The sequence below is a fragment of the Gossypium hirsutum genome, chromosome A06, assembly GCF_007990345.1.
Source record: "Gossypium hirsutum isolate 1008001.06 chromosome A06, Gossypium_hirsutum_v2.1, whole genome shotgun sequence".
Classification (NCBI taxonomy): domain Eukaryota; kingdom Viridiplantae; phylum Streptophyta; class Magnoliopsida; order Malvales; family Malvaceae; genus Gossypium; species Gossypium hirsutum.
Window position 1 is genome coordinate 110,639,519 of NC_053429.1, and position 72,089 is coordinate 110,711,607.

Below are 72,089 nucleotides of genomic sequence, written 5' to 3' on the forward strand. Positions count from 1 at the left end.
CACTGATTTACTTAAAATTGAACTTAACTACGAAATGCATGGATGAAGGTTGTTCTAAAACAATTATAAAACTTTTTAACAATGCAACTCGAACTCCAGACCTTAAACATAAGAGTAGAACACAGAACCACTGTAACATCCCAAATCCGGCCTAGACGTTATGGCCGAATCTGCGATGTCACATTGAAGTGTTTTTAGGAAATTATAATTTCATTGAAATTCCGTTCTATATTAAAACCTCTTTGTGATCTGGATGAGAATTTAGGATATCTTTTCCTTATTAAAACTCAAGTTGTTTTAGCAAAATGTTAATCATTTAGATTGTTATTACACTTTAAAACAATGTTTGTTGCAGAAGTTTTCAAAATATGTAGCGTAAGCGTGGTGGTTTGGAAAAACATTTTTTTTTGAAAATCCCCGGCTTACTACTAACTGATTTAAATCAAAGTAATAAATCCCAAATTAAAATAAAAACTGAAAGAGGCCTTATTACAAAACAAATACCCAAATTAAATTACTTATAAACTAAAAGTTAAAAATGGAAGCAAATGCGGATGTGTGGCCACCTTCGAATCCCTCGCAGCACCGATCCGCCTAAGGATTACATGCGCAGAATACAAAAGGGTGAGTTTATGAAAACTCATTGTGTAATCCTTAACAACAGTCAGCCATATAGTAGGTATTTACAGTCTGGGCCTAAGCTCATTTCAGTAATAGTTTAATTTCAGTTAGGGCCTTAGCCCATTATAGCATCAAAATCAATGTGGGCCTTAGGCCAATTCAGTAGCGGTCACGGTACAAATATACAATCAGAAATCCTACCCACCCAGCCTCTACACACCACTCCGTCCAACCGTACACACCATGTGGGGATAAAATCAACCCACCCATCCCTACACACCAAAAATAACACCAGTTAAGGCACTAAACAGAAATTGCAGTAGAGCTGCCAGAATAGTACACTTCCTCCAATAATAATAACCCATCCCCATGCAACATATCATAATATCATGCATGTATGCAACATATATAAAATGGCATGCTCAGTACAGCCATACATCTTATAAGGGCATAATAGTCATTTTACCTCATAGGGGCATAACTGTCATTTATCAATTTTTGGGGTTGAGATATGCTTACTGCCCCCAGCAGTAGGACCATAGTCGTCTCGGGCAACCCGTGCAACCTTAGCAGTCTAATAGTGAAAATGGGCCCAAAGTCCGTAATGCGGGCCAATGTGGGCTCACGCGCCCGTGTAGCCCACTATGCCCAAAAATGGCCCTGGCCATGTGAACTACATAGCCTAGCCCAATATTCTCCATTCTTTCATGTGGTTTACCCTTGTGGAGCCCACGAGTTCGTAGGGCCCACACTGCCATTTTGGCCCAATATGGTCCAAATCGGCCTAATCCCACGAGATCGCTCATGGTGGCCTCTAAGATCAAACACCCATATTTATGTGTTCATATTACCACACGTGCGAACACACGTTTATGTAGCAATAATAGTATCAATTTGTGGCTTTTATCGGTTTATGTTTTGAATAGTGTTACACACCTTGTTACAAAAAAGCGCAGAAACCCACGAGCACCAACCCTATATTCAATCAAGACCCTCTATCAGCCCTTTAATCAATAAGGTTAAACACCCTCTTTTTAACACTCATCTCAAAATCACATTGATACTTGCCTTGATTGAACGAGTGTGGTTTAAGCCCGCTTAAACCGCTGACGATGGTTGATAAGAAACTCCTTGATGATTATCTGCATAATAAGCGGATTTATTACTCATGTTTACTTATACACATGGGTTGAATCAATGTATACCAACCTAAAGAAAATGCAACCCAAAAATAAGGGAAAGGAGCATTCGACCAATACCAAAGAATCCAAGCCAAAATACCACAGTTCAATACAATATCAATGAATAGCATTACCTTCGATCGAAAGATGAGAAAAAGGTTTCGATCATTTCTATAACACTAGTGAACTCTTTTACTCCTCGATAAATTCTAAAACCCTAAAGAACACTGTAACCAAGAGAGAAAAAAATGAGAATCGACATTCAGAGAAAGGAGGAGAAAAGCCGAAAGAGCAGAGACAAAACTTACCAATCAATATTTAGCCAACATACTAGTGAAAAGGGAAGAAATTGAGAGAGAGCAAATAAAAGAAAAGAAGAGGAGATGAGACAAGGTATTCAGCCTAAGGACTACAACCGGTTGTGGGAGGGAGAAGAGTATTTAGCCAAAGACGAAAGGAGAAGTGAATGTCAATGACCAATAGGGAGAGGGGAAGAATGAAGGTTCGACTAAGGCAAAGAAAATTAAGAGAAGAAGAGTGATGGAGAGAGGAACGTAGATCAACCCAAAGCACAATATTGGAGAACAAAACCAAAGTAGGCCAACACGAAAACATACCGAATAGTAACAAGTAAAATTTGGCAACCAAACAAGCAACAAACAAAAGAGCGAAAAGAAGCAGAATGGGTAATAGCTACCAAAAAGGAGAGTAAACTAGAACAATTTTGGCACTAAGAGTAAAAAAGTCCTATGACCGGGCTAGGGATGCCACAACAAGCCAAATGCTTGAGGAGGATCCCATTTCGGTACCACCACTGCCCTACTCCTTGATCCACTCCTCAAAACTCTCCCCAAATCTCTCCTCTAATCTTTCTATCAACCAATTCGAACCCCTTTCAAACTCCTTAGAGTTTTGGCTAGCCTGGACCACTTCCACCTACTCATAGCAAAATAAAATCCATTGTGAAATCCAAGACTCGAACCTCAGATCTCAGACATAAGTAACACGCCACTTATCCCCTAGACCAGTAGGCCTTTTTTGTCATATTTTACCCACTTTTATTTAAAAACAAAATTTTTGCATAAGCCAAGGCTTGAACTCAGGACTTCTCAGACACTTCCCAGAACACATAACCACTGAAATAGACATGCATTTCTGTCATAACTATACAAACATAAATACTAAGATTTTGGGGCGTTAAAACCACAGATACAAATATCTAATTACATCATATTTTCATAATTAAATTCTTAAAATTTTGGGGCGTTACATATATGAACTCTTATATACATGCCACATAACTAAGTCAAAAAGATCAAAAGTCTACCAAGTTGATGATTGGATAGTGTGAGTTTGATAAACCGTAATTTATACATATTTTTACCCCATGCTTAATGCATTTTATGGATGATTTTTCCTTCGAATTGGTGAATTCGATGCTCCTAATGCCTTAATTTCATGTTTTATACTTAGGTGAGCATAGGGGAGCGGAAGAAACGAGAAATGAGCCAAAAATGGAGAAAATGGGCCAAAGTACGAAATCGACACGGCTTGGACTTCCTTACACGAGCAGACCACACGGCCGTGTCAATTTGGCAGAATCGAAGCACGACTCACAAGGGCGTGTCACATGGGCGTGTCCCTGCCGAGCCCAAGTTGAGTCCAATTTGAAAAAGGCTAATTTTGAGGTTTTTTAGGCATTCTAAAGCCTATAAATACGCTCTAAAGGAAGATAAGAAGGGGACACACAGAGAGAAAGAAGTAGGGAACTGCTCAAGGGAAGTTGATTAATCCATCTTAGAAGCCGGATTCACTATCAAGATTGAAGATCTCCCCTCAATTTCCCTTCAGGAGTTTTGGGTTTTCTTTATGTTTTGTATTCATTATTCTTCTGAGATGTTTTTCTTTTTAGTTATGAACTAAATCCCCTAAATACCTAAGGGGAATGAAACCTAAGATGAATCTTGTTATTATTTTCTAAATTGTATGATAAATATTTAACTTGTTCTTAATTATGTGTTCTTAATTCTTGTTTTGATATCCCAGGATACTGATTCAAGATAAGCTCTTATTCAAAGGAGGAATAGACCCTGTCTAAGAGTACATTTATTATAATTAAGCGGAGTTGATTACACGCCTAGACATAAGGTGACAAGATTTTGTCGGATTAGGGTGAAGCCTAATAAGGGGATCCATAAATCGAGTTAATGCAACCTTAGGGTGTTAATTAGAGAAAAGTCTCAATTGTTCAATCTAGGGATTAGATGTTATTAGTCCTGAATAGGGATAATAACATAACTTAGGGATCTCTATGGGACAAGTTAAATGAATAAATCGTCTGATTCGAAGCCAGAATAACAAGTAAAGTCTAGGTGGATTTTTCCTTAGGTATTGTCTTAATTCAATCGTTTTCCAAAAGTAATCTCTCAATTCTACTTTCTGCGAATTCTTAGTTTAGATAATTAGTTAGTTAAAACAAAACCCTCTTATTCTTAGGCTAGATAATAAAAAGACAGTCATTACTAGTACTTTTAGTTCCTTTGGGTTCGACAATCCGGTCTTGCTAAAACTATACTACTGTTCGATAGGTACACTTGCCTACATCGTGATAATAGTTAGTTTCAAGAAGGATTCTTTATAAATATTTAAAACCTATCACACGAAAATCGCGATCAAGTTTTTGGCGCCGTTACTGGGGAACTAAGATATTAGGAACGCTCATTGTTTTACTAATTTAGCCATTTATTTTTCTTGTAATTTAATTTTAATTTTAATTTTATTATTATTTATTAATTTACTTTTTCTTTCTCTTGGCAGGTTTTTATAGTTTATGACTAGAAGAAACCCGTCAGGACCACTATTTTTTGACGAAGAAATCGATCGCACAGTTCGCAGAAACCAAAGAGAAATAAGGCGAAGCTTAAGATACACAAAGAATGAGCAAGAGGACGATACTCAAACCCCAACCGAAGAGACGGCTAAAAACCAAGACAATTAGCTACCTTCTGCGATACACGTTGAACTAGCAAATCAGAATCTTGCTCCTCGTACTATGTATGATTATGCTAAACCTAATTTAACAGGAACTGACTCAAGTATAGTTAGGTCTGCTATTGCTGCAAATAATTTTGAACTAAAACCTAACACTATTCAAATGATACAGCAATTGTTCAGTTTGATGGTTTGCAGGATAAAGATCCGAACACTCACTTGGCAAATTTCCTGGAATTCTGAGATACATTTAAAATTAATGGCGTTTTTGATGAAGCCATTCGTCTTCGGTTATTCCCTTTTCATTATGGAACAAAGCTAAACAGTGGTTGAACTCGTTACCATGAGGGTTAATTACTAATTGGGAACAAATGACCGAAAATTTTCTATTAAAATATTTTCCACCGCCTAAAACGGTCAAATTACGTAATGATATCTCTTTATTTGTACAGATGGACTTAAAAATCTTTACGATGCATGGGAGAGATACAAGGACTTACTAAGAAAGTGCCCTCACCATGGGTTACTGCTTTCGCTACAGGTTCAAACATTCCATAATGGCTTGAATCCTTCGACTCGACAAATGGTTGACACAGCTGCTGGCGGAACCATTAATAATAAAACACCTAAAAATGCTTATGAGTTTATTGAAGAGATATCACTGAATAACTATCAGTGGCAAGTCATGAGGACTAAGCCAACTAAAACAACAGATGTTTATAACGTCAATTTGGTTATAATGCTGTCAAACCAGGTAGAACTTCTAAATAAAAAGATTAATGGTTTACTTGGTTCTACTCAGGTACATCTAGTAATGAGGTGCGAGACAAATGGAGGAGGAGCATGCACAGAGTATCAACCTTTCAACCCTAGCATCGAGGAGGAACAAGTTCAATATATGGGTAACAATAACTCTAGATCCCAAAATAACCCATATAGTAACACTTATAATGCAGGTTGGAGTAACCATCCCAATTTCTCGTGGGGCGGTCAAGGAAATCAAAGACCACAACATCCTTCAGGTTTTCAACAACCACCCTATCAATAGGAAAAGAAACTGGACCTTGAAGAGATGTTGTCTAAATTTATCTTGGTGTCAGAAACCCGTTTCCAGAACACCGAGACAGCACTTAAAAATCAACAAGCGACGATCCAAGGGCTCGAAACTCAGATAGGCTAAGTTTCCAAACAAATCTCTGAATGACCACAAGGTAGCTTGCCAAGTAATACTGAACCCAACCCAAGAGAATAGCTCAACGCAATTAATGTTCAAGATGAAGAAGGATTCGTTGAGCTTGAGCCAGAACCGAGGTAAGAAACTGTGGTGAGCAGAGGTCAAGGTGAGGCAGGTCATAATAAAAACAAATTAGTGAATGTCGAATGTAAACCTCGTGTGCCATACCCCAACGCGACAAGGAAAGACCGCTCAGATGAACAATTTGGTAAATTCCTTAAACTCTTAAAAAATTTACATATTAACTTACCGTTTATTGAACCTCTATCGTAGATGCCAAATGCAATGAAAATTTTAAAGTAGCTTTTAGCAAATAAGCGAAAGTTAAACGAGGCGTTGCATGTAGAGCTAAACGCAGTTTGCTCAGTTATTCTACAGAATAAACTACCAAACAAACTAAAAGATCCACGGAGTTTTACGATTTCTTGCTTAATTGGTAGTTTAGATGTTAATAATGCATTAGCTGATTTAAGGGCTAGTATTAATGTCATACCCTACAAAATGTTCAAACAATTAGTTCTTGGGAAACCTAAACAGACTAGGTGAGCATTCAACTAGCAGATAAAACTATAAGATTCCCTAGGGGTATTATTGAAGATGTGCTAGTTAAAGTCGGTAAATTTATATTTCCAATTGACTTCATTGTTCTAGACATAGAGGAGGATAGCAACACTCCTTTGATTTTGGGACGGCCCTTTTTAGCAACTGCTAAAATGATTATTGATGTTGGCACAGGTGAGCTCACACTCTGTGTGAGAGACGAACAATCACCCTTCGAGCTCGCAATTCTGGCACCACATCGAAAATTGAAGGTGATCGTCTAAACCATTCTACTAAAACTGACAATATGGTACAACCTACTTTGTAGGAAATGAGTCTAAAGGAAGCACATGAGTCATTCTCAAGCAGTAGCAGAGAACCTATTCATGAAGATCAAAGGCTATAAATCGAGGACTTAGATGAATGGCGGATGCATAAACCGAGAACATATGATAAACCCAAACTATGCCAGAACGAGCTCAACACCTTCCCACATCAACTTAAGGTTGGAGATAAAGTCTTATTAGATACCGCAGATCCTCACATTGTCAGTACCACACCGAATGAAGAAATCCCTCTTAAGGTACTTAGCATTTTCCCATTCGGTACAGTCGAGGTAAGTCATCCCAAGTTTCGCACTTTTAAGGTAAACAACATCCGTCTAAAACCTTATTTTGTTGAGAATGATAGTAGGAATGAGGAGTATAAACACCTCGAACCACCATGACCATTCAATGGAGAGGTAAGTCGACCTTAGACTATTAATAAGCGCTTCTCGGGAGGCAACCTAAGCACTAACAATATTTATTTCTTTAAATTTTAGTATTTAACACCTAACTTACTAACAAAGATCTTAAAGCACAGGTTCCCAACTCCACACGGCCTATCACACAGTCGTGCTTAAGGCCATGTGACAACCACGGACGGAAACACGACTGTATGATACGGCCATATGAAAACAGGGTAAAAGTTATCTTTCCCAACACGGCATGCGATAAGTGGCCACGGGCGTGCGACCTGGCCGTGGTCAAATCTGCCAAATGAACACGGCTGTGCGTAGAGCTACACGACCGTGGGAGAAGCGAACCATATCACACACGGTCATGTAACATGATCATGTGGCCACAAGGCCTAGACACACGAGCGTCCCCGAAGGCCGTGTGATGACATCTCAATTCGCGACAAACACGGGCGAGACACGATCCACACGGGCGTGTGAACCGGCCGTGCCATTTGAAAAATTAGATTATCTATCTTATTTTATTTTCCTTTTATTAAATTTTGAAGATTCTTTTGTTTTTAAACATAGCTTATCTTTATGATTACTATCAAATTATTCCCCCAATTCTCTTTTTGTCCTTCAGAATCATGTTTGTCGTCCAGCTTTATTTCCAACAACTCGCTCCCGCTAATCCAGGAATTTAATCCATTTTTAACTCAGGAAGTTTCATTTTCCTCCCTATCTTATGAACTTACACTTATATTTTTCAAAATATCTATCTTTGTACATTGAGGACAATGTACATCTTAAGTGTGGGGGGTATTCATTTCATTATCAGAAAAATCCCTGAATGATTGCCTTGTTCTTTTGAAAAGCTCTCATATCATAGTTAGGATAAATTTTGATTGATTTATGATTTTCATTGATATATCTTGAATTAAAACATAGGCATTTATGCATTGATTGTTTAAACTTTAAGACATTAGAGAATCAAGCATGATAAGTTGATTTTTAAGAATTTAAAATTTTAGGTTGTTTCCCCAAAGTTTAAGTATTACTTTGAGTTGGAATTCACAAGTTTTAAACATCAAAAAGTCATAATTTTTGTGAGATTTTTGATCCTTTTGAGCATCTATTAATTCTTTCATGCTCACTTTTATTATTGCTTTAAGTGCGTCAGTATTGAACTGTTATTCTAGAACTTGCTTGATTATGCATGTCAAGACCACACCATTTGATTTGATATGTCAAAATGATTAAGGCACTTAGGATTAACCCACTCATGCCATGAAAAGCCTACCTCCAAAATTAATCCCTAGTAAACCCCTTTGAGCCTAACAACCCATTTTTTTTGTATTACCCGTAATATTAATCCTTAACCCATTATTGTTGAAATCCCTTAAATTAAATTTGATCCCTATTTTTGACGAGATTTGAATTGAAATAGTTGTTCAGCTATGTCTTGTTCTTAATAGTTAGTCTATGTTTTTTTTTTACTTGTTCTTAAAAAAAATCAAAAATGTATGTATACATATTAGTAATAGTGATCTTTTGAGCAAAGAAGTTAAATTCCATTTTCTGAGAAGAAGCTCTGTTGTACGCGATTAATGACTAGTCATTTTTCTAGTTAGGTAATTTTTCAATTCAATCTCGATTCTAACTTTCTCCTTCAGCTTGTGACCATACCCTCTAACCAAGCCTCGTTACAACCCTCTAGAGACCTTTTGATTGATGTATCATCTCAATTTATAGTGGTGGAGATGTGATTTTCATGCAAGCCTATGGTAATAACTTTTCATATTGATTGATGAGTGCTACATTCATTGTCTTTAAACACTTTGAGTGATTTGAGTGAATTTTTAGTGAGGATGTTAAACTCCGTGAGATTTCGAATCGAGGTAACCACTTAGATAAGGGGAGACACCTATGTTTTCAGGATAAAATGCTCAACTTGGGATGTTTGAAGCTCTAATTTTCTTTTAGTTGAATTCTCATTGTATGATTACCTGTGAATTATTTTGAGATATTATCGATAGAAATTATAAGTTGAGAAGAATTAATTTTGATTATGAGTTGAGGATTTTGCTTGAGGACAAGCAAATGCTTAAGTGTGGGGGTATCTGATAAACCGTAATTTATACATATTTTTACCCCATGCTTAACTCATTTTATGGATGATTTCTCCTTAGAATTAGTGAATTCGATGCTTCTAATGCCTTAATTTCATGTTTTATACTTAGGTGAGCATAAGAGAGCGAAAGGAAAGAGAAATGAGCCAAAAATGGAGAAAATGGGCCAAAGTACGAAATCAACACAGCCTGGACTTCCTCACACGGGCAGACCACATGGCCGTGTCAATTTGGCAGAATCAAAGCACGGCTCACACGGGCGTGTCACACGGTCGTGTCCCTGCCGAGCCCAAGTTGAGTCTAATTCAGAAAAGGCTAATTTTGAGGGTCTTTAGGCATTCTAAAGCCTATAAATACGCCCTAAAGGAAGAGGATAAGGGGACACACAGAGAGAAGGAAGCAGGGAACTGCTCAAGGGAAGCCGATTGATCCATCTCAGAAGCCAGATTCACTATCAAGACTGAAGATCTCCCGTCAATTTCCCTTCAGGAGTTTTGGTTTTTCTTTATGTTTTGTATTCATTATTCTTCTGAGATGTTTTCCTTTTTAGTTATGAACTAAATCCCCTAAATACTTAAGGGGAATGAACCTAAGACGAATCTTGTTATTATTTTCTGAATTGTATGATAAATATTTAACTTGTTCTTAATTATGTGTTCTTAATTCTTGTTTTGATATCCCAGGATATTGATTCAAGATAAGCTCTTATTCAGAGGAGGAATAGACCCTGTTTAAGAGTACATTTGTCATAATTAAGCGGAGTTGATTGCACGCCTAGACATAGGGTGACAAGATTTTGCCAGATTAGGGTGAAACCTAATAAGGGGATCCATAGATCGAGTTAATGCAACCCTAGGGTGTTAATTAGAGAAAAGGCTCAATTGTTCAATCTAGGGATTAGACGTTATTAGTCCTGAATAGGGATAATAACATAACTTAAGGATCTCTACGGGACAAGTTAAATGAATAAATCGTCCGATTCGGAGCCAAAATAACAAGTAAAGTCTAGGTGGATTTTCCTTAGGTATTGTCTTAATTCAATTGCTTTCCAAAAGTAATCCCCCAATTCTACTTTCTGCAAATTCTTAGTTTAGATAATTAGTTAGTTAAAGTAAAACCCCCTTATTCTTAGGCTAGATAATAAAAAGACAGTCATTACTAGTACTTTTAGTTCCTTTGGGTTCAATAATTCGGTCTTGTTAAAACTATACTACTGTTTGATAGGTACACTTGCCTACATCGTGATAATAGTTAGTTTCAAGAACGATTCTTTATAAATATTTAAAACCTGTCACACGAAAATCGCGATCAGAGTTTTGAGGTGATCCGATTGTCACATTCTACAAATTGACACTACAAGAAAGAAGAAATAATTATATAAACATTGTGAATGCTTAGTAAGTTCAAATGGAATTTACCTAACTTACCCTGACATTTACAACAATTTAAGCTATTGAAATTTTAATGGTATAATACATGGCATCCTTTGGCACCTTATATTTTAATGTTCAAATCAACAATGCAACCAATAGGTTAGTTTATTTGCATAACAACACTATGGTACTCAAGTCATAAGTACAAAGAACCATTTAAACCATACTCAATTTGTAAAATAACAATTCAAAACTTGTTCACACAATTCAACCTTTTCATTTCCAATTTAAATTACCATTTTCATTTTTGTTACGCCTGAAGAACCCTAGTAAATTGAACTCGGATACACAAGACTGATTTGCTCACATGAGTTGACATATTTGGGCTGCTCACACAAGCTTAAGAGAATTTGTAACATATCCTAGATCTCAATCCTTCATATTAATCCCTGATCAAACATCAATTCTCCTTTTTGGGACCCTAATGGCATATCATTCGTATCCTAATCATTTACTAAGTTTACACGGGTTTTGTAACAGTCCACTCGCCAAAGACTAAATATTCTATTCTTGTTGGCGTGTAAATGGTAAATTGAGTATAGAATTTAGTAAGTAAATTATTAGTTTCGGCTGAGTAGAGAACTTTGTGGGATTCACCATTTGTGAACTCTATGTTTTGGCAAACACTAGGGTTTGGTAAACTCTTCTGTTAAGTATCTGCCCACCCCAGATGTTTTGAGTGAACTTGTTAAGTTTTTAGTTTTGATTAACTTGTCTTATTTAGTGGTTGGTGACTAAATTAGTTATGTTTGGATTAAGTTGAAATTTAGTTGAGATTTAGTTAGAACTAAACTAGACTAATGTAAAATGATTAGACTTAGAACTTGTTAAGTGTGTTTAATCGCGGGAATCAAGGGTGTTATTGGGATTATCTAATTTCTCCACTAAACCTTGTCTCTGTTGCTTAGTATATAAGTGTATTAGTGGCTAACATGAGACACCTTTACATATTATTTCTTGAATTTCTCTGTAAGTCTCTGAAAAACCTAAGTTTAGAAGAACTTCATCGAGGGGAAGGCACGAACTATTTAGATAACGTCTACACTTACTATTAATTTTTGGTGAACCCTTCGATTATTATTGAAGTAATCTATGTGTTCATTGTACTACGTGTATTGATGTTAGAATTGTTTGTGAGGAAAGAAACTTCCTAATTCTAGATTTTGTGATATCGATCCTTATATGCATATTAAGTTTTCATAGATTAATTATCTGATAATAATAATTATCGTTCTTTTAGCTAAAGAAGCTAACGATGGTCCTAGTGATAAAGGCAAAGGACCTGCTGTCTAGATTTGTACTAGAGTTTCTAGTGAGTTTCTTTTTATCTTATAAATTCCTTTGTTATATAAATTGTGTGAGGTAAGTAATCTTCCTTAGTAATGTATAAATGATAAATGTATGGTAAATAGTTGCTCAGTGTTATCAGTCTGAGTTCAGTCTGTCTGTATTATGAAGATCTTTCATGTTAAAGCCAGTACCAACAGTTTGTGATATGTGAGATATGATCTATGGTGATAGAGAAGAGGGCATATGTTTGTGATACCTTCAGTAGGGTAGCTATATTGCAAACAAGATTGACAGATCATGAGAAAACATATTATTCTAAATGAAAATGATATGAGGAGTTAAGGAAGAGTATGTATGTGAATGAGACTGTATGATATTCTTCTGAATCTAAATTTTTGGTACGTGGCTGGCATGAAGATGGGTTGTTTACATCAGGTTAAGTTGGCATATAGTATCCGCCCATGTGTTTTGTAAATTGGCGTATTAAGTCTGTCTATGTTCTATGAACGTCATTGGGCATATTATGATCATCATGTGTAACTCCTTCTAAAAGGTTTGGTATTATCATGAGAAATAGTGTGTATGATTTCTCTTTACCTTTTGGACTCACTAAGTTCATATAAACTTACTCTGTTATATTTTCCTTCTCAGGCGTGCTAATTGAAGGGAGGCTTTTTTGTTGAAGGAACTACGCTAAAGAACTGTTGCTGTTGTGAGCTGTATGTTTTGCCTATATCATGTATGACCTTGTAGAGGTGGCGTGTAGATGCATTTTTTAAACAAATTTGTATAGCAATTTATTATTTTGTCACGACATTATTTTTATGATAATCTTCTTAAATTTTATGCTTGGATTTGAATTATTATAAATTGTTTCATGAAATTACTTATTTGAACTTATTAGCCGAATGGATTGAACACAGTTTTAAACTATCAATGATGTACATTGAAACCTTTGTAAAGTAATAGCTCATCACACATTTTATACTCATAAATTTGTAAAATTTTATGAATTTTGCACTAAATAATTTGTTAAAATTAGTATGATTTTAAATTTTGACATGTTATACTTGGATCCAATTATCGAGTCAGGTGTGGTGCATTATAAGTTTAGTATTAGAGTCAAGGTTAAATTAATTCTTGGAAAAATGAATGTTGTGTCAAGTCTCATCATGCATGATACACCTCTGGCTTTGTCTAGTAATTGAAGTAATCTGAGTTTTATTGTAATGTTGAAAAAAATGTCTAAAGGATCTAAAGAAGCAACTGGTAAGGAAATTGAAAACGGTGTGCCTCCTACTCAAGAGCAAACTCCCACAACCAATCTTGGTGTTGCTCCTGGGAATACTTTTCGAAACATCTTCTTTATGATGATGACCCAAATTCTTGATCAATTTATGGGGACTATTCAAGCACCTTAACCTTAATAGCCTCAGCAACCACAACCAGAAGTGGTACGACCAACACCACCTATATCACTAGTACCAGTTGTAACTCCATCTAAAGGAGATCTTGTAAAAGATATTAGAAAGAGAGGTGCTAATGAATTTTTGGGTGAGAAGGGTGATGATCCCACTATAGCTGAGAAGTGGTTATCACTAGTTTGCTGAGTGATTAAAGAACTGAAGTACATGCCAAAAGATAGCCTTTTGTGTCCAATTTCTTTGTTGGAAGGAGAATCCTATCAATGGTGGAGACATTGACCAGTGTAACCCTTAAGGAGATAATTGATTAAGAGTTCTTTTTAGGAAAATTTAGAGAAAGATATGTGAATCAAATGTATGTAGAACAAATGAAAAAAGAATTTTTGTATCTTGAGTAGGAAAGAATTCCTGTAATGTAGTATGAACGCGAGTTTGTTAAACACAATCGTTATGTCAAGAATATGTTCCAGACAAAGAAAGAGATATGTGACAAATTTGAATAGGTGTGAGAGATAAGATTCGTACTTTGGTAGCAGCCTCAGAGTGTAAAAGCTTAGCATTCATGACCAAGGCTTACAAAATGGAAACAATTATTCGTGATAGAAGTAGAATTTTTGAAAAAGAAAGAATGAAGCATGGAATGTCTAGTCCTCCACCTCCAACAAATTTCAAGAAGTCGAGAGAAAAAAAATTCAACATCAAGAAAGGAGTTATAGCCTATGAGCTTCAGGAATGATGGAAATAGTAGGCAGGCTGTATCGATTGCAAGTTCTGGTCGATCTAGAATAATGAGAAATTCTAACTATGAGCACTGTGGAAGAAGTCATGGAGGAGAATGCTAGAGGCATTCTAGAGCATGGTTTGGATGTAGATAATTCATCAGGTTAAGAATTGTCTCCCCAAGGTAGAGGTAAGTACATAATAGTATGTTTGTGGCCCCAAAAAGTTTCAACAAGAGGCTATATCTGGCGTACCAACAAAATCTAGCTCAGTTCAGGGGACTTCAAGGAAAAGCTACACTAAGCCCAGTTCTAGAGTATGGAAAAAGAAGATGTTGATTTGACAGAAGTCATAATGGGTAAATTTTCTTTCTTTGGAAACAATATTTATACATTGATAAATCCAGGATCAACTCATTCTTATATCTGTATTAAAGTTGTAGAGGGTCTGAGTCTTGAGGTTGTGTATTCTGAGAAGAATGTGTTAGTGACTAATCCTCTAGATCAAAGTACAATGGTGAATAGGGTAATTAAAGATTGTCTGTTGGTATTTGGTGAGTATACTTTCCTGGCGGACTCGTTACCATTGATTTTCTATGAGTTTGATGTTATCCTGGGATTAAACTGGTTAACTAGACATAATGTTGTGATGGATTATCATGCTAGAGGTGTGCATTTATTAATTATAAAGAGTAGGAAGCATTAATGCCCGACGTACAGACTGGTTTGGTGAGTAGAATAATTTTTGTTGTATCCGCCAAAAAACTATTAGTTAAAGGCGCAGATGCTTACTTAACATACATTATAGGTTCATTTGAATTGAGAAAGGACATCAGTCAAGTTCCAGTTGTAAGGGATTTTTTTAGATTTCTTTCCAAGAGAGTTTCCAAGAATGCCACCTGATAGATAAATAGAGATTTTAATTGAATTAGAACCTGGTACAATGCCTATCTCTTGTACTCCTTATAGAATGGCACCACTAGAACTGAAAAAGCTTAAGGTACAGTTGCAAGATCTGTCAAATAAGGGATTTATACGACCAAGTGTTTCACTATGGGGTGCGCTAATTTTTTTTGTGAAGAAGAAATATAGGACACTTCGTCTGTGTATTAATTATCTCCAGTTGAATGAGGTAATTGTAAAGAATACATATCCACTTCCTAGAATTGAATATTTGTTTGATCAGATAAGTGGAGCTACAATTTTCTCTAATATTTATCTGCAATCTAGTTATTATCAAGTGAAGGTCAGAGGTGATGATGTTCCTAAGACTGCATTTCATTTAAGGTGTGGTCATTATGAATTCTTAGTGATGCCATTTGGCTTAATGAATGCATCTACAGTCTTCATGAACTTGATGAACAGAGTGTTTCAACCCTATTTCAATCAGTTTGTGGTGGGTTGTGCTGAGAACATTACGCGAGAATTAGTTACACCAAGTTCAGCAAATGTGAATTCTGGCTGAGAGAAGTTCATTTTTTAGGTCATGTAATTTCTGCCGAAGGTATTAAAGTAGATCCTGATAAGGTAAAAGTAGTGCTTGAATGGAATCTACTCAAAAATGTCATTGAAGTTTGCAGTTTCTTAGGTTTAGCAGGCTACTATAAAAGGTTTGTAAAAGGCTTCGGAATGTTGGCAACTCCCCTCACACATTTGATGAAAAAGAAAGAGAAGTTTGAATGGACTGATGCTTGTCAGCAAAGTTTTGAAAAGTTGAAAATAGTTTTAACAGAAGCTTCTATCTTAACTCAACTAGAATATGGTGTGGAGTATATTTTTTATACTGATGCATCATTGAATGGGCTTGGATATGTACTTATGCATAAATGTAAAATTATGGCGTATGCATCACACCAACTCAAGCTACATGAGATAAATTATCCAACTCATGATTTGGAGCTAGCAGTAATGCTTTTGGCATTGAAGATTTGGAGATACTATCTTTAAGGAGAAAAGCGTCGTGCATTCTTAGGTCATAAGAGTTTGAAGTATCTAATAACACAAAAAGATTTGAATCTACGCCAAAGAAACTGGTTAGAACATTTGAAGGATTATGATTTGACCATAGAGTATCACCTTGGAAAAGCTAATGTTGTGGCTGATGCGTTGAGCATAAAAATAGTGACAGGTTAGCATCCCTTCGAGCAAAAGTAAGTCTGGTTGATAAGAGATCATTATTGGAAGAGTTGATTATTAGACCAACCTTTCTCTATCAAATTTTGGAAAAACAAAAGAAAGATACGCAGTGTAATATGTATAAATAGTGTATGATGTTTGGTAATGCAGCAAACTTTAACTTGGGAAAAGTTGGTGAATTGCAATTTATAGGAAGAATGTATGTGCCTGTTAGAAATGGTTTAAAGCAAGAATTATTAAAAGAGACTCATCAAGAACCCTTTTCACTTCATTCAGGAACTGTCAAGAAGTATTGAGATTTGAGAAGTCTATACTAGTGGCCTGGAATAAAGAAAGAAATCACAAAATATGTTTCAACTTGTTTGACTTTCCAATGAGTTAAAGCGGAGCATCAAGTTCTTAGGGCTAAGTTGTATCCTTTAGAGGTACCAGAATGGAAGTGGGATAAGATTACGATGGATTTTGTATCAGATCTTTCTCTCAGTTTTTCTAAGAATAATTCAGTTTAGGTAATTGTGGATAAACTCACTAAGTCAGCTCATTTCCTGCCATTACATATCACTTATTCACTGGAAAATTTAGCTGAGTTCTATGTCTCTAAAATAGTATGCCTTCATGGAATTCCATCATCTATAGTTTCAGACTGAGATCCAAGGTTTACATTGAGGTTCTAGAAGAAACTATAAGGATCATTGGGAACCAAGCTACAATTCGGTACTATCTTTCATCTTCAGATAGATGAATAGTCTGAAAGAGTAATTCAAGTCTTGGAAGACATGTTAAGAAGTTGTGTGATTGACTTTGGGCTAAATTGGGAAAGATATCTCCCTTTAGTTGAGTTTGTGTGTAATAATAGTCATCATGCCATTTTGGGTATGTCACTTTTTGAAGCTCTGTATGGAAAAAAAGTGTTGAACGCCCATGTGTTGGATAGAGCTTAGTGAAAGGAAATTGGTAGGTCTTGAGTTAGTTCGAGAAATAGAAGAAAAAGTTTTTGCCATTCGAAATAATCTAAAAGTTACCCAAGATCGCTAGAAAGCTTATGCTAATCTAAAAAGGAAAGATATCTCATTTGAATTTAGTGACAAAGTATTTTTAAAAGTTTCTCCTTGGAAGAAAATTATAAGCTTTGGTCAGAAAGGAAAGTTAAGCCCACGTTTTGTAGGACCGTATGAGATTTTAGAGCAAGTTGGACCAGTGGCTTATAAGTTGGAATTACAACTAGAGTTATTGAAGATTCATAATTTGTTCCATGTTCCTATACTGAGAAGGTATTGATCAAATCCAAATCATGTTGTGCAAATCGAAGACTTAGAAGTAGAACCAAATGTGTCATATGAAGAAGAGTTTATTCGAATCTTTGTAAGAGAAGTGAAAGAGCTAAAAAAATAAAAGAATTCCTTTGATGAAAGTATTATGGAGGAATAATAATACAAAAGAAGCTACTTGGGAAATATAAAGTTTAATGAAAGAGTAGCATCCTCAACTTTTCATAAGTACGAATTTCAAGGGTGAAATTTTCCAAGTAGGGGAGAATTGTAATAGCCCGCCCGGCAGAGACTCAGATTTCTGTTATTGTTTGACGTATAAATGGTAAATTTGACATATAAATGGAAAATTAAGTATAGAATTTGGAAAGTAAAGTATTAGTTTCGGCTAAGTAGAGAACTTTGTGGGATTTGTCATTTGGCAAACTCTATGTTTTGGCAGACTCTTCTGTTAAATATCTGCCTACCCAGATGTTTTGGTTGAACTTGTTAAGTTCGCAGTTTTGATTAACTTATTTTATTTAGTGCTTGGTGACTAAACTAGTTATGTTTGGATTTAGTTGAGATTTAGTTAGAACTGAACTAGACTACTGTAGAATGATTAGACTTAAAACTTGTTACGCGCATTTAATCGCGGGAATCAAGGGTGTTAGTGGAATTATCTGATTTCTTCACTAAACATTGTCTCTATTGCTTGGTGTATAAGAGTATCGGTGGTTATCATGAGACACCTTTACATCTTCTTCTTTCTTGAATTTCTCTGTGAGTTTCTTAAAAACCTAAGTTTAAAATAACTTCATCGAGAAGAAGGTTCGCAATGTTTAGATAATGTCAATGTTAGTACCAGCTTACTGGTAATTTCTGGTGAACCTTTAGGTTATTATAGAAGTAATCTACATGTTTATCGTACTACATGTATAGATGTTAGAATTGTTTATGAGGAAGGAAACTTCCTGATTCTGGGTTTTTTATACCGATCCTTGTATGCATGTTAAGTTTTGACAAATTATCTGATAAGAATAATTATCTTTTATTTTAGCATAAGAAGCTAATAAGGGTCTCAACGATTAAGGCAAAGGATTTGCAGTGTAGACTTGTACTAAAGTTTCTAGTGAGTTCCTTCTTATCTCCATGTGTTGTAAATTTCTTTTATTATATAAATTGTGTGAGGTAAGTAATCTTCCTTAGTAATGTATGAATGGTAAATGTGTGGGTAATGGTTGTTCAGTGTTATCAGTCTGAGTTTAGTCTATCTGTGTTATGAAGTAAACATCATCTTTCATGCTTAAGCCAGTACCAACAGTTTGTGATATGTAAGATATGATCTATGGTGATGGAAAAGGGGAAATATGTTTGTGATGCCTTTGGTAAGACAACTATATTACAAATTGGACTGGCAGATCATGAGAAAACATAATATTGTAAATGAAAATGATATAAGGAGTTAAGGGGGAGTATGTATGTGAATGAGACTGTATGATATGCTTCTGACTTTGAATTTTGGATATGTGGCTGGCATAAGGATAGGTTGTCTATGTCGGGTTATTTTGGCATACAATATCCGCCCATGTGTTATGTAAATTGGCTTATTAAATCTGTCTGTGTTCTGTAAACGCTATTTGGCGTACTATGATCTCAGTGGTTATATAGATGAAGTCCAAAAGCATAAAGTTTGCAAGTTACAAAGGTCCATATATGAACTTAAGCAATTATCCCGCTTATGGAACTAAAGATTTGATCAACTCATATATGAATCATGACCCAAAACTAAGAAAGTCACGACTTTTCCATTGTGTGAAAGAAACCTAAAAGGGATAAAAAGTAGCAAAGGTTGAAGTGCCTTCGTATTATGTTTGAACGTTTCTTACATGTAATTCTTGTGCGACCACACTAAGCCAAGGATAAATAGACCATCATCTCTCATCTCCACTAATTTAATCAATTACATTCTCAACCTATCGAATTCTTCGTATAAAAGTTTTGCCATGTTGTGAACCATCAAATGAAAGAAGTAAGAAATAAAATGTGAGAGAAAAATAAAACCATTAGAATACCCAATTCCAAAAGTCAATAGTGGCACCAGATAGAACTACAAACTAACTTAGAGAGAGAACAATTCTTATTAGAGTTTATCAAAAGGGTAATTGTTAACATGAGCAATGATGAGCAATGGAAAATTCTAGAGGTCTTGGTAATATTCCATCTTCTCTAATAACCAATCTCTAAATCAAAAATTAAACTTAACAATCAGCATATGTAGTTCTCGTAATCGCAAGTTAAAATCTCACTAGGTGTGAATAAGGTAGCAATCTCTCACTCACACAGCACATCACATCAATTTCAGTCAGACGAAAAAGTCTAAAAAGGGTTGTAACCAATAAGTGTTTATTGCAAGAAGAAGTGGATTGCCACAAATATTCAAAGTTCAAAGTATTTGATGCTTAAGCAACTTGCTGACATTTGAAATTTTTTTATTCTTTCGTAAGTTTCCAAAAGTTATAGCACAAGCTTTGAAATTTTTAATCTCTTTTTCCACTAGTTACATATTTTGGTCATTGCTGTTTTTGTTTGACCGTCACATATCATAAATATTTATTACCTATCTTTAAATTTATTAATTTTATAATTCTAATTTCATTTTCTTAGAAAAAAAATAATCAATAAAAAATTAATTTAAAAAAAAAGTTTAAGATAAGGAGGGCAATTAGGGTACTTGTAATTTCTTGAGGGTTAAAAGATTAAAAGAAAAAGAAAAGCAAAAGAAATACGTAAGGAGAGAGAAAAGATGAGAAATGTAAATATATTTGTATAAGATATTATATAATTTATATAAATTTTGACATGTGTGAATTTTGATATTTTATTTTTTTGTCATATTTATATTATTTTTATCAGAGTTTATTAGAAATTCTTGTGTTACTATCTAAAGTTTATTTTAATTTCTGAATTAAAAATTTATTCACATTAATTTTTATATATTAAAAAATTATTTAAATCATGAAATTATTATAATTTATTATTAAATTAACTTTTTAAACAAAATATATCATACTTAATTGATTAATCGTGACTAAAACACAACCCATAAAAAATACAAATATCTCTAAAAAAAATTCATATATTTTTAAACTATAATTTTAGTCATGTTTTAAATTTTTGTGTGTAGCCATGTATCAAAATTTTTAAAGTCTAGCTGACACTGACACTATTAAAATAAGATCTGAATTTCTTTAACAGATCGTCATGTAACTTTTTATTATAATTGTATTTAAGATATATATTTATATTTATATTTTATAAAATTTAACGCAGATAATTTTTTACATGGATTTTAAAAATTATATATTTGTATTGTATTTTTATTATTTCTTGTATTGTATCATGTCCACTATTATTTAGTGTAATCATTCATATATAATAAGCTACACTAAAATTGCGACAAGATATACAACTATGTTTTTTAATGTAATTTATACTTTTAAAAAAATATTTTTTATATTTTTTATTATCCATTAAATTATAAAAAAATATTTTTAAAATAAATACTTAATAAATAGTTTTAGTGGTTCATGAATAAATAATTAAAATATATTTTAAATACATAGGTACTATATCTAATACTTTTCTATATACTGTAGGTACATAAATTAAAAAATTATTTAACGGATATATGTTTAACGCATGAACCACTAAAAAACAATAGTATTAGTAAATCATAATATTACTGTATATTATAAAATTGTATACAATTGTCAATTGAGTATTAGTTTGATTGACATGAATATTATTGTCAACGCAGGAGGACGTGGACTCAAGTACGCTAAAGCGCATTATCCTTCATTTATAGGATAGAGAAGGACTATGGATAGTTCTAAACAACAGATATGATCAGAATATATAATAAAATTGCTCAAAAAAATTATATACAATTATAAATTGTATTATTAATTTTTAAAAATTGGTAAATATGTATTGTTTATTTATTATAAATATTAAGTATTCAACAACCACTAATTAGTAAATAGCATTAGCAATTTCATAAAATATTTATTAAATAAATAAAAAGTATTTATGTGTCAATATAATATATTAATATTATAAATATTCATAAATATTTATTAATAATATGTTTACTTATTTATTTTTAAAATATTTATTAAATCATAGCATTACTATATATTAAAAAGAATTGGATACCAATTATATGTTGTATATTAAATAGTATTAGTGATTCATGAATAATTAATAAAATTGTAACGCCCTAAAATTGTTCTGTAAACTGTATAAATTTTTTCCGATGACTTTATTCATATATCAGATAAGAAATTCAATTTTATTATTCTAATTATTTTTAGACTATTAAGAGGTCATTGAGAAACATTTTGAGCTATTTTTAAAGTTTCAAATCTATCGGATAAAAAATATGCACTCTTGAAGGTAATTTTGGTTGTAGAAAATCAAAATATGATAGATTATGAAAGTTTATGTTGATGTGGGTGATGAGTGATTTTTAGAACAATCCATCATTAAATAAGTTTTAAATTACAATTTTATCACATTCTTTCTAATATCCTTTCACTAGTTAACCAAAATAATATTTTTAGATGGATTAAAACACAAATAGAAGGAAACACCCGTACTAGAGTAACGCCCCAAATTTCTTAGATTGGAATTGTTAAATCATATTAAATAAATGGATATTTTTTAATGGTTATGTGCTATGCATATGTGCTTGAAGTCTTGTGTTCAATTTTTTTTCTTTGAAAATTTTGCATTATTTTTATTCCTTCTTTTGGTTTATCACGTGTAAGTTATAATTTATTTTTGTTAGTTTATTGTTAAGAATGAGTTTGTTGGTTTAGTGGTAAGACTTCAACTTACCTTTAGGTCTCATGTTCAAATCTTGTGTGTGTAAAACAAAACTAATTTTTGTTTCCCTTATGTTGTGTCGTCCAGAATAGTAGAATGTTGGTAAAATTCAAACTCCTAGTAACCTGATAAGATAATAATAACAAATCAAATATTAAGGGGATTTGGTTAGATTTTTTTTTCAAATAATAATAAGGAAAATATCCCTAAAAATACTCCTCACATTTTCGTCCAATATTTCCCCACTCTCTTCACTTTATGTTGTTTCATTCCAGTTCTAGTAAGTTTTCTCCTTTTTCTTCAATTTTTATTTTTTGTTTCTGGGTTTTTCTCTCTGACATTTTACTTCTTATTTCCTTTCCCTCTCCCTTTCGTCTGACATTACCTCCACAATCAAGCCATAGTAATTTTCTTCCTTACGTTGAGATTTTGTTATCGTTTCTTTGCTATAGTTATATTGGAGTAATATCGTTGTTCTGCCAAGTTTGGTGCTAGGAATTGATAATTCTATCTCAAGTAAGTGTGTTTTTCTGGTGTTAAGGTTAACTTTTTTTTTTCATTTGAAGGTTAAGGGTTTTAGTTGTTCTTGATTCTCAATTTTGTTCATTTTTGGGTTCTTTCAATGATGGATACTGTGACAAATATCCCTTCGACAAGTTGATTATTGTTGGTATCACCTTCATTAGATGTTGTTTTGTGTAGAATTGTTAGTGGTTGAGTGGCTAACTGTATTCTGGTCACATATCCTAATGGAATAAGGGTTGAATGCGAGTTTGGTTCCAATGTGACTGTTGGATTAATCGATTGAGTTGTTGTCGTATGTAGGTTTCGATTTGCTACAGTTTTAGCATTGTCTCAGATACATTCAAATGTGTGTTCTAACCCGAAAACACTAAAAATGGTCACGAAAATTTAGAAATTTTGTGAAAATTCAAAGCTGGCAAACGACATCACACAGCTGTGTGTCTGGTTGTATGTCGGACCGTGTGGGTCACACAACTGTGTGATTGGTCGTGTGTTGGGTCGTGTAAATCACACAGGCGTGTGGTTGGCCGTGTTTAGACCGTGTGCGCCACACGGTCTGGACAGGTAGGGTATGCAGGCCACATAGGCATGTGGACCTATTTTGAGTGATTTGTTAGGCCTCGCTCAAGGCAGATTTTAGGCTAACTTAGAACCTGATATATAGGTAATTATGTGTGTTCATATAACGATATGGTCATGTTTCTAGTTAGTGAGATTCTGTAAATGCTATGATATTATGCATATGTTCTGGTAGTTAATATGTATAAGTACATGTGGCATGATCATTTGATATATTATTGTATATGTATTGGGGTGGATTATGATAATATGATGGAGTAAGTGTGATTTTGGCAGTATATCTGCACTATCTATCTAGCAGTATACCCGCAAAATATATATTCTGGCATACGACCACGTTGATATGATGGATGGATGCGTTCTTGCAGCCATATTTGATGTGATCGGCTGGACAGAGTTGGTGTGTAGCAGATAGGGGTAGGATTATTCTATTTGATTATGTCATGCTAAGCATGTGTGGTTTCTGATCCATCCATTCTGATATATTCATTTAAGCATGTTTATGATGGGATTTATGCTTGTGGGACAAGGCACACACTAAGCTTTATAGCTCACTTTGTTTATTTAACATTTTTTAGGTAATTCTCAGACTTAGGATTTAGTGGCGCTCAGGAGCTCGGTTTGGTTTTTTGTGTTTAACTCTTTCTGAAACTTTTATTTTGGATTTTAAGGACTTTAACTTTAGTTTTGGGATTTTTTAATTATTTTAGTTAATTATTTTAAAAATCGGTATGATTTCTCATAATTTGAATTAAACGAATAATTTTCAAAGTTAAACAACTCTAAGAATTTTTCTGCTGCAAAATTTTAATTGAGATTATGTGTTTTACAAATAAAGTAACTAAATTGTGATGATTTTATAAAAATCGAGTTTTATAAGCATACAATTTAAAATTTCACCTAAACATTTTATGAATGAAAAATTCTCCTGCCAAAAAGTTGTGGCGACTTTTTATAAAATCTACAATTTTCGATTTCGGAATAAGATACGTTTTGAAATAAACGACTAAAGTTTCAATTTGTTAATGTAACCTTCCAAATTTGACCATAATGTCTAGGTCAGGTTTGGGGTGTTACAACCAGCCATAGAAGAGAAATAAGGAGAAAGATTCTTCTTAAACCTTTTTCATTTTCTACTCATTTTCTTTGCGATCTTCCTCCACTTTTCTTTGTTTTCTTGCAAAATCATTCCTTAGAAACCATAATAGGAGTAATAATCCTCATCAATCTCATCATTCACAAACTTAGGGGTTTGAGCTTTCATGAGAAAAAAAATAGGTTGAGTGAGAAAATGAATATTAAGATAAGTTTTTTGAGATTTTATATCATTTTTACACTCAATTTCATATTTATGAGCATTATTATGTTAGTTAAGCCATTAAAATGGCTATTTAATATTATCTTTATGTGATGTTATGAGCTCTCATGATATGCTTGTTTATTTGGTGAAAAAAGAAATTGATAGAGGAAGAGGCTCTCAACAAAGGCAAGGAAAATGTTGTGGATTGAAGTGGAAAGGGGGTAGCTTTCCATCCTTTTTTTTTTAGGTAAGTTATTATGGAAAACCTAAGTTACTTTGTTTTAGGTGTTATTTAGCTTAATAATATTTTATTTAATACATTAAAAAGATTAATTAAGAACAATTTGACATTTGGGTTTGGGGTGAGTTAGAAAATGGTTACTTGAATGATTATTTATTGATGGAAACACGGATTTAAACATGAAAGATAAATGTAAGTACATGAGCATGTATGAAATGTGATTATATATGTGATTGGTAGTGATATATGAAATTTGTGTAATGTTAATGATATGCCAAAAATAGGTGAAAGTTAAAGGTGTTCTTTGTTGAATTAATGGTTTGAGAATTAATGGAATGAACATGCTCATAATATTCTATGAGAATTTTAAGACTCCTGTAAATGTTAAATTAATATGTTAATTGAGGAACGTCCTTGTAAACGTGGTAGGAGGTTTAGGACACGGTTGACATGCCAATAGGGATTATTAGCACATGTACGAGTTATGTGGGGACTTGAAGATTGATATTATTACCTTGGCTTGACATTCGATGTAGGCCAAATGAATGTTCTCTTTGAGAACCTTGGTTGTGTGGGTTCAAGCACTCTTAATGCTATATCTTGGTTGTGTGGGTTGGAATGGCATTTGAACAATGATTATATACTTGGTTGCATGGGATGGAATTTCCAAGTGCTCGATTACTATTTTACTAAAGTTGTGAAGGACATAATAAAATGAATGGATTTAAGAATGGCTAGTGAGATGCAATAATTGCACATTTGTAAGTACGAAGGATTATTCCGTATGAATTGTTTTACTGTTTTCTCCTAATTGAACAATTAGGGGAGTTTTCTCTTTTTGTCTCTTATTATTTTACTGTTTTTGTGTTGGTCAGCTTTATTCCATACGAATTGTTTGAACATTCTATGTCTCTCACATTGAACACAAAGTGTTGTTTAAGTTTGAGGGGAGAGACATATGTTTTGCTTTAGGTTATTTTTAGAATTTTCTTTTTTTTTGTTATTTTCCAATGTTATTGTCTTGTGTCAAAAAAAAAACTCTCCTAGTTTTTGTTTGATGATGATAAACCATGCATCTGTATTTTGAGAATGAAATTTAGTTTTGCATGATTTGGAACTTATGTTATTTTTCTATGATTAATTGCCCTAACAATTGAGCATTGAGTTTGATCTAGTAGTTATTTTATAGACGAATTACATGTGTTTGTAAATTGATTTGAAATGAGAACCTAGAATCTATCTAATATCTTCTTGAGGTGAAATACTAGGTGAAATTTAGTCGAATGAATGATTTATGCCATCTTTGGATCATTAGAACCTTTGAAGTTGACCCTCTGAATGAATATCCCTATTACTCATAATTTGAGCCTTTATAAATAATTTTCTTTGTGTATTCATCTATGTGCTTAATTATTTGGTTTACAGCTTACCCGAAATTAAGCATCAGTGCTTAACCTTTCTTAGTCTTATCTGGGTGTTTTTTTTTTACTTTGGCAATTTTTAGCATTTAGATTAGCTTTGAGTGCATTTTATAGTTTTTCGAGTTAATTATGTTTTGTTTGATTTTTATCATTTTTAGGGTTAGTTCGAATTTAGTTGTTATTTTTCTCTTTAGATTGCAAGTTTCAAATGAAGAATGGAGGCTTGGAGTATAGAGTAAAAAGTAGTCAAGAGAAGTCTTCCACTCCACCAAATTTTAGTGTGGTGGAACACAATATTCAATTCAAAATTTTAAAGTAGCAAGCAGTCCGATCCATCCTAATTTTGCATCTAGTGGAGTGGAACAATTAAAACCCTAAAAATAAGGGGTAATGTGATTTAAGAGGAAAATAGGGAAAAAAAGTAAGAGAATCAACTTGGAGGCTAAGAAACAACTCTCTCACACCAAGGAGAACCCCAAGGTTGCGAAGATGAGAAGAAAAGAGAGATCTAGAGCAAATTATTTTTCCCTCTATATTATTATTATGATTACTTTTTATCAATACAAGTTTGTTTTGAATTTCTTTTTGTGATGTTTTCTTAAATAAACATGAACTAAACTCTCTTTTCTTGGAACGATAATGTGTCCTATTTCTTAGTAAAGTAATTAATTTCTCTTCAATTGTTTCAATTTGTGTTAATTATTTATTTAATCTTGTGCTTATTTAATCTACCTGCTTGATCACTAGAATTGTCCATGGTGGCCTAGCCCAAAGGCCTGCCCAAAAAGTGGGTGGATTTGAGCAAAAATATAAGATCAAAAAATGGGCTTGAACAAAAAAATAATGTTTATTTTCTAAACGGGTCAAGCATTGGGTAAGTTTTTTTGGCTTGAGCTCGGCCTGAATTTGCAAAAAAAAAATGTTGCTATTTTTTTATTGTTTTGTCACTATTTTTTTATTATTTTGCTATCATTTCGCTATTGTATTACTACTATTTGGTTGTTATTGTTTAGATATTTGCTTACTAAGTTGCACATATTTTAGTGTTATTTAAATATATATTTTTTAAACTTTTTTCCATTTGTTGGGAAACATTTATTTTAATGTTTTTAGTAATTTGACGTATTATATTTGTTAAATTTATTTTTATATAAAAAAATTAATAAGGGTGGACCGAGCTCAAGTTTTAGCATTTTTATCCTGGTCAGGGTTGGGTAAAATTTTAAGCTCACTTTTCAGGCTCGGACCTAGAAAATGGGCCTAAATATTTTTCTTAGCCTGACCTAGCCTAGCCCAGCCCATGGACAACTCTATTGATAACCAAGTTGCATTAATTTGATAATTTTGATTTGTCTTAGAAGAGAAAATTAAGATTTAGATATCGACTAAATAGCTTAGGATTAATTTTAGTAACATTGAGGAACAGGTTAATTTGCAAGTAGGATAGGAATATATCTGATGCCTTTAATCAATCCAGTAGGTTTGTCCATAGTGACTTTACCCAACTTGCCTAGCATAGGAATATAGCTAATGGGAAAGGGAATTAACTTAGTTAGATACTGGAAAGATCTAGTTAATGTAATTGAATCTTGGGTTAATAATTATATAGATTGAACAATTGAATGAGAGATAATCGATTAATTGATTGAGACCTTTATAGATTTTCTTTATTAGTTTAACAAAATTTTCACAATTTTCTTAACTTAATTTTAGTAGTAATTAAAATTAATTTTATTGAATTGAATTAAATAAAATTGAATAGTTAATAATTAGCATGTTAGAATTTGATTCTAATGAGAACCATATCTTCATAATAAATTTTCACGCATTGTAATTCTTCAACATTATAGATTAATAAACTTAGAGACGATTTAAATTTAAAAGAACCAACTTATTATATTATTTTAAAAAATTAGTATAAACACTTTTATCTGTTACAACTTTATTATGTTACTATCATTATATATATTAAATAAAAATGCATTTACCTGCTTAATAGGTGCCACAACTTATTTTTTCCCATATATATATATATATATAATTTAAACAAAATTATAGATTATAATATTTTATAAAACAAATATATAGATGAAGTTTTATTTTTTATTTTTAACAAAATTGTAAAAAGAGCAATTATGTCAAGTTTCAGTTTTAAATTGTTATTTATCATCATACAAACTATTATAATACTAAAGATTAATAATGTTACAAAATTTATAATAATTTTAACGAATAAATATAAAACTAAGATTAATGTATACAACCTAACCCGTAAGAATAAAAACAAGTAACTCATAATTTTGTGTCAAATATCATATGATGGTTGGGTTTTTCTTTTTCAACTTACAATCCGAACGAAAATCTCAACCACAACAGAGTACCACCATTTCACTTCTATGTCGTTCAAAAGGATTTACTTTATTATCTAAAAAAAAATCAGAATTAGTTTTATTTTAATACACAGTTTCTCATGCTAGAAGCTTGATATTTCGTTTACCTTTTGAAAAAAAAAATACACAAGGATTCTTTTCTTTTTAATCTAGATAAAGTTGAATCTGCACCAATGACTCAGAAAACGTTTACCTCCTGTATTATCTTTTGTCTGCTAGACATGTACATGTTAGCGAATGCAGCCATATATATTTTTTATAATTGGGAGAGGAATAAAGTTGGAAATGAACACCCAAGCCTGGGCCAAAATTTTGTTGCCTCTTTTACTCTTTTTTGAACATTATCAAAACTAGTTAAAAAAAAATACAATACATTAATGTAAGTAAAATTAACAAGTCTATTCTATACACTTTTTATTATCTTATATGTAATTAATAAATCTCTAAGGATTCGAATCACATTATTTTCAGCCGCTTGAGAAGGAAAGATATGACCCATTAAATCTCTGAGCGGCCCGGCCCGGCCCAAAGGCCAATCAAAAAAATAGGAGGGTTTAGGTAAAAATATAGGCCCGAAAAATGGGTTTGGACAAAAAACGAAGCCCGTTTAGAAAACGGGCCAAGCTTAGGTAAGATTTTTTTTGCCCGGGTCTGACCCGGCCCGACCCTGCCCGATTTTAATATTAAATTATTTTTAAATTTTTTTATTTTTAATTTTAAGTAACTTTAGTATTTTTACTTTACTCTTTTTTTTTGTTTTTAATGTTATTTTGATATTGTAAAACTTTTGTTATTAATATAATTTGGTTCTTAATTTAGTTCTAATTTGTTTCAATTTTTAAATTTTAATATAATTACTTTTTATTATATTTTAATTTATGTATTATTTTAAGAATTATTTTAGTCTCATTTTTTATTTGTTTTTTGTTGTAATATTTGTTTTTATGTTTTTAAATGTATTTGATTTATTATATTTTAAAGTTTTTTATTTAATAAAAAAAGAAAAAAAAATTAATATGGCCGGGCCTGGCTCGGGCCTACCATTTTTTCCTCGGGCTGGGCTTGGACAAATTATTAGGCCCATATTTCCGGCCGAGCCGGGCCCAGGCCTCGAAAAAGGGCCGAAATTTTTTGTGGGCCCGGCCCAAACCCTGCCCATGCACACTGTCGAAACTATTTTTTTATATTTCGAAGTAAAAATGATTGATCGACTTTTTGGAAAGCGAAAATGGAGTCGCCACCAATCTTTTCTTGTTTAGGTGTGATCGAATCACCTAGCAATTTGGGTTGTTTTAATAAAACATTTTGGTTTACTAAAACAATGATTTTGGTCTACGAAAATATGAGAAAATAGGCTCGGGAGTCGGTTACGTATGAGGAAGGATTAGCACCCTCGTTATGCCCAAAATTGGTACCAAATCGATTAAATAATGTCCTTTTGTCTAAAATTAAAAATGTTTTTGAAATGTGGTTTTTTTTAATAACATTTGAATAACCCGAATCCTTTGCCAAAAATCTTCTTGTTTCGACGTTCGAAAATTTATAATTCGAAAATAACAAAAGGATGCCCAACTATTTGGTCCAACGAAAAATCGATACCCAGCACAATAGGGCATGATTCCTCGAATTTCCAAACATTGACCATTGCCTCTCCTTAGAAGATACGAGTGAAATTCCGAAGAGACATTCGATTATTTTGAACAAACGGGAGATTGCAACCCAACACGATAGGGCACTATTCCCTGAATTTCCAAACATCGAACATTTCTTTCATTTTAAAGAGTTTTTAGAAAACGTGAGTGAAATTCCAAAGGGATCTTCGATCATTTTGAACAAATGAAAAAGCGCAACCCGACACGATAGGACACAACATTTCAAATCCTCGATACAAGATCATTTTATAATTTCCAAAACTCGTGCATTTGAAATTTCAAAAGGATATTTAGTTATTTAGGTTAAACAAGAAAAATTGAAACCTAGTAAGTTAGGGTACTATTTTCTTGAATTTCCTAAATTTGAAATATTGCCTTATTTTTAATTTAAAAAAACATGGACGAAATCTCGAGAGAATATTTATTTGGTCAAACAGAAAATCGAAACACAACATGTTAGGGCACAATTTCTCGAATTACCAAACACGAAATATTACCTCGCTTTGAAATTTTATTTTTTATTTTTTATTTTTTAAAAGGGAGTGATTATGGAAACAAACTTGCAACGTATTTATTCGATTCATTTGAAGCAAAGAAAATGAAATGAATAATTTCAGGCAAATAGGTTGATTTCATGCAAATAGGTTGGCAATCTCAATCATAATATAATACATGGGGATGCAAAACAAAGTAACAAATATGGAAAACATATATCAATAATATATTATACAAATTTTTGAAAAGTGCAAACATGAAAATCGAAACATGCCCAATGATAATAATCTTACCACATACACTATTTAACGTTTCTAACTAATGGTTAAATAAAAATCTATTTTAAGAAAATATTTTAAAAGGTAATAAAAAATGTTAAAACAAATAAACTTGAAATGAACAATTTAAAAGTAGGTAAATTATATATAAATATATATATACATAAACAGATAATACATGCAAAAAATTTACAATAGATTGTAAAATAAATAAAAAATAAAAATAAATAATACATAAAGCATATAAAGTTTAACATATAAATGAGCTTCAAAATAAGTATTATAAGAGGAAATTTAAAGTTGTGTTATGCAAAATAATTTAAAACCAAGATTCAAAAAATGTATATATATATTATGTGCATAGCAATAGTAATGTGTACCTATATAAAATTTTAAAACGAATAATGTACATATTAGCAAGTTATAACATAAATGAATTATATAAATGCAACCACGTAAGAATATACAAAAGAATATACGAATGACATACTATATAATATAAATCAATAATTATACAAAATATTTTGAAACAAGATTTACTTACCAACAATTAACAAGATACATAAAGCATAAAACTTAATATAAACATTGTATATAAAAAAATAGTAATATAGGCAAGTGTTTGAAATAAACAAAGTATAATTTAAAATTAGGGAACAAATGATATACATAAATAGATTTAAAGGGAAAATATAAACATGTTTGCAAGGGAATTCAAATAAGTAATTCAATTAAATTATGTATATATATATAAAGAAAATAAAATAAAATAACAAAAATGAAAAATGAACAAAGGGAATACAAGAAATTAAAATCAACTTTTTTTTTACGTTGGATTTTTGATCTCTATGTGAAAATACAATGTTTTTTTTTCTTTTTTTTATCCCTCCTTCCCCTTTACATTTGGTTTTATGATAGCTTTTATAGCCTTGTTACAACATTTTTTATTATTATTTACTATCTTTTCTTTTTACAAGTGGTAGACAAAAAAGGACTAAGGCGGCGCTTAGAGTGGCACATAGGGTGAAGAGGTTAGGTTTTTTTCTTTTTCTTCATTTTTTATTTTTTTATTTTTTATTTTGGGTTGTATTTGGGCTTGGGATATTTTGAGTTTTAGTTGAGTTTTGGTATTTGGGCTGTGATTTTATTGGGCCCCGGGCAAAATTTGGGTCTTACAGCTGCCCCTCTTTGCTCATTGCTGTGTTAACAGGAATAGAGCAAAGACTATAAAAAGACCAATTTTGCCCGAGCTCACCGAGTCTTGAGTTCTTGATCCTTGATTTTCTTTAAATGGCCTCTTGACGGCTTCAATCTGCTTCACTGCAACTTAAGAAGGCGATATCTGCTATCTTTGATTTGCTCCCCGTCTAATACAGAGACGTCAAATCCGTTATCTTCGATCTGCTCTCCGCCGCTACAGAGACGCCAAATCTGTTATCTTCGATCTGCTCTCCGCTGCTACAGAGACGCCAAATCTATTATCTTCGATTTGCTCTCCGCCGCTACAGAGACGCCAAATCTGTTATCTTCGATCTGCTCTCTGCCGCTACAGAGACGCCAAATCTGTTATCTTCAATCTGCTCTCCGCCGCTACAGAGATGCCAAATCATCTTCGATCTGCTCTCCGCCGCTACAGAGACGCCAAATCTATTATCTTCGATCTGCTCTCCGCCGCTACAGAGATGCCAAATCTATTATCTTCTATCTGCTCTCCGCCGCTACAGAGAAGCCAAATCTGCTATCTTCGATCTACTCTCTGCCGCTACAGAGACGTCAAATCTGTTATCTTCGATCTACTCTCCGCCGCTACAGAGATGCCAAATCATCTTCGATCTGCTCTCCGCCGCTACAGAGATGCCAAATCTGTTATCTTCGATTTGCTCTCCGCCGCTACAGAGACGCCAAATCTGTTATCTTCGACCTGTTCTCCGCCGCTACAGAGACGCCAAATCTATTATCTTCGATTTGCTCTCCGTCGCTACAGAGATGCCAAATTTGTTATCTTCGATCTGCTCTCCGCCGCTACAGAGATGCCAAATCTGTTATCTTCGATCTGTTCTCTTCCGCTACAGAGACGCCAAATCATGTTGGATTTGCTTCAACGTAAACACGTGAAAGCCAAATCAGCTATGTCTTCGATCTGCTCCCCGCCTGATATAAAAATGCCAAATCATCTTGGATATCTTCAGCTTGTTGCCCCACTGCTTAGGGGGTTAAGACTTGTGAATTCACCGATTCTACTGCACTGTCCTCTGAGGAACATGATCTGTAAAATCAGTTTCATGTATCCATGCTTATGCCAAATAATTAGGATGCTATGATTGAAATGAATCAAATTCTCCTAACTAAATGTGATGCTTTATGTCAAATAATTAGGATGTTATGAAATGAATCAAATGTTCCCAACTAAATGAATAGTTATGAATATAGAAATGTTATGAGAGTGATTCCTTTTTAAACACTTAAAGTATCATTGCTCATAGTTCATGCGGGTTCCCTCATTGATGTACTATCGCGTCTTCTTGCTTAGCTGTTATCTCTGATAGAAAATTTGAAGAAATAGTTATAATTTGGACTACTCTTTTCCCAGTGTTTTCCACTTTTGAGTCTGGTTAGTTCTGACTAGTGGCCCTGTTTTAGGTCCTTGTACTATTTAGAGACTTTCTAGAGTAATATACGTAACTTCTTTTGTGTGAATATGATAAGTCCAAAAATCATGATTTCAACAAAAATGCTCGAAAGAGATTATCATAATGGACAAATGGAATTTTATTAAGTAAAATTTGATGTGAATATATAGGATAACAAATCTGATAAGGTGCAAAAAAAAAGTGCCCCAGATATCGCAGCACGAGCTTCACTATTCTAATTTTTCGAAGACTCTTTCGAGCTAAATGTGTGTTCAAGAGATCCCCCGTATTTTGTTGATGCCCCAAGATGTACTGTTCTTCCTCTTTGAGGACAAGACTACCACATGCCCCACATTTAAAAATTTAGCTGCCCGATTTTGGGTTTTCAACTCAAAAACCCCTTTGGTCTCAAAGTGCCCTTTTGCGGGTTTTCACCTTGGCCTTTCCATTTTTTTTTGGGTCTCAAAGCGCCCTTTGCGGGTTTTCACCTCGGCCTTTCTTTTTTTAGGTAAAATACTTCTTGACGGCATCCGAATTTACGGGATGGGGCAGGTTTTTACCATCCATCTCGGCTAGAATTAATGCTCCTCCGGAGAAAGCTTTCTTCACCACGTAAGGCCCCTCCCAATTAGGCATCCATTTTCCTCGAAAATCTTTCTGTATGAGAAGAATCTTTTTCAAAACCAGGTTTCCCTTGTGGAATTCTCTAGGGAGAACCTTTTTGTCATAAGACCGCATCATTCGTTTTTGGTACATCTGACCATGACGGATAGCTCTTAGCCTCTTTTCCTCAATCAAGTTCAATTGATCGTATCAAGACTGGATCCATTCTGCTTCGTCCAAATTTAACTCCGACAGCACTCGAAGGGATGGGATCTCGACTTCGATTGGCATAACTGCTTCCATTCCGTAAACTAAAGAGAAAGGTGTTGCCCCAGTTGAGGTTGTAACTGATGTTCGATAAGCAAAGAGGGCAAATGGTAACTTCTCATGCCAATCTTTGTAGGTCTCAGTCATCTTCCCCATGATCTTCTTAATGTTTTTATTGGCCGCTTCCACTGGTCCATTCATTTTCGGGCGATACGGTGATGAATTGTGGTGTTTGATCTTGAATTGACTGCAGACTTCCACTATCATACTATTGTTCAAGTTTAAGGCATTATCAGATATAATCCTCTCCGGTATTCTGTATCGACATATGATCCCCTTTTTCAGAAATTTGCTCACTGTCGACTTTGTCACGTTGGCATATGAAGCGGCTTCTACCCATTTGGTGAAGTAGTCAATAACCACAAAGATGAACCGATGCCCATTAGAAGCCTTAGGTGATATCGGTCCAATCACGTCCATACCCCACATAGAGAAAGGCCATGGAGAGACCATGACATGCAGCGATGAAGGAGGCACATGAATTTTGTCTCCATAGATTTGGCATTTATGACACCTCTTATTGATACAGTCTCCTTCCATAGTGGACCAATAATACCCGAATCTCATAATTTACCTGGCCATTGTAAAGCCATTAGCGTGTGTCCTGCAGATGCCTTTATGGACTTCTTCCAAGATTCTCTTAGCCTCTACAGCATCTACGCATCTTAATAGCACTTGATCCTTTCTTCTTTTGTATAGGATCTCTCTATCTAAGATGTAGTCGATGGCCAATCTTCTCAGCGTCCTTTTGTCATTCTCGCCTACCTGGTCCGGGTACTTACGATTCTTCACGTATTGTAATATATTGTGATACCAAGGGTGATCATCTTTTTCCTCATCCTCCTCAATATTGTAACAGTGGGCCGGAGTTTCATAAATACTCATCCGGATGGGTTTGACATCTTCTTGTTTGTTCACCTTGATCATGGAAGCTAAGGTGGCCAAAGCATCGGCCATCTGATTTTCATCTCGTGGCAGGTAACAGAAGGTAATGTCATCAAACTCTTTGACCAATTCAAGGACTAGTTTCTGATAGTCAATCAACTTGGGGTCTCTGGTCTCCTATTCTCCCTTGAGTTGATAAATCACTAGCGCAGAATCCCCATACACCTCTAGCACTTTAATCTTGCGTTCTATGGCTGCACGGATACCCATGATGCACGCTTCATATTCTGCCATGTTATTCGTACAATCAAAATCCAATTTACTAGTGAATGGATAATGATTTCCTCTTAGGGATACCAAGACTGCCCCGATTCCATTACCCACAGCATTTGATGCCCCATCAAAGTTTAGTTTCCAAGGAAGCTCTTCCGGGTCATCTTCTTCAGTGGTAGCAACACACATTAGGTCTTCATTCGGGAAGTCAAAGTTCAAAGGCTCGTAGTCTTCCAAGGCTCTACTGGCCAGAAAATCTGCTGTTGCACTTCCTTTTACTGCTTTCTGGTTCACATAGACTATGTCGAATTCAGAAAATAGAATCTGCCATCGGGCCATCCTTTCATTCAAAGCTGTTGACTCCATCATATACTTCAAGGGGTCCAATTTTGAGATAAGCCAAGAGGTGTGATATAACATATACTGCCTCAGTCTTCGGGTTGTCCAAATTAGGGCACAACACAACTTTTCTATCGGCGGGTACCTTGCCTCACATTCCGTGAACTTTTTACTGAGATAGTAAATAGCTTTTTCTTTCCTCCCCGACTCGTCATGCTGACCCAATACGCATCCCATGGAGTTCTCGAATACTGCCAAATACAGTATCAACGACTTATCGGGGTTAGGTGGCATCAGCACCGAGGCGTTGGATAAATACTGTTTGACCTTGTCGAAAGCCCTTTGGCATTCTTCATCCCATTCACCTGGGTTATGTTTCTTGAAGAGGCGAAAGACAGGGTCACATTTCTCGGTCAGTTGTGAAATGAACCGAGCAGTGTAATTTAATCTTCCTAGAAAGCCTTAAACTTCTTTCTGAGTGGGCGGGGATAGCTCTTGTATGGCTTTAACTTTGTCTGGATCAATCTCGATCCCTTTCTCACTAACCACGAATCTGAGCAACTTTCCAGACTTGGCTCCAAAGGTACATTTGGCAGGGTTGAGTTTTAGCTGAAACTTCCTCAACCTCAAGAACAATTTTCTCAAGACTTGTATGTGCTCCTTCTCTGTTCGAGACTTAGCTATCATGTCATCCATATAGACCTTGATTTTTTTATGCATCATGTCGTGAAAAAGGGTTACCATGGCTTTTTGATAAGTTGCCCCCGCATTCTTCAGTCCAAACGGCATCACCTTGTAACAGAACGTGCCCCACATGGTTACAAATGTGGTTTTCTCCATATCTTCAGGATGTATCTTGATCTGGTTATATCCTGAAAAATCGTCCATGAATGAAAACAGTGAGTGTCCCGCCGTGTTGTCTACTAGGGTGTCAATATGAGGTAGTGGGAAATTGTCTTTTGGGCTGGCTTTATTCAAATCTCTGTAGTCCACACATATTCACACTTTTCCATCTTTCTTAGGGACAGGGACAATGTTGGCTACCCAATCTGAGTATTTTACCACCTTCAAGAATCCAGCGTCAAACTGCTTTCGAACTTCTTCCTTTATTTTTAGCAAGAAGTCGAGCCTCATTCTTCGGAGTTTTTGCTGAACAGGCTTACACTCTTCTTTTATGGGGATTCGGTGCACCATGATGTCAGTGTCCAACCCGGGCATATCTTGGTATGACCATGCGAAGACATCTTTGAATTCTTGAAGTAATTCAATGAGGTCTCGCTTCATCTCCGCAGTAATACATGTTCCGATCTTCACCTCTTGTCCTTCTTCTAAGCTCACAATTTCGACTGATTCTTTGTGAGGTAAGATTTGTTTCTCGTCTCGTTCTACCATCCTCAACAAATCAGGAGATAGGTTACATCCTTGGTCATCTTCAAAATCCTGAGAATCATCTATACACACATCTTGCTCGAAAGGAAATTCTGAGTCGCTAGTAGTGTCACTCGTATCATTAATATCTGGGGACCTGTTATGAGGACGAAGGCAGATACAAAGAATCAAAAGAATTCGAAACATTTATTTGCGTGATATGATTATGAATGACGAATGAAAGAATATTTAGAAGAATGTTTCAAGAATAAAAGAATTCGAAAGTAATCATTTGTATGGTTATGAATGGAATTGAAAGGACGAGATAACATTTGCTCAAAAATGATAATAACCGTACATTTTATTGAAATGTCGTTTTTAAACATTGGCCTATTTCACAAAAGATTCTTATTACTCCTAGGCCTAGAGCAATAAGTGTGTTTTGGACATTACTCTGAATCCGTTCTAAAAGCTACAGAAATTTCTTCCGCAGTCCAGTTGTCCAAAACACTTCCAGGCGTGCAGAGGCAAATGCCCGACAAATTTTCTCTTCCAGTCTCATCTTCGCATATGACGTTGATTTCCAAGCTTTCCAGCCTTTCTTCTATAGCTCCCGTCATTGGTGTGTCTCTCTCGGGATGAATGATTCCCCCGGACACAAATGTTTTTAATATATGGGGGAATGTCATTGGTTCCCACTTGATTTCTTCCCCCGTTAATCGAGCTCTTCTTCTTTCTTACTTCTTTTCCAGCTCCCTTCTCCTTTGTTTCGCATCCAGCTTAAATCCTAAATCGAAGCGGTCTCTCTTGTCTTACGGCATTGGTGTTTCAACCCTTCCTTGCAGATGTCTCCCAAATCCTCTTCCGGGTAGGGCTCATTTTCCAATCGTTAACTGGAGGCTCATCCTCGTGGTTTTGGACAATTTTGGCACCAGAATTTTGCTTCCCTCAACGATGAAGGTTGCATTAACAAATTCTAAAGATCAAAATGAACATTCGATTGCTTCGTCATCTGTCTCCAAATAGGGCGCATTATTGCTCACAGTTGCAATGATATCCTCTTCAGCATTGATCGTTATCAACCTCCCCTCTAATACCAGCTGCAACTTTTGATGCAACGAAGAAGGCACTGCCCCAGCTGAATGTATCCAGGGCCTCCCCAATAAGAAATTATATGAGGGCTTGATATCTATTACTAGGAAGTCCACCTCATATATGTTTGGCCCAATCTGAAGAGGTACCTCGATTCTGCCCATCACCTTTCTCTTCGTGCCGTCAAATGCTTTCAGTATGTTCTAGCACTCTTTCATGTAAGAGCTGTCTACAGGTAATCTGTTTAGTGTGGTCAATGGCAAGACGTTCAAAGCCGATCCGTTTTCAATCAGTACGCCTGGGAGCGTATACCCTTTACAGCGCGTGGTAATGTGTAATGCTTTAGTCGACCCCATGCCACAGGGTGGTATCTCATCGTCATTGAAGAAGATATAGTTGTTGGCACTTATGTTACTAACCAATCGGTCTAGTTTGTTAACAGAGATATCGTTGGCAACATACGTTTCATTCAAGACCTTCATTAGCGCGCTGCGATAAACTTTCGAGCTTAGAAGTAAGGCCAGCACTGAGATACGAGCTGGTTGTTTATGTAGCTGTTCCACCATGCTGTATTCACTATGCTTTAGGAATTTTAAAAACTCCTTAGCCTCTTCTTCGTTAACTAGCTCATTGACAGGAAGTTCAGATTTGGTCGTTTTTTCCTTCACCCCTTCGTCCACTAGGGCTTTTCCTTTTACGGGCTGTGCTTCTCACTCGCTGTATCATAACGTCTCCCACTACGTGTATAGGAGCCCCTATCTTGGTCCTCTTTTAAAGTGTCGACCAGGCTTTCCTTCTCCGGAATTGTCACATTACAATCATAATTCCATGGGACCCTTTTGCTATCTTTGTAAGGGAAGATTGCAGGTCTTTGGATTAGGACCCTTGGTGGTAGTTGAACTCTAGCTTCATTATTTTTGGGTCTCAATATGATAACCACGGGGTAGTTAACTGTTTGATTTTGTACCGTTGACTCTCCCTCCGACGCACATATGTCTCCCTCTACGGGGTTTTTAGTCTCTTCATAGAATTCCATTTCCTTATTGTTCATCATGTTCTGCAGTGGGGCTCTGAACTCCACACACTCTTGGATTTCATGCCCCACCTTATTGTGGAACTCGCAGTAGTTCCTCTCTTCTTTGGATTCTCTTCCTAAATCCAACGCGATCAAACCTCTCATGACCATCTCCCTTCACACTTGTCTCAACGGAGTCCTGACTTTCGCAACCTCACACTTAATCTTCTTGTTTTTGCCTTCGCTTATCCCGTTCACTCCTTGGTCGGTGTGATTGAGGAGTGGGTTTCCTGCTACATTGGGCATGGTTGAGTCATCAAATCTCACGATTCCCACCTTAATGAGTCTTTCGACCACTTTCTTGAATACAGTGAAATTTTTGATTGAATGCCCGGTAATTCCTGCGTGGTATTCACATTGGGCATTTGTGTCATACCATTTGGGATATGGGGGCTGTAGTGACTCCAGGTAGAAAGGGGATACCACATGAGCGTTGAACAGGTTCTGGTATAGCTCCCTATACGTCATAGGTATAGGGGTGAATTGTGGCCTTTCTGTGTTCTTCCTTGCATTGGATTCAGGGCTTTGTTGATTGGTGGTCACCATTTTGGGTTGATTTACGGTAAATGATTTGGACTGCCCCTTGTTGAATGTGCTCGTGTTGTTCACTTCATTATCCCTTTTCCTTGGGACTGACTTCTTAGCACTCTCTCCTAATTCTATCTTGCCGCTCCTTACAACATTTTCAATCATTTCTCCCGTCATCACTATGTCAAAGAAGCTCTTGGTGGCGCTTTCTAACATATGAGTGATAAAAGGGGCTTTTAAGGTGTTAATAAAGAGCATTGTTGTCTCTTTTTCTAGAAGTGGCGGCTGAACTTGTATGGCCACCTCTCTCCACCTTTGTGCATACTGTTTGAAACTTTTATTTGACTTTTTTTCCATATTCTGGAGAGTGATCCTTTCGAGGGTCATGTCCGTCACATGATTGTATTGCTTCATAAAGGCCTGAACCAGGTCCTTCTATGAGTTAATCTTGGCTCGACTCAGTTGGTTGTACCACTTAGACGCCGCTCCAACCAGACTATCTTGAAAGTAGTGGATTAGTAGCTTGTCATTGTTAACATATCCTGTCATTCGTCTGCAAAACATGGTGATGTGGGATTCAGGGCAGCTTGTTCCATTGTATTTCTTAAATTCAGGCATTTTGAATTTAGGGGGAATGACTAAATCTGGGACCAGGCTCAGATCCTTGGCATCAATCCCTTGATGATGATCCGCGCTCTCCATGACTTTGAATTTCTCTTCAAGCCATCTACACCATTTTTCTAATTGTTTTTGCGAATCCATCCTTGCTTTTTTCTCTTCAGCCACTTCATCCAAGTCGAGAACAGGTGGATAGTTCGAGTTGTTGACAAAGTTAGAGCCTGAGCCGGTTTGGAAGTTTATCGGAATTGAAGCTCCGGCCTGAACTTGCTGGGGCATGATTGTGACCGATAGTTTTTGTAGGTTAATCTCGGGCTTCATCGGTATATGTATTGGAGTAAAGCCAGGGGGTATTGGAGATCTTCATTGATTTCCTCAACTTGGTCCATGGAGCCCTTTCCCTTATCTATTCCTCTCAATAGTAATTTGGATAACTGGGACATCATCTCTCTCTGAGACTCCATCATTTGCTCTTTCATCTCTCGTTGAATTTTGGCTAGCTGCTCTTCCATCTGGGACTACATTTGTTCTTACATGTCCTTTTGCATTTGCTCCAATTTCTCGAGTTTCTTATCCATTGATTTTTTTTTGTACCGTAGGGGTGCGTGGTTGGTTGGTTTTCGTTGGTTTCCAGGTTACTGAAATAAGTTTTAATTAATTAGAAAACTCTTATGGCCTTTAATGCATGATGATATAATGTAATGCAAATGTATGAATGCAAAGAAGGCATCAATTTTGATTCAATTACCTTTAGAAAATTTCACTTTGAAAATAAAATCTTTTACATAAAGTCGAGTTACAGATAACATCTCGCTCTAACACTCAAAGTCCTAATTTTTCTAAGCAACGAGGCCAGCTCTTGTCCGCAGTCTGACTCCAACTCATACTTCACGCTTAGTGTGTCCGTCTGAACCGCTAAAGTTTGCAAGTAGTCTGCTACTTCCCGAATTTGGGTTATGGCTTCCCCCATAAGGTAATCTCTGTTTCTGACTTGGTCTTGTGCATGGCGAAGCTGCTCTTTCCAACGATCCTCGTTTGCCTCGAAAAATTGGATCCGTATCTCGCAGTTCTGCAGTGACGCTTCTAACTCTTCTATCCTTCCTTTCATTTCTTCTATCTTGCTCAAGCTTGCCCTCAACTCTATTGCGGTGTTGCGGTTTCGATACTGATGCAGAGACTTCTCAAGTTCTGCCACTCTAGCACTTAATTCCCCTTGCTCATTTCTACTTACCGACAGACTTTTCTACAAATCTTCGTTTCGTGATTGAGCTTCTCAAAATTTTCTTTCCCATTGATCGGTATTGGCTTTTTCTTCTCGAATTTCGTGGCGCCATTGTTCGGAAGTCTTACCTAAACCCGCAGTCCTCATAGATAGGCGCAACTTCTTGTAGTCTGTCTTCAAGCTGTTTAGGTCTTCTTCGGCCTTAGTTTTTCCTTTTCTCCATTTCTCAGCCTCTGACCTCTGAGCATCAGTGTCTAACCTTGGATGCATCTTCTTTTCTTCTAACTGTTCGATCTTCTTCCCGAGCTCCGAATTCTTCTTTTCGAAATCTTGCCTTATAATTTCCAATTCTGATGGGGCGACATGTAATTGTTCCCTGATAGGTCGAGCATTCTCCAAGCTGAGCCTAGGAATATTATCATTAATCCTCTTCTTAAACCACTCGCTATACTCGGGCGTTAGCATGGAACCGACGGCTAACCTCTTCATCCAACAAGTTTGCTTCCAAGCATCCGATAACTCCCGAACTCTCTTCTTATAATAAGCACCTTTAAATGAGAATTCACTCTGAGCAAGCCCATAGGTCGTGGGTACAAACTGCCTCGACTTATATTGCCTCAAGGCTAACAGTGGAGTATACCCGGTAGCTCCCCAAATTCCTAACAATGGCTCCCAATCAAAGTTACCACATCGGTATATGATCTCGTCAGGAACCATCCAATAAGCTCTCCACTCGATATCCCCCACCTTGAGGTTCTGAAGAATGTCCATCCACTTCTCCTCTGAGATATCCTCTCTCCTCTATATAGCTGCTTCTTTTAATGAGAAATAACCCTCGGAGAAGACTCGATAGGAAACTTTTTCTACCTTCTAAAAGTGCCCGTGGAACCATGCCATCAATAATTGTGCACATCCAATAAATCGCCCATTGCCTGTCTTCCGACATGAGCTCAAAGATCTGAACGTGTCTGCCAATATTGCCAGTACCGGTGTGATTCCCTTTTCAAGGCAATCAAACAAGTCAATGACTGCCTCGTCCACGTGTCTCAAAGCCTTAGGAAAGATCACTAATCCATAGATTCTTAAGGCAAATATATCAACCCTCTTTCTTTCATCTGGATGTGTCAAGATCAAATCTTACGAATTCTCCCAAGGGATACATTTGCTATCTCCTTTTTGCTGAATCCGAGTAGTGACCCAAGGCTCGTTCATCCTAGAAATGCTCATCAGTTTCTTCACGAAAGTCTGACTACTAAAAACCCGAGCATAAGTCTTCCGGACTTGAATTTTGGGACACCTGAGCAAAATAGTGTATTCCTCCATGGTAGGTACCAAATCCGTTTCTCCAAACATGAAACACTTGTACGCAGAATTCCAAAACTATACCAAGGCTCGGAACAAATTCTTATCCACTCTAATGTCTAGCAGGTAGGATACGTCACCATAATTTTGGTAAAACAATTGCTTGATTCCTTCATTCCAACTAGCCCAAATGTCTCTCAATTCTTGCAGCTCGTTCTATACTACATTGACGCGAGTGAAATCTTGCAGCTTCGATACATACCCTTCTGCCAAGCTATCCCCTCTCTCTGATTACAGCCTCTCCGACCATGCACGAACGGCCGTATTATCCTCGACTTTACTAAGAAATTCATTCTCCATGTCAAATTTTCTAACTTAGTAATTGAATACGGATTAACGCCTCCTTTAGTATGCAATGTTATGCAAAAAAGACAAAACAAAACAAAACACCGGTTAGTGTCAATAATAGCTATTATGACGCATATACGGGTAAGTACTAAGGCTCGGCGCGGCTTTACCCAATGATGGTTCTTAAGGTTCACTATATGCGGTTTAGTTCTAGAGATAAGGTACCCGAACCAGCAGATTCCTCAATCCTCACCCATTATAGGCTCATATAGATCGAGTTTGGCTCGGGGGGATACATTTCTCTATGACCATGCGGAGATGAAAATCTCACGAAATCATAGGTACGGATATACCCCGGAAGCAATCCACTAGCCCATGCGGAGGTGAAAACCTCACGAAAGCATAGTTTCTTACTCCCAACTTAGAAGGTGTGACCACAGTGGTCATGCAATGCCATGCAATATTATTCTATGGGACTTGAACCGAAACGAATAAAGTAAAAGGATCGTCTATTAAAAACCAAATTTTAAATTTTCAACAAAAGGACAGAAAATAATCTATTTTGCGGCTTGACTATCTTATTGTCCCCAGTGGAGTCGCCAAGCTATCGAAACCATTTTTTTATATTTCGAAGTAAAAATGATTGATCGACTTTTTGGAAAGCGAAAATGGAGTCGCCACCAATCTTTTCTTGTTTAGGTGTGATCGGATCACCTAGAAATTTGGGTTGTTTTAATAAAACATTTTGGTTTACTAAAACAATGATTTTGGTCTACGAAAATATGAGAAAATAGGCTCGGGAGTCGGTTACGTATGAGGAAGGATTAGCACCCTCGTTATGCCCAAAATTGGTACCAAATCGATTAAATAATGTCCTTTTGTCTAAAATTAAAAATGTTTTTGAAATGTGGTTCTTTTTAATAACATTTGAATAACCCGAATCCTTTGCCAAAAATCTTCTTGTTTCGACGTTCGAAAATTTATAATTCGAAAATAACAAAAGGATGCCCAACTATCTGGTCCAACGAAAAATCGATACCCAGCACAGTAGGGCATGGTTCCTCGAATTTCCAAACATTGACCATTGCCTCACCTTAGAAGATACGAGTGAAATTCCGAAGAGACATTCGATTATTTTGAACAAACGGGAGATTGCAACCCAACACGATAGGGCACTATTCCCCGAATTGCCAAACATCGAACATTTCTTTCATTTTAAAGAGTTTTTAGAAAACGTGAGTGAAATTCCAAAGGGATCTTTGATCATTTTGAACAAATGAAAAAGCGCAACCCGGCACGATAGGACACAACATTTCAAATCCTCGATACAAGATCATTTTATAATTTCCAAAACTCATGCATTTGAAATTTCAAAAGGATATTTAGTTATTTAGGTTAAACAAGAAAAATTGAAACCTAGTAAGTTAGGGTACTATTTTCTTGAATTTCCTAAATTTGAAATATTGCCTTATTTTTAATTTAAAAAAACATGGACAAAATCTCGAGAGAATATTTATTTGGTCAAACAGAAAATCGAAACCCAACACGTTAGGGCACAATTTCTCGAATTACCAAACACGAAATATTACCTCGCTTTGAAATTTTATTTTTTATTTTTTATTTTTAAAAGGGAATGATTATGGAAACAAACTTGCAACGTATTTATTCGATTCATTTGAAGCAAAGAAAATGAAATGAATAATTTCAGGCAAATAGGTTGATTTCATGCAAATAGGTTGGCAATCTCAATCATAATATAATACATGGGGATGCAAAACAAAGTAACAAATATGGAAAACATATATCAATAATATATTATACAAATTTTTGAAAAGTGCAAACATGAAAATCGAAACATGCCCAATGATAATAATCTTACCACATACACTATTTAACGTTTCTAACTAATGGTTAAATAAAAATCTATTTTAAGAAAAATATTTTAAAAGGTAATAAAAAATGTTAAAACAAATAAACTTGAAATAAACAATTTAAAGTAGGTAAATTATATATAAATATATATATACATAAACAGATAATACATGCAAAAAATTTACAATAGATTGTAAAATAAATAAAAAATAAAATAAATAATACATAAAGCATATAAAGTTTAACATATAAATGAGCTTCAAAATAAGTATTATAAGAGGAAATTTAAAGTTAGTGTTATGCAAAATAATTTAAAACCAAGATTCAAAAAATGTATATATATATATTATGTGCATAGCAATAGTAATGTGTACCTATATAAAATTTTAAAACGAATAATGTACATATTAGCAAGTTGTAACATAAATGAATTATATAAATGCAACCATGTAAGAATATACAAAAGAATATACGAATGACATACTATATAATATAAATCAATAATTATACAAAATATTTTGAAACAAGATTTACTTACCAACAATTAACAGGATACATAAAGCATAAAACTTAATATAAACATTGTATATAACAAAAATAGTAATATAGGCAAGTGTTTGAAATAAACAAAGTATAATTTAAAATTGGGGAACAAATGGTATACATAAATAGATTTAAAGGGAAAAATATAAACATGTTTGCAAGGGAATTCAAATAAGGAATTCAATTAAATTATATATATATATATATGAAATAAAGAAAATAAAATAAAATAACAAAAATGAAAAATGAACAAAGGGAATACAAGAAATTAAAATCAATTTTTTTTTTGCTTTGGATTTTTGATCTTTCTGTGAAAATACAATGTTTTTTTCTTTTTTTTTTATCCTTCATTCCCCTTTACATTTGGTTTTATGATGGCTTTTATAGCCTTGTTACAACTTTTTTTTTATTTACTATCTTTTCTTTTTACAAGTGGTCGACAAAAGAAGACTAAGGCGGCGCTTAGGGCGGCACATAGGGTGAAGAGGTTAGATTTTTTTCTTTTTCTTCATTTTTTATTTTTTATTTTGGGTTGTATTTGAGCTTGGGATATTTTAGGTTTTAATTGAATTTTAATATTTGGTCTGTGATTTTATTGTGATTTTATTGGGCCCTGGCAAAATTTGGTCATACACACACCACTACGTAGGACTGAGTGAAATCCTGCATCCTGGACTACTTTTCTGTCTCATCCCTTTTTTTTCATTTGAAAGAAAAATTTGTGGATGAGGGAGTAGCTTACCCTATTTTGTTATAAATTTTACATGAGATTACCTTTTTATCAAGAAAGTTCTGCTTCTGGAATTTTTGTACTTCCGTGTGTTACGTTAGGGCTTGAGTACTCGATACCACCATCAGATGTTGAAATGTTGGATGCTACAGATGACTCTGGAATTGAGTCGGTTGGATTTGGATGACTTTGATTCTTCAAACTCTGAAAAACGAGTGAACATTGTTGCCTGGGGGGCTCAGCAGTTTGATGCCCTTGAGCCTCTTCTGCAAGTCGCCTTAGAAGATTCATGATGGTGGGAAGAAACCTCGACGAGATAGAGATTAGCCCAGCCAGCTGGCAAGAAGGCAAACAAAGAATCTAGATCAGTTTCAAACAAGGTTATTCTGATTTAGGGCAACTAGACAATAGATCCTGATAATCTTTGGTCTCACTGACTGAAGAATGGATCATTTTCAGAAATAAAAAAACTAAGCTATAGGTCCAGGCTTTCAATTCCAAGCAAAAAAACCTAGGATTTTGATTGAATACATGCCATGTGCAAATTCACATTTGAAACAGTAAATCACAAATCAAAACTACAAGAAAATTTGGCAAAGAGACGGTGCATTTTCTCTTCCATACTCACAGTGCCATGTTGAAACTGCCCTCGAACCCACATCGCTTTTGAAAGTAAGTACACAACAAATAGACCCATTAGATAGAGAGGATTCCTGTTTGCGAGAAGCATTATGAGCACAACAATTAACATGATAGTAGAAAGTAAACCAGGAAAACCCATGCTAGTATTTTGAATTATGCTAGGAATCAGATTTCAGATATATCCAAGCTGAACCTGAGGTCTTGCCCTGTAGGTTCACCCACTGCCTTTGAGCACGGCAGTCCCCGAAGACTACTAATCCCAGCTCCTGTTAAAAGCCAGGGTCTTCATCCCTTTAACCCATCAAAAACAGAACTAAAATAGGAGGGGATGAGATGAACCATGGACTCTAGATTAGATTAAGTTACCTTAAAAGGAGCATAAATTCATTAAATCCAAGGACAACCATTGCCACAATTGCCCATGGGGGAGGTAACCAGCTGTTACTTTGCTTGTAAACCTCCTAAGAAAAAAACAAATTCATTAGAGATTGCACCTAGACAATGCCCTTGTTATGTCATCTTCCTCCAAAAGTAGCATTAGCCACAGCCAACCAACCAGAGCCTTAGATAACATACCTGCGCTGAAATAGCTTGAGTAACTGTATACTCAGTCTCTGCTTTAAACTGTCTCTACAATGACTTGCATTGAACTGGTGTGATCAGGATACTTTTTGGAGAAACCTGATGCATAAGTGACTTCTAAATGTGTATAACTTCAGCTAGATAAAGTGCATATCATATTATAAAATTAACCAACCGAACCATTACCTCCTCCCATGAACTAGAGGCAAGAGGGTCTGAAGTAGTAATACTTCTGTCCACTGAAGATACAGCAATCACAGTTTATTCCACAAGGGATGAAAACAGTAAGTTTTCAATTTCTGGTTTCCCGTCCAATCGAATGGCATAACAGACAACAAACTCAAAGACTGCAAATATAACAATAGTAAAAAGTCTCAGATCCTTGATGCAGCATGCAAAATGATGATAGACTGAAAGTAGCACTCATGACATAATCCAGAAAAATACAGCAGTACGAGCATCCTTAGTAATTGTCTTAATGTCTTCCTTTCCAGTCCAAACTCTTGGCATTGAATCATTGTCATGACTGAAGACAGTTAAGAACCTGATACAGGCAAGAAAGCCATAAATATGACAGATTATTCTCATCAATACTGCCAATCTTAAGGAATATGAAAATTAAGGTTTTCCTGCCTATCCTTCATGCGGATCAGAACTTTTCCAGCTTCTTCTCTTGCTTTCTTCTCTACCACATTTCTCGCATAATCCTTCAAATCTTGCAGCATTTTCTCAACTGTCGATTGATCTAACCCAAAACTAGAAATGGCAGCTGAAAACTCTGATAGGGCAATCTCAGTCTCACGTGTAAGAAGCTTTCTTATTGAAGCCCAGGTGTCTCTTCCGGCATTATCAAATAGAGACTCCACTGGTTCGGATAGTGATTGACCAAGTTGTTTCTGAATAACAGTAAAATGTCAACTTTTTGCTTATTTGACTAAAACAATGGTGAACAATAGAAGGAACGCCCACTGATGAAAATGTCATAAAACATTGAAATGATAACTAAGATTACACTTTTACTCCTAATGTTAGGGCCTATTTTGCTTTTAGTCCTAAATATTTGAAATTTTCTGTTTCAGTCCTAAATGTTATCAAATCATAATAACACTGTTGTTAAATGTCAAATGGATTTGACAAGGGAAAGTTGAATGGAGTTAACAGTAAACAAGTAGCAAATCATGGCATGCCAATAGCTCATCAAATGTGGCCATTAAGACATAACTTCTTAAATAAAATAAATGAATGGTCAGTCAAAAAGTGAAAGATGGAATGCCATTATTTGCCTGATGCACCCTTAATGCCATGTCAGTTTTTGTTGCCTTCTTTGGAACTTTAGGACTAACGATGCTGAAAATTGAATACATTCAGGACAGGAATAGCAAAGTTCAAAAGTTAGGGATTGAAAGTGAAAATTTCACAAACACTGAGAACCAGAAGTGTGATTATTCCTATTTAAAGAAAAAAAAGCATAATTAGCCCTAAATATAATTACCTCATAGCTAACCATCAATTCAGACAATTTTGCATCTTGAACAGATAATGCATGTGCATTAATATCACGGTGAAGTTTTTCCTTTACTTTAGAAGCATCCCAATTAGCCTGTTTGATGGCAGCATCTATAAGGAAAAAGTGAACTGTTAAAGCAGATAAACAAGTTGAACAAGACTCAGTACTTCTGGAGACCATATTATTCTTATTATAGTAATTTAGACTTGCTTTGTGTAATTCACTAGGGTAAAGTGTATGAAAAATTTCTATTACATTACCTGCACATCCTTGGTCAAATTCAAGCATACAAGACTCAGTACTTGTACAAATAGAAGCTGCAAATCCTTCTCCTTTACTCAGCATCTGTTCCAATCTTGACTTGAAATCTTCAAGTGTTTTGAAGTGAAAAGGTCCAAGCAGGTTAAGATAAGCAGGATGCACAAACAGCTCAATTCAGAAGAGTACAACAATCAGCAGAGGGAAGTTTTTTTGCAATATCAAAAAATTCAGCAAGATTACTCATATGACATAAAGTAAACCATTTGAAACCCCTACAGACACGAAAACAATCCTAAAGCTAATGAAGAAGCAAAAACTGGAAAATTCTCACTCAATCTACCTTACACAGATAGCCAGCAACATTATTATATTTAATCGCTAATGCATATGAGGCCTTACAAGGCTTATATGTCAGAAGTTTAAAACATTATGTTTAACTGAAAATGCATGTCTAATAGGTCTTATAATTATTTAAGTTTTACAATACTTGGAACATGTATAAGGCCCTTCAACCATCGTTATGTTTCAAACAGAAAACTGCTTATATTAGCTGGACATTGTTACACATCCATCCTCGATGATACTTTAAATTCACGATGAAAAAGGCACTAGGACTCCAGTTTCAATTCCCTAGATCAACATAACTTCAACCACCTCCATTAACAAACAAAATTAATTGGTAAAAGCCACAAACTGCTTGGAATAAAAAATTAAAAGTTCAAAAATGAACTAGATGCACAATCTACTTTTTCAAACAAAATAAAATCATGATGATGATATGTAGTGCTTACATCTAAAGCTTTTGATTCCAGTTGTTTCCGCTTTGCATTTCTTACACCATGATCGAAGTAGAATGTCTCTATGTCATATCTATCACGAAAGAATTTGAAGTGTACAAGAAAGATTATGAACTGAAGGAAAAATAAAAGAAGTTCAATATGAATCATAAATTTATGAAATCATTAATTAAATATACAAATAAGAACCACCCATTGAAGTTTGTGGATTCAAGAAACCAAAGGCTAATAGCACAATGTGTACACAGAAAGTCATAGTAATTACAACAGATCTTTTCTCAAAGATTATCCTTTTGCATGCTGCTAAGTAGTTTATCCCACATCTGTTAAGTATTGGGTTTTGTTTGGCCTTATATAAAAGTTGGGCCCCTCCACCGAAAAACAAATGGCTTTAGGTAGGATACTTAAGAGGATACCAAAACCTAATCTCTGTTATGCTGTTCCTCCTACCTAACCCTATAAGGTTGACAAAGGTAGCTATTTAACGTAAAGACCTTTTGAGCTACATGTGAGGGGAGTGTTAAGTGGTGTTATCCGCATCTTAGTATTGGGTTTCGTATGGTCTCATATTAAAGTTGAGCTCCTCCACTTGTAAACAGTTGGTTTTAGGTTGGATGATTAATACATACAATTCAAAGCATCAAACAACAATACATGCCTAAAGTAGGTTTCTAGGATAGAGCTCAGCCTTCTCCCAAAACCAAACACTGGTCCACTTTGAACAACTTCTTCCAATGCTAGCAATCCTACTCAAAATTTACTAACCATTACTAAAATGGAGCATTCAATCAAGCAAAGTAAAAATGTACCTCATTAGAGGATAAGTGATGGAGTTTCTCATTTGCAATCTCTTCACAACGCACTATGGCAACCATTACTTGATGACAATGATGGAAAGACATTAATTATATGATAAGGAAAGAAACACTATTCAGATAGAAAGATAAGGATGAAGAGATAACCTTGTGAGCAAGAAGATCAAGATCCTTGTTCTCTTTTATAACTCTCCATGTCTGTTGTGCACTAAAAGAGAATCCGGCGGCAGGGACAACACCCTGTCTATCACCAGCAAATCCTCCCAGAAAAATAGATTTGAAAAAGTGCTACCTTAGTTGAGCAACCTGCATGAGAGAAATTTAAATGCTAGTTTAGCATCAAGGGCCAGGATTCTACTCACTCTCCCTCCCCTCCCCTCCCCTCCCCTCCCTCCCCTCCCCTTCATGCCTTCTTCAATGTACCAAAAGGATAAAAAAATGGATCATGATGCCCAAAGCCAAGTATTTGGATAAACAAAGTAATACGAAAAGAGTTAAAAGCAGTATCCAAAAGTCAATCATACCTAAAATTTTGAAGCATAATAAACTTCAGTAACAAGAGAGAGAGATTACCTGCTCTTTGAACAAATCCTCTTTTTCTTTAAAGCTTGATAAAGCAGTGACCTCCACCTTCATGTAAAAGTTCAAATGGTAACCAATGCTTATAATAACTATGAACGACATAGAACTGAAATGCAAAGGTGATTAGGAAACAGGAAAATGGATATCTACTTACATTAAAGAATTCACTGAGGGGAGTATCTTTATGGGACTTAGGTTTACTAACTGCATTCCATATCTGCAGTAATACACACCAATTAAAATGTTGAAAAAAAACAGATAGAAAGACAAAGTGAGAGAGATCAAGTGGGTAGAAAGGAGGAAAATAGAGAAACCCATACGAATGTTACTGTCGAAACCATTTTTTTATTTTGAAAAACGAGGGTCGACACATTGTAAAATATTTTGTTTTATTAAAACATCAATTTTGGCCTACGAAATTTAAGAAAACAGGTTCAGGAGTTAGTTACGTATGAAGAAGGATTAGCACTCTCGTAACACCCAAAATTGGTACCTAATTGATTAACTTATGTCTTAATGTCAAAAATTTGAAAAGATTTTAAAATACGATCCTTTTTATTTAAAAGAAAACTTGAATAAATCGAATTGGATGATGCTAAGACTTCTTATTTCGAAGAAATAAAATGTCACACTCAGTGAGTTAGGACACGACATTTGAAACCTTTGAAAATAAGATTGTCTTTTGTTTCTTAGAAATTCTTACCTCGAGACAACAAGATGTCACATCCAGTAAGTTAGGACACAACATCTCGAATTCTCGAGAATAAGCTTTTTATTTGAAACTCATGAGTTTCAATTTTAAAAGGGTATACGGTTAATTAGATCAAACGAAGAAACCGAAACTCAGTACGTTAGAGCACAATTTCTCGAATTTTCAAATACGAAATATTACCTTTATTTTAAAACAAAATTTCATGAATCAAGTGAAGGTTAATGTAATGCAATTTGATGAAAAAAAGTACGATACTAAAATGCATACTAGAATAACAAATGCGTAATGCGAATGGTAATAACAATGAGGAAAATAAAATGGAGTAAAGAAATAAAACAACGAAACTATAAAAAGAAAAAAAATAGGTAAAAACTAAAAAAAACCAAAAAAATAATAGAACGTGGAAATAAACCAATAAATAGATGCTTTGTAAAATAGCTTAAATAATAATAATAATAATAATGATAATGATAATGATAATATTAATATAAATAATAAGTAATCTAAAACTTAAAAGGATTAGGTAAATGAATAATAAGATAATCATAAAAATATCTAAAAGTAAGGATAATGATAATAAGTAAGTAAGTAAACAAAAAAAAATGATGTAATATATAACATGCAAAAGTATTAAAAATAAATAAATAATTATATATATATAATGGAATAATAATAATGAGGGCCAAAAACATAACAATGAACTAAACAAAATAATAAAAGGGAATAGTAAATGAAATAACAAAAAATACTATTAAAAATTTAATTAAAAATTTAAAGTAGGCTGAATAAGAAAAAAATATTAAGTAAAATGGTTTTAAAAAAATAATAATAATAATTATAAATAATAATAATAATAGTAATAAAAAGGTAAAAATAATAAAATAATAAAAATACTATTACGTTACTACTAATAATAATAAAAAAAGAAAACAATAATATTATATAGAATAATAGTAAAAGTAATAAATAATAATAATAATAATAGTAATAAAAAATAATAATAATAATATAATAACAATAATAAAAATAACATTCTCCTCCTCCCTTCTAAATCATCGGTCCGGCCTTGCTCCGGTCACCGAACCTCCACACGCCGCCGTCGGCGCCACCATACACAGTGGCCGGGCCTCAAAAAAAACTTTTTTCGGAAATTTTAAAATGGGAAAGCTTCTTCTCCTTTATTTTTACTTTCGTATGTAAAATAAACAAAATAAAATTGAAAGATAAAATAAAATAAACAAAGAACTTAAAACGAGAATAGACGAAAAAACACCTCTTTTGCTTTGATTTTTGATTAATCTCGTGTATTTCTTGTATTGAAAGTCTCTATTTGAATCTCTCTCCTTTTTTCTCCAAAAAAAAAACTCATTTACAATAGTTTTGAATGGCTTTTATAGTCAAATTTTACAACTAATTGCCTCTTTCTTTTTGCAGACAAGTGGGGTGATGGAATTAGTGGGGTGGTTTAATAGTTGGTTTAGTGGGGTGTTAATTGGATTATTAATTTATTTGGTGTTTAGAGCTCTGCTTGTTGGGCCCGGGCAAAATTTGGGCTCTATAGCTACCCCTCTTTGCTCGTTGTCATGTAACGAGAACGAAGCAAAAACTTTAAAAGGGCCAATTTTGCCTAGTCTTGCCGAGTCTTGATTTCTTTTGTGCTTCTTTTCTTCAAGCAGGCTTGTTCCAAACCACTGCATCTTCAGGAGTGTAGGAATTGGTGCTTCGATCTGCTCCAATGTTATTTCAAGGAGAAGAGATTTGTAGCTTCGATATACTCCGCTACTGCTGAGAGAGATAAGATCTACAATCTCCGGCCTGTTCACTGCTACTCAAAGAGATAAGGCTAGTCACTTACATCTGCTTTCCTACTACCCCGGTAAAATAAGATTCGCCGTCTTTGATTTGCTCTACTACTGCTTAGGGAGATAAGATCTGTAATCTTCAGCCTGCTCCAATGCTGCTCAAGGAGATAAGGCTGGTGGCTTAAATCTGCTTCCCTACTACCTCGGGAATATAAGATTCGTTGTCTTTGATCTACTCCACTACTACTTAGGGAGATAAGACCTACAATCTTCAGCCTGCTCACTGTTGCTCAGAGAGATAAGGCTAGTGGCTTAAATTTGCTTCCCTACTACCTCGGGAAGATAAGATTCACCGTCTTCGATCTGCTGCACTACTGCTTAGGGAGATAAGATCTGTAATCTTCAGTTTGCTCCACTGCTGCTTAAGGAGATCAGGCTGGTGGCTTAAATCTGCTCCATTGTCGCTATATGGAGATAAGATTTGCCGTCTTCGATCTGTTCCACTACTGCTTAGGGAGATAAGATTTGTAATTTTCAGTCTGCTCTACTGTAACTTCAAGGAGATAAGACTTGTATCTTGAACCTGCTCTACTGCAACTTCAGGGAGATAAGGCTGGTTGCTTAAATCTGCTCTATTGCCGCTACATAGAGATAAGATTTGTCTTCTTCGATCTGCTCCACTACTACTTAGGGAGATAAGATCTGTGAATTCACCGATGTTACTACACCGTCCTCTAGGAGGCATGTCCTGTAGACTCGGTTTCAGATGTCTATGTTTATACCAAATGATTAGGATGCTATGATCAGAATGAATCAAATGTTCCTAACCAAATGTGTTATGAATGATATGAATGCAGAAATGTCATAAGAATGATTCCTTTTTAAATGCTTAAGGTGTCATCACTCGTTGTTCATTAGGGTTCTGTCACTGATGTGCTATTCTGCTTTCTTTGCTCAGTTGGTATCTTTAACAGAAAATTCGAAGAAATAATCACCATTTACTCAGTTGGTTTACTTTACTGCATCTTCAGGGAGATAAAATTTGTAGTTTTGTCTATCTATCCCACTGCAACTAAGGGGTATAGGATTTGTATCATCTTCAATTTATCCCACTATAACTTAGGGATATAGGATTTGTGGCTTCTTCAATCAATTGATCTGGGTAACACGACCAGATACGTATGTAGGAATCTAGAATGTCATTTTTTCGAGAATGATCCCATTTTAATGCTTGGGTTGTTCATTATTCGTTGAGGTTGTATCACCGACGCAATATCTTGTCTCTTCGTTCAACTGATATCTTTGACAAGAAATCCAAAGAGATAGTTACGATTTAGACTCCTCTTTCTCAAACATTTCCAATCCTTAAGTTTGGTGAGTTCTAAACAACAGTCCTATTTCAGGTTCTTATACTATTTAGTAACTTTTCAGACTAATATGCATAACTTCTTTTGTGAAAGTTTTATTAGTCCATTAATCATTATTTCAATACAAAATGCTTGAAAAAAATCATAATAATGGATAAGAAAGAAAATAATTGGGAGCATAGCTCAAAACAAAATTAAAGATAGCAAATGCAATAAGAAGGAAATTTATTGAGAGTGTATCTTGAAACGAATAAAGTAATCAAAAATAGTAAATTCAATATGGGTAAAATGAAAACTAGGTGCCCAAATATCGTAGTCTGAGCTTCTCTGTACGAACTTTTTAAGGACCATTTTGAGTTCGACATGTGTTTAGGAGATCTAGAGTACTTTGTCGATGCTCCAAGATATAGCATACCTCTTCCTTGTTAATTCAGGAATAACAAGACTACCGCACGCCCCACTTTTTATTTGAAATTGCCATTTACGAGTTTTCAATTTAAAACCCTTTTGGCCTCAAAGCGCCCTTTGCAGGTTTTCGCATTGGCCTCTCCTTTTTCTTTTTTTCTTTTCTTTTTTCGTGTTTTTTCCTTCTTCTTTTTTTGAAACTTCTAATTGTGACTGAATCTAAATTCACCGAATTGGGCAAGTCCTTGCCATCCATCTCGGTAAATATTAATGTTCCTCCAAAACAGACATTCTTTACTACATAAGGTCCTTCCCAGTTTAACATCCACTTTCCTCTAGAGTCCTTTTATATAGAAAGGATCTTCTTCAACGCCAGGTCCCCCTCATGAAATTCTCTAGGACGACCCTTTCTGTCGTAAGCTCGCATCATTCGTTTTTGGTATGTTTTGACCATGACGGGTAACTTTCAACCTCTTTTCTTCAATTAAGTTCACTGGATCCTTTTGCTTCATCCAATTCTTGACTCAATCGGAGCTTGGAGAGAATGAATCTCAATTTTAATGGGCAAACCGCTTCCATTCCATAAACTAATGAAAAAGGTATTGCCTCGACGAAGGTTCTGGCTGACGATCGATAAGCATAGAGGGTGAATGGTGACTTCCTATGCCAATATTTACAAGTCTCGATCATTTTCACCACGATATTTTTTTTGCCTTTGCTGCACCACTTATTTTAGGGTGATATGGTGTCTGGTCTTAAACAGATTGCGAACTTTCGATATCATGCTGTTGTGTATTATTAGATATGATCCTTTCTGGTATTCATTGTCGGCACATGATCTTTTTTTTTACAGAATTTAATGATTGTTGACTTTGTAACATTGGCATATGAAGCGACTTTCTCTCATTTAGTGAAGTAATCGATGACCACAAAAATGACTGTCCGTTAGAAGCTTTTGACGAGATCGGCCCAATAATATTCATGCCCCACATAGAGAAAGTTTATGAAGGAATGAAGGAGGCACATAAATCTTGTCTCGATAAATTTGGTATTTACGACATAACTAATACGATCCCCTTTCATGGTGGACCAGCAGTACCCGAATCTCATGATTTATTTGGCCATTGTAAAACTATTAGCATGCGTTCTTCAGATACCCTTATGGACCTCTTTTAAGATTTTCTTCAACCTTAACAGCAACCACACGTCTTAGTAGCCTAGGCGTATCTTAATACGATCATGTGAAAACATCTTTGAATTCTTAGAATAACTCAATGACGTTTCGCTTTGTCTCTATGGTGATATAGGCTCCGATCTTTGCCTTTTGCTCACAATGTCCACTGACCTTTTGTAATGTAGGATCTATTTTTCCTCTTGTTCTACCATCTTTTAACGAATCAGAAGATAAGTTACAATCTCTGTCATCTTCCAAGTCCTGAGATCTCCCTAAACACATATCTCACCCAAAAGGAAACTCTGAGTTAGTGACAGCGTCATTCACGTCATTGATATCTAGGGACCTGTTGTAGGTACGAAGGCTGATTTCAAAGAATAAATGATTCTAAGGATGATTATTTGTATGGTATGATCATGGATGAATAATAAAAGCATATTTAAAAGACAGTCCAAAGAACAAAAGAATATGTAAAGAATGAAAGAATATCTGCTAAAAAAGATGCATTTTATTAAAATAAAGATTTTGGACACAAACCTATTTCACAAAAGGATTCTTATTGCTTCTAGGTTTAAAGCAATAAGCGTGTTTTGAATATTACCTTAGATTAGCTCTAAAAATACAGGGATCTCTTCCACAGTCCCATTGTTCAAAACGCCCCTAAGTGTGTAAGGGTTTGGAAACTTTTATTCCCTGATTCCCTCTTCGGATATGCCATTCAGATTCCCCGATATTTCCCTCTAGGCTTTTGACTTGCTCAAGGCATCGCAACTCTTTTGCCTCCAGTTTCATATATCGCATTCACTGTATTGTCAAAGCGATTAGGTTCTGAGGAATCGTCGAACTTCAAAATTCCCATTTCAATGAACCTTTCGACCAAATTTTTAAATGTAGTGCAGTTTTCGATTGAGTGTCCTGTTATTCTCGCATGGTACTCGCATTGGGCATTCTTATTGTACCATTTTGGAAACGAAGGTTGCACGGGTTCTGAATAGAACGGAGACACCACATGCACATCAAAAAGATTTTGATACAACTCTTTATATGACATCGAGATGGGCGTAAATTTGAGCTTTTCTGTATTTGGCGTCGAGTTGCATTCCTGCCTTGAAGAGCTTTAATAGCTAGTGATTACAGCTCTCGACTGACCTACGTTGACCAATTTGGAAGGCATGCTCACGATGTTCACTTCATTTTTCTTACTTCTCAGGGCTGACCTTTTAGTGCTTTCTCCCGCATCTATCCTCCAACTTTTTACCATATTTTCAATCATCTCACCGGTCATTACTATATCTGAAAAGCTCGAAGTAGCACTTCCCAACATATGGTTAATGAGCGAGGCTTTTAGAGTATTGATGAAAAGCATCGTGGTCTCCTTTTCAAAAAGAGACGGCTGGACTTGTGTTGCTACCTCTCTCCATCTTTGGGCATATTGCCTGAAGCTTTCATTCTACTTCTTTTCCATATTTTGTAGGATAATTCTGTTGGGTGCCATGTCTGTTACATGGCTATACTGCTTCATAAAAGCTTGTGCTAAGCCCTTCCATAAACTGATTTTAGCACGACTCAATTGATTGTACCATTTAGCTACTGACCCGATCAGACTGTCTTGAAAGCAGTGGATTAATAATTGGTCGTTATTAACATATCCTATCATCCTTCGACAGAACATTGTGATGTGAGCTTCAAGCAACTAGTCCCATTGTACTTTTCAAACTCTAAGAGTCTTAAATCTTGGCGGGAGTACTAGATCGGGGACCAAACTCAGATCCTTGGCGTCAATCCTACAGTAGCAGTCAACATTCTCCATTGCCTTAAATTTCTCCTCTAACTACCTATACCGATCCTCGAGTTGTTTTGGCTGTCCCATCTTTACTTTTTCCCTTTCATCCAGATCAAAAGCTACAGGATTGGTTGGATTACTCCCCGGATTGGAGCCTGAGCCTATCGAGTAATCCACTAGTGCCGAGGTACGGCCTGATATTGCTAGGTTCTGATAATAGGTACACATTGCAGACATGTTTGAGAATTTACCAGGGTGAAACCTGGAGGGTAGAGAGACTCCTCATTGTCCTCCCCAGCATTGATCATGAAGCTTTTTCCTTTTTCTAGCCTCTTAGTCAGCAATTAGGACAACTAATTCATAATATTCCTTTGGAACTCTAGCACTTGGTCCCTCATATCTTGTTGGATCTTCGCCAGTTGCTCTTGTATTTTCATTTGTAATTGGTCTTGCATCTCTCTTTGAAGTTGTTCAAATCTTTCCAATCTTTGGTCCATATCTTTTATCTTAGCACGGGTATTGTAACAATGCTTAGTTGGTAAGTTTTTATCAGTTTTTAGATTAACTGAAATGATTTCAATTGTTTAGGGTCCTTTTATAAAAATCTAATACAAATGATGTAATGCAATGCTAATGCATGGAATGAATGCAAAAAAAAAAAGAAAAGAAAAGAAAGAAAGGCGTTGATTTTGAATTCAATTATATTAGAACAACTTTTCTAGAAAACAAATTCATTTACATAAAACGAATTACATATGCGGCCCTACCTTCATATTCCGGGCGAAGACACCGATCCCTTTCCTTCTTAAAAGTCAATTCTCACAAACTTTCAATAGATGTCTCCACTAGCTCTTTTTTAAAAAAGATGAAATGCTAATGCATGGAAGGGATACAAAAAAAAAAGAAAAGGCGTTGATTCTGAATACAATTCTATTAGAACAACTTTTCTAGAAAATAAATTTCTTTACATAAAATGAATTACATATGCGGCCCTGCCTTCATATTCCAGGCAAAGGCACCAATCCCTTTCCTTCTTAAAAGTCAAATCTCGCAAACTTCTAATAGATGTCTCCACTAGCTCCTTTTTGCTTGATCTAGGCCGCGACTTATTACTCACCTATCCTCGCATTGCTTCTTAGCTCCTTTAAGAAAGTCGGGACATGACGGCTCTCAAATAATCTTTATCGACTTGAATCCTCGGGCAATAAAACAAAGTTTCGTTTTCTTCCGCAAACTATCAGCCTTCTTTCGTTGTGTTTACATGGACTATATTCAGAAAACCGTATTATAATAGACTTTATCAAGAAATCTGTTTTTGCTGTTTTATTTAGTAATCGAATATGAATCAACACCTCCTTTCTATGATGATGTAATGCAATGTAGTTATAAACAAAACAAAACACGTTAGCACAGGAGAAAAAAAAATATAAAACATCTATCTGTGTGACCGCTAAAATTTGGCATGGCTCTCTACCTAGGGTATGCTCCTAGGTCTCTCTATATGTGGTTCGTATCTAAAGTAAGGGTACTTGAACCAGCAGATTCCTCGATTCTCATCCATTATAGGCTCATATAGATCAAGTTCAGTTCAGGGGAATACATTTCCCTATGGCCATGCAGAGATAAAATCTCACGAAGACATAGGTACGGATGTATCCTGGAAGTAATCCACTAGCCCTTGCGGAGGTGAAAACCTCACGAAGGCATAGCTTCTCACTCCCACTTAAAGGTGTAACCACAACAATCATGCAATGCAATGCAAGAGTATTCTACTAGATTCAAACAACAACAATTATGGAAATCACAAACAAATGCGACAAAAGAATCATGATTTTTCAAATCAAATTTTTAATTTTCGATAAAAAGGACAGAAAATAATCAATTTTACGACCTAACTCTTTTATCATCCCCAGTAGAGTCACCAAGCTGTCGAAACTATTTTTTTATTTTGAAAAACGAGGGTCGACTTTAAAACGAAAAATGGAGTCACCACCAATCCTTTTTGTTTAGGTGTGAACGGATCACCTTGTAAAATATTTTGTTTTATTAAAACATCAATTTTGGCCTATGAAATTTAAGAAAACAGGTTCGGGAGTCAGTTAAATACGAGAAAAGATTGGTACCCTCGTAACGCCTAAAATTAGTACCTGATTGATTAACTTATGTATTAATGTCAAAAATTTGAAAAGATTTTAAAAAACGATCCTTTTTATTTAAAAGAAAACTTGAATAAATCGAATTTGATGATGCTAAGACTTCTTATTTTAAAGAAATAAAATGTCACACCCAGTAAGTTAGGACACAACATTTGAAACCTTTGAGAATAAGATTGTCTTTTGTTTCTTAGAAATTCTTAGCTCGAGACAACAAAATGTCACATTTAGTAAATTAGGACGCAACATCTCGAATTCTCGAGAATAAGCTTTTTATTTGAAATTCCTGTGTTTCAATTTTAAAAAGGTATTCGGTTATTTAGATCAAATGAAGAAACCGAAACCCAGTACGTTAGGGCAAAATTTCTCGAATTTTCAAATACAGAATATTGTATTTATTTTAAAACAAAATTCCATGAATTGAGTGAAGGTTAATGTATAATGCAATTTGTAAAAAAATTACGGTACTAAGATGCATACCAAAATAACAAATGCATAATGCGAATGGTAATAACAATGAGGAAAATAAAATGGAATAAAGAAATAAAACAAAGGAACTATAAAAAGAAAAAAAATAATAGGTAAAAACTAAAAAAAAAAACCAAAAGAATAATAGAACCTGGAAATAAACCAATAAATAGATACGTTGTAAAATAGCTTAAATAATAATAATAATAATAATAATAATAATAATAATAAGTAATCTAAAGCTTAAAAGAATTAGGTAAATGAATAATAAGATAATCATAAAAATGTCTAAAAGTAAGGATAATGATAATAAGTAAGTAAGTAAACACAAACAAATGATGTAATATATAACATGCAAAAGTATTAAAAATAAATAAATATATATATATATAATGGAATAATAATAATGAGGGACAAAAACATAACAATGAACTAAACAAAATAATAAAAGGGAATAGTAAATGAAATAACAAAAAATACTAATAAAAAATTAATTAAAAATTTAAAGTAGGCTGAATAAGAAAAAAATATTAAGTAAAATGGTTTTAAAAAATAATAATAATAACACTGTCCTCCTCCCTTCTAAATTATAGGTCCGACCTTGCTCCAGTCAGCGGACCTCCAGCGTCGCCATTGGCACCATCGTACACAGCAGCTGGACAAAAAAAAAAACTCTTTTTTTCGGCAATTTCAAAATGGGTAAGCTTCTTCTCCTTTATTTTTATTTTTGTATGTAAAATAAACAAAATAAAATTAAAAGATAAAATAAAATAAACAAAGAACTTAAAACGAGAATAGACGAAAAAACACCTCTTTTACTTTATTTTTTGATTAATCTCATATATTTCTTGTATTGAAAGTTTCTATTCGAATCTCTCCTTTTTTCTCAAAAAAAAAAACTTTACAATAGTTTTGAATGACTTTTATAGCCAAATTTTACAACTGATTGCATTTTTCTTTTTGCAGGCAATCTTTTTGCAGGCAAGTGAGGTGATGGAGTGTGGGGTGGTTTAGTGGGATGGAATTAGTGGGGTGGTTTAGTAGTTGGTTTAGTGGGGTGTTAATTAAATTGTTAATTTATTTGGTGTTTTGAGCTCTGCTTGTTGAGTCTGAACAAAATTTGGGTTTTACAGTTACCTTTTGAATATCTTCTCCCAGGATAGGCTCCAAATATTCAAGAGGGGTCTACATAAACAATCATAAGGGAAAAAAGAATATTTCAAAGGTTTTAGCAGAAAGAATCACAAATTAGTTTAGAAGAAAACGAAATGACATTAGTCCAGACCTTTGTTTTGTCACGTACAACAAACAGTTGTGTTGTTTTCCGGGGGCTGAATAAACGCATCATAACCTAGATTAAAACAGCAACAAGACTATCAAGCACAATATAAAGCAGAAATCCAGACGACAACAGGATTAAGTACACACTAGTACCTGAAAAACTGTTTTCAGAAGTGGTTTGTTGGCAGCCTGCTCCCGACCAATATCATGACACCACCTATATCAATATCCAATATATGATTAATATCTAGCTTTATTTCTCGGATCCTCTCCCAAAAAAAAAAAAAAGGTGTCATCAGATCCTGATAAAAGCCAAACGCCCAAACCCACACCTGACCATTGAAATGCACCAAAAGAATATTAAAGAATGGATGAAAACAATGATGTAAGAACTATGATTTATTTCGATAGATCAAATTTTAGAAATTGTGCTATATTCCTAATGTTTCTAAAGATTTCATATTATAACATTATTTATTTTTAGTTCTAGTTTATTTGAGATCAAAACTAGAAAAGGAAAAATAACACCCCCACCAGAGCCATTAGAGAGGAATGGAGGCAACAGACATTCATCTCTACTGCTAGAATTTGGGCAACTCACTTAGGCCAATCAATTTATGTTTGGGTACGCACGATATTGAAAATTTTACGCTTCACACATCCTCGGAGAAAGTTTTTAAAAGGTCCATGTTTTGTTCATCCAGTATACACAATTCAAATACCAAGAATCCAAAACAAAATAAAATGCAAAGACAGGCTAAAAGGATATTTAGTGTTCTAATAAAATCCTGAAACAAGAGCAGTACAACTCTTTCACTTTTGAGACAACAGACCCTTTATTCTTTTCACTCAGGCTAAAAGGATATGTAGTGTTCTAATAAAATTCTGAAACAAATGCAGTACGACTGACTGTTTCACTTTTGAGACAACAGACCCTTTATTATTTTCACTCACTAGAAAGTCCAATGCTGGTTCATTGCAAAAATTTCTCCAGGTTACATAGTTTGAGTGCTGTAAGCTCCAATAAAATGCACATAACCATCAAATGCATGAGGCAATAACGGTTCTATTTAGATAATTACATGTTTATTAGCACAATATCAGCAATGGCCAAAGCAAAAAGGGCACTTTGTTTCTCAAATGTAGTGTCATCCTGGAAATGGGGGGAAAAAATCAGTGAACAAATAGTAACAAAGAAATGCACCTGATGAAACAGAAATGAACAAAACTATTATTTAGTTGGCATTTTTTAAGTAACCATTCATATATTGAAGTGTCCATTGTAAAACCAGAACACCAATATGCTTCCAAGTCAGTCTGTATTCATGTGTGTTGGTTTCTGGGAGGGTGAGTTCAGGGACTAAGGCGATGCACAGCAAATAGGAATTGAGATATACATTCAGTTAACCCCCCAAGCCAGTATAGATGTAGACAAACATATATTGCCAAAACAAAACAAACTCTGAGGAAATTTAACACCATCAATTTGATACAAACTTCATTGTTACTGATAGAGCCTTCTCCATCCCACCATCCCCCCCCCCCCCCAGAAAAAAAAAGAAAAGAAAAGATGAAACAACTTTAAAGCCCTTTTTATCTTCAACAACCAAAATTATTTTAAAAAGGCTAGTTACCTCGCCTCTTTCTCTTCCATCAGTACCTTCCAAATCCATAGCAACCGTGAAAGGATCTATGCCAACACAGTTTGCAATCCAAATACCCTTGGTAGTTTGACTCCTGCAATGAAATTATGTCTGTTAGCATATAGTGAAAAAGAAGAAGCAGAAAATGTACATAAGAGAGAAATAAGACAGATGTAATATTTATTCCTTTTGAAGCCATAAAATATGAAAAATTAAAGAACAAACCTTCCTCTGAATGCATCCATCTCCCTAAAATTTGTCGGGAAAAGATGATTTAACAGGTTGCTCTTCCCTATCAAATAAAGATAAAGCCTTTTAGCCTACAAGACACATAGATAGCGAAAGAGTTAAAACAACATGCTGGCGTCCCCTATAAACCACGTGCCTATGGGATTAGTAATGAAACTAAACTTCAGAGAAAAATCAAGAATTTAACAGTCATGCATAAAAAAATTATAAAGCAAGGATTAATGGTAATCACTACATTAATATTCAAGCATTAGCCATTCAAAACGTTTAGCTGAAATTTTCTTATAAAATCCACTAAATTTCACTTGTCTAAATTACACACCATGAGAAAGTCACGGCACGAAAATTTTGAATGAAAAGATTTTCTTACAGAGATTGTAAAGCCGAATTCAAACAAACACAGTCAATCAGCTTCACTCAAAATTTGGTATCAATTTAGAGTTAACAGAAGAGAACCCAGTATAGTAGAGAAACTCGATTTGCTCGCCTAAATTAAGTAATCGATTAACTGAAAATTTAACTAAAATAAATGTTGAAAAATATATTATTTTACTAGAATTTAAATAATAACTAATCCAAGAAACTTCGAAGATCTAAAAATCGACATGCAGGAATCAGAGAAACAAAACGTAAAAAGGAAGCGAAGGTTGAAAGGAACGGAAACGAGACGCACCGCTACTTTGGGGGCCCATGATAGCTACGACGGCATAAGAGAGGCCACAGTTAGTGAGCTTAGTGGTCCGAATGAAGTTGTCGAGTCCAACTACATTGAATTCTCCTTCTCCATCTATCAATTGAGTGGAGCAACAGTGGTCTATTTCCGCCATCCGCGAAACCGGATCAAGGATTCCCCAAAAAAAAAATCAAAGATAGGTCTCTAAACACAGAGTGAAAGGAAGCAAAGTAGGTCTACGTTCTCCTTATTTTATTTTATTAAACACAGAGATATATCGAAGGAAAATGGGTAGAAAAGGTGCTGCGTAGAGTTGATGGATCCAAAGAGAAACATCCGCCTTGTCTGTGACCAGAGATTACAGTCCCTCGGTTTGCGATAATTTCTTTTTGTTTTTCTTTTCTTAACCTTTTGTAATAATGGAAATCTATTTTGAATAATTATCACTCTAATAATGGAAATCTTAATTGGGTTTCATTTGGTGTAATTTGGATTGGAGATTTCGGTCAATCTAATATATACCGGAAAATTCTATGACAACATATTTAAAGTATAGAAGTATTATCTTTTTAAAAGAAAAAATACGTATTACAATGAGCTAAACTAGGCCAAAAGCGTTGCTATTAATATCAGATTCCAATAAATGTAAGAGATCCCCGGGAACCACCTCGAATAGTTGAACGTTATGGTCCTTATCAGACGTTATTTTAGTTAGTGAATCCGTAACTCTATTCTCCTCCCTTGAAACGTACCTAATTCTTTAATATTCGATTGAATAAAGTATTTAAAGAATCCTCCTTACCAAGGTTGAAGACGAATTTATTGGCCGGCTTTCTTGAATGATTTTGACCACTTCTAAGTTATCAAATTGAATAAACACTCTATCCAGACCCCGTTTTTGTACAAGAGTAAGCCATCTAAAATCTCTCAAAGCTCTGTTTCAACACTAAACAAACTTCAAATAATGATTATAACCCAAGATCCAATCACCATTTAGTTCCCACAACACCCCCGATAGAAGCTATGTTAGAAACCAAATTAAACACCCCATTAGTATTAAAAAAAGCAACAATTACTTGACAATGGTAGATGTGACTCAATTCCTTGCTGACTAATTGAGGTTTTCTTGTGCACCAAGATATATTGTTTGTTTCTCCCAACTAATCGATGATTTAACAATTACAAAGGTGTACCAAGATAGACTCTAGAAGATGAATAAATTTTTATTTTTCTAGATTCGCCAAACAAGCAACCTAAAAAGAGTGACCCAACTAACCCCCCACATTAGATAAAACATAAGTTATCGTTTAAATTATATTCCAACCATTCAGCTAAGTTTTTGGAGAAAAACCTGGAATGTTGGCCAAAGGCCACAACCTGAAGCCGATGCAACTGGACAATCTCTAAGCACATGTAAAACATCTTCCTTCCCATGCTGACAAAACAAACAAGAGTCATCGTGACCAATTCCCCTCCTTACTCTTTCATCATTAGTAAAAAGTATTTGTTTAAAAGCAAGCCAAAAAAAGAAACGGACTCGTTGCGGCCCTTGATACTTCAAAACGATTTTCTAATGCCTGTCTTTGAGATGCTAGAATCTCTCCCTGATAGTCCAATAAGCACTCTTTATTGAAAACGATCCCATCGAATTGTTTAGCCACACTAAACGATCTAACCACGCATCTGGATGAGGCAAAGGAATATTCACAATTCTTTTAATGCAATATTCCGAAATCTATACCCTGAAAAGGTCAAGGTCCCACGATCCCTCAACTATTATCATTTCACTAAGCCGACAATCAAACATAATATTTTCAAAAAAAGTGATTTGTTTAATCAATGGCCCTAAATGAGGAACCTAGGAGTCTTTCCAACACCAAATAGATCTACCATTCCCCAATGACCAAACAATATTCTCAAGCAGTAAAGGTCATACCTTAGCAAGAGCCCTCTAAAGAAAGAAGCATCTCCCTCGCGCAATATTCTCCAACAGTCTCGCTTTCATATCGTGTTTAGATCTAAGAACACGAACTCGTAAAGTTTCATCTTTTCTTAGTAGCACAAACCCTATCTTCATAAAAAAGCCTTATTTTGGTCACTTAAGTGGCGAATGCCGAGACCTCTACAAGAGCATGGCTGGCATATAGACTCCAAATTAACTAAGGCCATCTTCCTTGAACCATTAGAAGATCCCTAAAGTTCCTAACAATGTACTCAATCTCCTCATAGATACTGTAACACCCCAAATGCAGTCCGATGAATCAGACCAGAATCTTAGGTGCTACCACACAAATACAGTGTACTTAAGCCTAATTATTTGAATTACAAATGATTTCAGCTATTAGATTTCAATCTTTTTAATAAAATACAAAAGTGTAAACAATGAGGAAATTCAAATAGTATACATAGAGAATTTAATTACAATTAGAATTGAATTGATACCCTAGTCTACATAGTTATTCCCCTCGATTGAAATTTCCATAATTGTCAGCTCAGACTCGATTTCGCCATCAAGCTCGCTCTGTATGCATAATAGCCTAATATGCCACTTCTTTGGCGTAGCCTAGCGTTATCCTTCCAGGAAAAGACCCTTAAACCCATTTAAAACATAACACGCAAAGATAAGTTCAACGAAACTTATTGAGGTAAACACTATTTACCTGAATCATACTTGCACACCGCATTTAATATTTCAAGAACCATCTTGTTGCTCTTATTCTTCATCGAGTTTCTAATAAAAGCTACCTCTACTTCCATTTCTTTATTCACGTTCGTTACCATACCTTACTCTAAGACCATTTCCTTCTCTTCAGTGCCTTTGAGACCTTACCTACATTATCCATTCACTAAGCTATAACTTCTTCAAACTTCAGGAAGAGACCCATACACAGGTAATCGATGCTTCCTTTCAAGTGTATCATGTTTACGTTAATTTTCGATTACCTCACTATATCTCTTAATTTCAATCTTTGTACAAATCTTAATCATATCAAGTACCTTACCATAATACCCAAGATACATTTCATGCTTACTGATCTCATTGTTTGCATTTAGGACCAGTAAGAAATATGTCTATTATTTAGTATAGAGTTTGCCACAAAAAGCGTCCTTCATGGTTAAATTATTGGGAGCCTTTCTAGAATACACCACAGGTGTAGCCCATTCTGTGTATGTCGTGAAAACTTTCTCTATAGTATTCACCATAGAGGATGTTCCTTTCGAACCCGCCACAAGGGCATATACTTTATTTTTTTTTCCACGAAGGCTCTAAGTCTAGAATCTGCCTTCATATTGTTCATTCCCTATTTGTATATAATTTCATTCCTTCATAATGTGTCATAGAAATTATTTCTTTCTTTTAGAGTTCATCACAGAGGCGTTTCCTTTAGAATCACGGAGGCGTTTCTTTTCGAAGGTTTGCCACAAAATTCATTCTTTAGAGTGCGCCACAAAGGTACTATTCACAAGATTTGCCACAAAGACTTTCATTTTTTTAGATCGCCACTAAGGCTTCTATTTTCTTGCACTTTCATGATAAGGATTTGCCTAGACTCACATTTCGTAAGGTTTGCCCCTCACTATTCGGGGTCATGCAGAGAACCCCATTAGGTAATAACCTTCCTTTGGTTTTTTCCATATGATGCCATAGCCCACTAGCTATGGTCTTACACGATATGGTTCCATGGCCATGGGCTTTTCTTTCAAAGATCGTGTTTAAAGTCCCGATGGACCCCTTTAAACTCCACTGCGGTGTACAAACATGAACACTTAATAGACCTTTCATGCATTAGTACCAACTTAACATATATCTCATCTTATGCACTCCAGGTATGTTCTTACAATCATATCTCCGACTTCAGATTTCTTATCATATACTCTATGCTTATCAAATTCTTACAAGCTATACATGCAAATCTTATCCAGCATTCATATATATACATACGCATCATACCATTATTTTCTAATTTCAGTTCATGGTTCATGCAATTCTTCATAGGAGTATCTAGAATACACAGTATATAACTTATAAAAGTCAACTTAGGGACTCACTTGACAACTTCAGATAGCAACATGGACCTAAGATCTAACACTTAATCAAGGACTACAACAACCACTGCCTTATAAAACTATAGATCACAATTAAAACCCAAACACATAACCTTTACAATCATTTCAAACTCTGATAACCCCTGTACAAGGCCTTACTTCTCCATTCACTCATACAAATCTACTTAGATCCACAAAATTTACCTTGGCATGAAAATATTATTAATAAAATCCAGGGTTTCTGATCCAACTTCAAGGGATACTTCTGATTCCTCCAGCCTTAAATTTCAATATTTTTAAGAGAGAAAAAGAGAACTCCCTTTATTCAAACTAGAAAACCTATTAATATAATCTAAGTCTTTATTGGAACTTGACAAATGTCTCATCATAATTGAATTGTATTATCAAAGCCTACAACTTCTGAGAAACCTAATTGAGTATTCCCCTAGTCATTTAACTATTCTGGTTCACGTTCGGTTAGATCCTAACCAATTTACCTTGTAACTTAACTTGCACAGTACCATAGAAAAAGGGTGCACTATACCTCTAACATCATACCCTTAATACTGGTTTACTTGATTACATCCTATTTCCAAAAAATCATAACAATCTAGCAGAGAGTCTTTATTGACTTAAATACATTATTGTATCCGCTAACTCAATTCGCCCGAAGGGGTACTTAGGCGAATACCTTTTCGTCAAACATATTTCTATCAGACTGCGCTAGACCTTATGCCCACCAGAACTGAGGTGTTACAAGTACCATTTGGAATCATCATAGATTGCATGAAAAAAATTAAGATTAGATAGGAGGACGGATTGTGCTAAAGTGACTTTTTCCACTAGAGAAAGTTGTTTGGCATCCCAGCTAAGCAACTTACTTCTAACCTTATCAACCGCAAACCTTAAGGTATTATTAGTTACACTTTTATGGAATAAAAGTACACTCAAGTATGTTCCCAAACTGTCCACTTTCTGAAAGCTAAGCATAGTGCTTATCCTACCATTCATCTTCTCACTGACTCCATCAGAAAAGAAAATATTCATCTTACAGCCATTGACTTGATGTCCTGAAAAGTTACAGAAATTGTTAAGAATTTCCTTAAGAATACGTGCTTGTTGCAATTCAACTTTAGCGAATATAACCAAATTATCAACAAAGAAAAGATGAGATAAAGTTGGCCTCGATCTATATAAACGAATAGGACTCCATCTACCACTAGAGATAGCCGACTGAATACCATGTCCTAGCCACTCCATACATAACACAAAAAGGAACAAGGACAACGAACACCCCTAACGAATCCCTCTGGCAGGTTTAAAATTTTGTGAAGGAACAATATCCCACAAGATCTGCATAGTGGAATTTGTGATTTTTGACATAACAACATTCCTCAAGTATCCCAGAATAACAGCTACTTGAAGGGATAAGTCAATGAAATCCCATCTAACCCTGTCATATAATTTCTCCAAGTCGATTTTTATAGTCATCCATTTTTTATTATTTGTATTCCTTCTTATAAAATGAATGAATTACTGTAAAATAATAATGTTATCTGAAATATTCATTCCCGTGAAAAAGTCAGCTTGCTCTTGAGAAATAATTTTAGGGAAAATCAACTTGAATCGATTCGCTATGATCTTGATGATCAACTTGTATAAGACAAAACAAAGACTTATAGGCTAAAATTGAATTAAACTCTTGAGATTAGAGAACTTAGGAATAAATACAATAAGAGTATTGTTCAACTCTGAGTCAATGTTACCAGTATTGAAAATCCTTTTAACCCAATCACAAACATTCCTTCTAAGGACCTTCTACTAGTTCTGAAAGAAAAAAAGCATGGTACCCATCACTCCCCGAGTCCTTCAGAGGAGCCATATCAAATAGAGCATTTTTAATTTCCTCATCCGTAACCACTCTTTCCAAAAATCCTAATCATTTTACTCAATC

The 72,089-nt window shown here is 34.9% G+C and overlaps 1 protein-coding gene, 1 long non-coding RNA gene and 1 other non-coding gene across 8 annotated transcripts; all 3 read right to left on the bottom strand.

The window, feature by feature from the left end:
* Positions 1 to 5,212: 5,212 nt before the first annotated feature.
* On the bottom strand, positions 5,213 to 5,318 carry LOC121231659 (small nucleolar RNA R71). Its single transcript, XR_005929715.1, has one exon. It is a non-coding gene; the product is annotated as a small nucleolar RNA R71 (small nucleolar RNA).
* Positions 5,319 to 47,027: 41,709 nt separating this feature from the next.
* LOC121230610 (uncharacterized) lies at positions 47,028 to 52,102 on the bottom strand. 5 transcript variants are annotated; one of them, XR_005928601.1, is made up of 10 exons: positions 51,791 to 52,102; positions 50,976 to 51,054; positions 50,184 to 50,291; positions 49,909 to 50,033; positions 48,864 to 49,312; positions 48,603 to 48,763; positions 48,411 to 48,515; positions 48,201 to 48,295; positions 47,821 to 48,117; positions 47,028 to 47,528 (listed from the first exon to the last, which is right to left on the bottom strand). It is a non-coding gene; the product is annotated as an uncharacterized lncRNA (long non-coding RNA). The 5 variants fall into 5 exon arrangements; XR_005928599.1 differs by lacking the exon at positions 51,791 to 52,102 and having other exon boundaries at positions 47,821 to 47,905; positions 48,028 to 48,100; positions 50,976 to 51,270; XR_005928602.1 differs by lacking the exon at positions 51,791 to 52,102 and having other exon boundaries at positions 47,821 to 47,905; positions 48,028 to 48,117; positions 50,976 to 51,270.
* Positions 52,103 to 62,606: 10,504 nt separating this feature from the next.
* Positions 62,607 to 66,631, bottom strand: LOC107961793 (protein ROOT HAIR DEFECTIVE 3 homolog 2). 2 transcript variants are annotated; one of them, XM_016897928.2, is made up of 8 exons: positions 66,089 to 66,631; positions 65,392 to 65,458; positions 65,158 to 65,260; positions 64,606 to 64,676; positions 63,677 to 63,740; positions 63,528 to 63,593; positions 63,380 to 63,427; positions 62,607 to 62,897 (listed from the first exon to the last, which is right to left on the bottom strand). In XM_016897928.2, exons 1-8 carry the CDS (start codon positions 66,240 to 66,242, stop codon positions 62,853 to 62,855), a joined length of 618 nt encoding a protein of 205 aa, XP_016753417.1. In that variant the 5' UTR covers positions 66,243 to 66,631; the 3' UTR covers positions 62,607 to 62,852. The 2 variants fall into 2 exon arrangements, with proteins under 2 accessions (XP_016753417.1, XP_016753416.1); XM_016897927.2 differs by having other exon boundaries at positions 62,607 to 62,916; positions 66,089 to 66,579.
* Between the last annotated feature and the right edge of the window lie 5,458 nt (positions 66,632 to 72,089).

Bases quoted from the DNA above. Each gene is read 5' to 3' on its own strand.
- LOC107961793 (XM_016897927.2), bottom strand. From the start codon at position 66,242: ATGGCGGAAATAGACCACTGTTGCTCCACTCAATTGATAGATGGAGAA. The intron at 65,459-66,088 runs GTGCGTCTCGTT...TTTATTTGATAG, and splicing joins CATGGGCCCCCAAAGTAGCG to GGAAGAGCAACCTGTTAAAT. The intron at 63,594-63,676 runs GTACTAGTGTGT...GTTTTAATCTAG, and splicing joins TTCTGAAAACAGTTTTTCAG to GTTATGATGCGTTTATTCAG.